Genomic DNA, 72,089 nt, shown 5'->3' on the forward strand with positions numbered 1-72,089 from the left:
GCACAGCTGCAGGAAATTGCATCATACTAGATATTCCAGCTGTCGAGCATATTAAATTTTTCTGTAGCTTAGGTGATCCAAGGCAGGATTGTGATATTGTTGATGTTTGGTAAATGCCCCAAATTTAAGAAGGTTTTTGAGTCACTTCATAGCAAGTCAGTGCTCCCCATTTCAGTGTACCCCCCTAACTGTAAAAAGTCATTTGATTGTTCCTGTGATAACATACTTTAATCATACACCCTAGACTGGGTTCAGATAAATATCCATTTGGTTGGATCTTTTCCATGTTAAACAGGTACTGCTTGTCAGTGACCTGAAAAAGTATAAAAAGGGATAATCTTGAAAAAAGAGCAAATATGGAAAGCTTGACAAAATGAGCCAGAATGTAGAGTACATGCTACTGTAGTACAAATTTTAGGAATGAAGAAATAAGCGAGGTGTACTTCAAGTTCTTGGGAATGTAGAAACCCAGGTACCCTAGTGATCTGAGAAGTGAAAGCTTTGGCAGTTGCACAAAATTGTGGCTATGCTAAGATTTCCTTCAACCAATAATGTCTTTTGGTGTGAAATTTTACTTTGTAGTCCTCAGACAGTTGTCGATTGACAGCAATTTTATGTGCTTCAATGTGCTTTTAAATCTGTATTGGCTCTTGCTGTGTGCTGCCTTGGTTCTTTCTTTCCCTTTGGTGAACCATGGTGGCTTGATTATTTGAATCCTAGAAGCAGACCGGATGAAGTACTGGTTGTGCATCGTCGTCTCTCAATCCATCTTCCAGACAGTTCGAAAGAAGGCCAAAATTGTCTCCCCAAGTACCCTAGGATGGCGTGGACTTGAGGAGTTCTAAGATAAATACAGTCTTGCCACACGGGGTCTGCGTTATGTTCCTGCAATGGCTTCATCTTGAGGGATGGCCACATGTCGAGGGAAAATATTATCTTGTGTGTCTTGGACAATGGTGTTAAACACACTCTAAGAAAGTTAACTCGCAAAGGATTCACCATTGTAGCGCGTGACTGGAAATACTGGTTGATATTGCGCTTTGTACAAAAATGCAGGGCACATAAGAACTGTACAAAATGGTTCTTCAACTGTTATGTAAAATGGACAGTGCAGGGTGGGCTGTATCTGCCAAAACTCACACCATTGTCGATGAGCATGTGGAATTTTCCCAGGAGTCTGTATTCTTTGCGGAAACATTTACGGGAGATTGATCCAAGTGAGAAGCAGAAAACAGTAGCCCGTGGCACATTTTTTTTTTACATTAATGTGTGGAAGGAAATGAAGAGACCAAGGCATGTTATCCAGGTGACTGACTCCTGCTTTGCTGCTCTGCACTTCTCCCGCTGTGGGTTTTCCCGACAGGATGAAAAGGTCCAAGAGCACAGACTGAACTTTCACATCCTTTCCTCTTAGGAACGTCGAACAAGGCCTCTTTCAGAAACATGGGCTGGAAGTGGAAAATCATTTTTTCACATTCCATTTTCATGTTTCGAACCGAGCGCAGATCAAATAAAAATAAAATATGATCTGGCCCATGAACGGTTCGATGTTTACACACGGTCTTATGCTGATTGATAATCTGTTTCAAAGCACTTCATGATGCCGTTTTATCTAGCGTTACAGTATCGTGTTTTTAATTCCCGCCAGCCAGAGGTGTGCTGGTCTGGCACACATCCAGCCTCTGCGGAATTCACTTGAGTTTTCCTAGGGTTGCACATGAGCGGTCATTCTGGGCTGCCATCAAATGGAAATTCGATCTATAATGCGAAGGCAGGAGTTTCAGCTCACTGAGAAAGCTGTCCCCTAACTGGCAGGTTGCCAGTGTGCGGGAGAGGGCATTGAGAGAGTCAGTCAATACACCACATTCACTCATGCCATACCCAATTAATTCTATCCCCATCGCTGAGGAATTGCAGATTGTCAAACTGCACATTTCAATATTTATGTCGTAAAGCGTGCACTGCCTTGCGCGCGCGCGTATACACGCAAATGCATATACGTATAATTTATTCATGCAAGAGTGCGTTTGTTGAGGTGTGTGCGCTTGTACATGTTCATGTATTGCATCACGTACATGTGCGGATCAGCAGAGCTTAAAATTTCGTTTATTACCATTGTTGTACATTGTGGGGTCCATGATAGCATATTACTCTGTACATCTGCAAATATGGTTTATTCCATGCTGGTCTTTTATGTGTATTAGTTATAAACATATAACTTATAAAATATAAACGTATTTAAGCAGATGCAGAACTAAATCTGATTGCATTGACCCATGGTGTGATCAGAGAGGATCTAAGTGATATCATGATCCATTAAATCCAGGATAATATTGAGCTCTACTATGGTTATAAAAGGGAAAATTACTCTTTTCAGAGTAAATGAATATACATTTATTACTAAACTTGCTCCGAATAACACGTTTTATATGGCCAGATTTATTTTCACTGGTGTTCATACATAAATGCCGGGAAGCGCGTCACTGGAGGAGGCGGCGGCAGGCACAACTTACGGGGCAGGAGACCTTTAACCACTTCGCTGCCAGGCCTTTTCCCCCTCCTGTGCCAGGCCTTTTTTTGCCTATTTGGGGCAGTTCGCGCTTAGGCCCGCATAACTTTTTGTCCACATAAGCTAACCAAGCCAAATTTGCGTCCTTTTTTTCCAACATCCTAGGGATTCTGGAGGTACCCAGACTTTGTGGGTTCCCCTGAAAGAGGCCAAGAAATTGGCCAAAATACAGGGATTTTTTTTTTTTTTTCAAAAAAATTGGAAAAAGTGGCTGCAGAAGAAGGCTTGTGGTTTTTCCCCTGAAAATGGCATCAACAAAGGGTTTGTGGTGCTAAACTCAGCAGCTTCCCAGCTTTCAGGAACAGGCAGACTTGAATCAGAAAACCCAATTTTTCAACACAATTTTGGCATTTTTCTGGGACATACCCCATTTTTGCAATTTTTTGTGCTTTCAGCCTCCTTCCAGTCAATGACAGAAATGGGCATGAAACCAATGCTGGATCCCAGAAACCTACACATTTCTGAAATCTAGACAAAATTCTGAATTCAGCAAGGGGTCATTTGTGTAGATCCTACAAGGGTTTCCTACAGAAAATAACAACTGAAAAAGAAAAATATTGAAATTTAGGTGAAAAAAACATAAATGTTTCTCTACGTTTTACTCTGTAACTTTTCCCTGCAATGTCAGATTATCGAAAGCAATATACCGTTACGTCTGCTGGACTCCTCTGGTTGCGGGGATATATAGGGCTTGTAGGTTCATCAAGAACCCGAGGAACCCAGAGCCAATAAATGAGCTGCACCCTGACGTGCGTTTTCATTCTATAACGGGTATACAGCAATTCATTTGCTGAAATATAAAGAGTAAAAAATTGCTATCAAGAAAACCTTTGTATTTCCAAAAAGGGCACAAGATAAGGTGTTGAGGAGCAGTGGTTATTTGCACATCTCTGAATTCCGGGGTGACCATACTAGCATGTGAATTACAGGGCTTTTCTCAAATAGATGTCTTTTTTACACACTCTCCTATATTTGGAAGGAAAAAATGTAGAGAAAGACAAGGGGCAATAACACTTGTTTTGCTAATCTATGTTCCCCCATGTCTCACGATAAAAATGATACCTCACTTGTGTGGGTAGGCCTAGCGCCCGCGACAGGAAACGCCCCAAAGCGCAACGTGGACACATCCAAATTTTTGGAAGACAACAGAGGTGTTTTTTGCGAAGTGCCTACGTGTAGATTTTGGCCTCTAGCTCAGCCGGCACCTAGGGAAACCTACCAAACCTGTGCATTTCTGAAAACTAGAGACCTAGGGGAATCCAAGGAGGGGTGACTTGCGGGGCTCGGACCAGGTTCTGTTACCCAGAATCCTTTGCAAACCTCAAAATTTGGCTAAAAAAAACACATGTTCCTCACATTTCTGTGGCAGAAAGATCTGGAATCTGAGAGGAGCCACAAATTTCCTTTCACCCAGCGTTCCCCCAAGTCTCCCGATAAAAATGATACCTCACTTGTGTGGGTAGGCCTAGCGCCCGCAAAAAGAAACGCCCCAAAGCGCAACGTGGACACATCCAAATTTTTGGAAGACAACAGAGGTGATTTTTGCGAAGTGCCTAACTGTAGATTTTGGCCTCTAGCTCAGCCGGCACCTAGGGAAACCTACCAAACCTGTGCATTTCTGAAAACTAGAGACCTAGGGGAATCCAAGGAGGGGTGACTTGCGGGGCTCGGACCAGGTTCTGTTACCCAGAATCCTTTGCAAACCTCAAAATTTGGCTAAAAAAACACATGTTCCTCACATTTCTGTGTCTGAAAGTTCTGGAATCTGAGAGGAGCCACAAATTTCCTTCCACCCAGCGTTGCCCCAAGTCTCCCGATAAAAATGATACCTCACTTGTGTGGGTAGGCCTAGTGCCGGCGACAGGAAACACCCCAAAGCGCAACGTGGACACATCCTAAATTTTGGAAAAAAACAGAGGTGTTTTTTGCGAAGTGCCTACCTGTAGATTTTGGCCTCTAGCTCAGCCGTCACCTAGGGAAACCTACCAAACCTGTGCATTTCTGAAAACTAGAGACCTAGGGGAATCCAAGGAGGGGTGACTTGCGGGGCTCGGACCAGGTTCTGTTACCCAGAATCCTTTGCAAACCTCAAAATTTGGCTAAAAAAACACATGTTCCTCACATTTCTGTGGCAGAAAGTTCTGGAATCTGAGAGGAGCTACAAATTTCCTTCCACCCAGCGTTCCTCCAAGTCTCCCGATAAAAATGATACCTCACTTGCGTGGGTAGGCCTAGCGCCGGCGACAGGAAACACCCCAAAGCGCAACGTGGACACATCCTAAATTTTGGAAAAAAACAGAGGTGTTTTTTGCGAAGTGCCTACCTGTAGATTTTGGCCTCTAGCTCAGCCGGCACCTAGGGAAACCTACCAAACCTGTGCATTTCTGAAAACTAGAGACCTAGGGGAATCCAAGGATGAGTGACTTGCGGGGCTCGGACCAGGTTCTGTTACCCAGAATCCTTTGCAAACCTCAATATTTGGCTAAAAAAACACATGTTCCTCACATTTCTGTGGCAGAAAGTTCTGGAATCTGAGAGGAGCTACTAATTTCCTTCCACCCAGCGTTCCCCCAAGTCTCCCGATAAAAATGATACCTCACTTGCGTGGGTAGGCCTAGCGCCGGCGACAGGAAACACCCCAAAGCGCAACGTGGACACATCCTAAATTTTGGAAAAAAACAGAGGTGTTTTTTGCGAAGTGCCTACCTGTAGATTTTGGCCTCTAGCTCAGCCGGCACCTAGGGAAACCTACCAAACCTGTGCATTTCTGAAAACTAGAGTCCTAGGGGAATCCAAGGAGGCGTGACTTGCGGGGCTCGGACCAGGTTCTGTTACCCAGAATCCTTTGCAAACCTCAAAATGTGGCAAAAAAAACACATGTTCCTCACATTTCTGTGGCAGAAAGTTCTGGAATCTGAGAGGAGCTACAAATTTCCTTCCACCCAGCGTTCCCCCAAGTCTCCCGATAAAAATGATACCTCACTTGCGTGGGTAGGCCTAGCGCCGGCGACAGGAAACACCCCAAAGCGCAATGTGGACACATCCTAAATTTTGGAAAAAAACAGAGGTGTTTTTTGCGAAGTGCCTACCTGTAGATTTTGGGCTCTAGCTCAGCCGGCACCTAGGGAAACCTACCAAACCTGTGCATTTCTGAAAACTAGAGACCTAGGGGAATCCAAGGAGGGGTGACTTGCGGGGCTCGGACCAGGTTCTGTTACCCAGAATCCTTTGCAAACCTCAAAATTTGGCTAAAAAAACACATTTTCCTCACATTTCTGTGTCAGAAAGTTCTGGAATCTGAGAGGAGCTACAAATTTCCTTCCACCCAGCGTTCCCCCAAGTCTCCCGATAAAAATGATACCTCACTTGTGTGGGTAGGCCTAGTGCCGGCGACAGGAAACACCCCAAAGCGCAACGTGGACACATCCTAAATTTTGGAAAAAAACAGAGGTGTTTTTTGCGAAGTGCCTACCTGTAGAATTTGGCCTCAAGCTCAGCCGGCACCTAGGGAAACCTACCAAACCTGTGCATTTCTGAAAACTAGAGACCTAGGGGAATCCAAAGAGGGGTGACTTGCGGGGCTCGGACCAGGTTCTGTTACCCAGAATCCTTTGCAAACCTCAAAATTTGGCTAAAAAAACACATGTTCCTCACATTTCGGTGACAGAAAGTTCTGGAATCTTAGAGGAGCCACAAATTTCCTTCCACCCAGCGTTCCCCCAAGTCTCCCGATAAAAATGATACCTCACTTGTGTGGGTAGGCCTAGCGCCCGCGACAGGAAATGGCCCAAAACACAACCTGGACACATCACATTTTTTCATAGAAAACAGGGCCTACCTGTGGATTTTGGCCTCTAGCTCAGCCGGCACCTGGGGAAACCTAGCAAACCAGCGCATTTATGAAAACTAGAAACCCAGGGGAATCCAAGGAGGGGTGACTTGCGGGGCTCGGACCAGGTTCTGTTACCCAGAATCCTTTGCAAACCTCAAAATTTGGCTAAAAAAACACATGTTCCTCACATTTCTGTGTCAGAAAGTTCTGGAATCTGAGAGGAGCTACAAATTTCCTTCCACCCAGCGTTCCCCCAAGTCTCCCGATAAAAATGATACCTCACTTGTGTGGGTAGGCCTAGTGCCGGCGACAGGAAACACCCCAAAGCGCAACGTGGACACATCCTAAATTTTGGAAAAAAACAGAGGTGTTTTTTACGAAGTGCCTACCTGTAGAATTTGGCCTCTAGCTCAGCCGGCACCTAGGGAAACCTACCAAACCTGTGCATTTCTGAAAACTAGAGACCTAGGGGAATCCAAGGAGGGGTGACTTGCGGGGCTCGGACCAGGTTCTGTTACCCAGAATCCTTTGCAAACCTCAAAATTTGGCTAAAAAAACACATGTTCCTCACATTTCTGTGTCAGAAAGTTCTGGAATCTGAGAGGAGCTACAAATTTCCTTCCACCCAGCGTTCCCCCAAGTCTCCCGATAAAAATGATACCTCACTTGTGTGGGTAGGCCTAGTGCCGGCGACAGGAAACACCCCAAAGCGCAACGTGGACACATCCTAAATTTTGGAAAAAAACAGAGGTGTTTTTTGCGAAGTGCCTACCTGTAGAATTTGGCCTCTAGCTCAGCCGGCACCTAGGGAAACCTACCAAACCTGTGCATTTCTGAAAACTAGAGACCTAGGGGAATCCAAGGAGGGGTGACTTGCGGGGCTCGGACCAGGTTCTGTTACCCAGAATCCTTTGCAAACCTCAGAATTTGGCTAAAAAAACACATGTTCCTCACATTTCGGTGACAGAAAGTTCTGGAATCCAAGAGGAGCCACACATTTCCTTCCACCCAGCGTTCCCCCAAGTCTCCCGATAAAAATGATACCTCACTTGTGTGGGTAGGCCTAGCGCCCGCGACAGGAAATGGCCCAAAACACAACCTGGACACATCACATTTTTTCATAGAAAACAGGGCCTACCTGTGGATTTTGGCCTCTAGCTCAGCCGGCACCTGGGGAAACCTAGCAAACCAGCGCATTTATGAAAACTAGAAACCCAGGGGAATCCAAGATGGGGTGAATTGTGGGGCTCTGACCAGGTTCTGTTACCCAGAATCCTTTGCAAACCTCAAAATTTGGCTAAAAAAACATGTTTTCCTCACATTTCAGTGACAGAAAGTTCTGGAATCTGAGAGGAGCCACAAATTTCCTACCACCTAGCATTCCCCCAAGTCTCCCGATAAAAATGATACCTCACTGGTGTGGGTAGGCCTAGCGCCCGCGACAGGAAATGGCCCAAAACACAACCTGGACACATCACATTTTTTCATAGAAAACAGTGCCTACCTGTGGATTTTGGCCTCTAGCTCAGCCGGGCCCAGGGGGGGCAGAAATGGCCTAAAATAAATTTGCCCCCCCACTCCCCCTGGGGAGCGACCCTTGCCTGCAAGGTCGCTCCCCTTGCGTGACGGCGCAAAAAAAAGATCCCTGGTGCCTAGTGGTTTCTGCCCCCCTTGGGGGCAGATTGACCTACAATCGGCCAATCTGCCCCCAAAGGGGGCAGAAATGGTCTAAATACAATTTGCCCCCCAGGGGAGCGGCCCTTGCCTAATGCGTCGCTCCCCATCTCTAAAAAAACAAACAAACAAAAAAAAAAACACAAAAAAACTATTTGCCCAGGCGCCTAGAGGTTTCTGCCCCCCCTGTGGGCAGATCGGCCTAATACCAATAGGCCGATCTGCCCCCAGGGGGGGCAGAAATGGCCTAAAATAAATTTGCCCCCTCACCCCCCCCGGGGAGCGACCCTTGCGTGACGGCGCAAAAAAAAGATCCCTGGTGCCTAGTGGTTTCTGCCCCCCTTGGGGGCAGATTGACCTAAAATCGGCCGATCTGCCCCCAAAGCGGGCAGAAATGGCCTAAATACAATTTGCCCCTCCAGGGGAGCGACCCTTGCCTAAGGGGACGCTCCCCATCTGTAAAACACAACAACAACAAAAATCCCTGGTGCCTAGTGGTTTCTGCCCCCGTGGGGGCAGATCGGCCTAATAAAAATAGGCTGATCTGCCCCCATGGGGGGCAGAAATGGCCTAAAATAAATTTGCCCCCCAAGGGAACGACCCTTGCCTAAGGGGTCGCTCCCCTTACGTGAAAAACAAACAAACAAAAAAAACTCCCTGGTGTCTAGTGGTTTCTGCCCCCCTTGGGGCAGATTGGCCTCATAAAAATAAGCCAATCTGCCCCCAAAGGGGGCAGAAATGGCCTAAATATAATTTCCCCCTATGGGAGCGACCCTTGCCTAAGGGGTCGCATACCACACCTAAAAAACAAAAGAAAACAAATAAAAAAACAAACCAAAAAAAAGTATCCCTGGTTTCTGCCCCCACTGGGGGCAGATCGGCCTAATAATAGGCCGATCTGCCCCCAGGGGGGGCAGAAAAGGCCTTAAAAAAAAATGACCCACTGGGAGCGACCCTTGCCCAAGGGGTCGCTCCCTTCTGTCAATTTCATAGAAAAAAAAAAATCCCTGGTGTCTAGTGGGGTTTCAAAAGCCGGATTGCAAGCAATCCGGCTTTTGAAACCCTCGGAGAGACTTCAAAGGGAAGGAAATACATTTCCTTCCCTTTGAACCCCCTCCGGGCCTCCCCCACGTGATCGAAAGAGAAATGCTGAGCATTTCTCTTTCGATCGCGCTGGAAGCTCTGCTTCCAGCGCGACGGGGGAGGTTGTGTGATTGTCAGCGCGCGCTCGCGTGCTGACGTCACAGGGGGGGTGGGGGGGGGTCGGGGGTTGAAGGGGAAGGGATTCCCCTGTCAGCCCTGACCTAGGGGGGTGGGGGGCGGCCCTCGGGAGGAGCGCTAGCGCTTCTCCCGAGGGCAGCATTCAGGACGTAATGGTTACGTCCATGGCGCCACACGGGCGCTGCCATGGACGTAACCATTACGTCCGTGGCGGGGAAGGGGTTAAAAACTGATTAGCGCTCCCGCATCCGCGGGAAGCGCATCACTGGAGGAGGCGGCGGCAGGCACAACTTACGGGGCAGGAGCCCTTTAAAAACTGATTAGCGCTCCCGCATCCGCGGGACGTGCGCGGGCGGCGCCCGGGCAAAGCCCGGGCCAAGGGTGGGCCCGTCTTGCGCCCGTTAGAGGCTGGGCTGGGCCACCCCTCTTTCATCTCCAGTGAAGGGTGACTATTTATACATTTACTACATACTGGGGATCATTTTGGAGCCTTTTTAGTGGGTGTAGTGGGTCTTTAATATTTTTTTATTTTTTAGTCTGTTTTGTTTGATTCGTTATTGAAACATTTTTTTAAAATGGGCAGGAAAAGAGGTCTGCTAACTGGTCCCATGGGAGGGGGTGGTGGTGGCAGTAGACAGGGAAGTGGTACCACCACATTGGACTCCTTCCTCGCAAGAGCCGTTGGGGTCGTAACGAAGGAGATTGATCTGGCAGAAAGGAGGTTATCCATGGAACTGGAGGACTGGGGTTTGGCCCCAATAGATAGTGGTCCTCGTGAGGTTGTGGATGTGGAGTTGACTTATCCGGGGGGAGATCAAGGTACTGTTATGGTTGCTGTTGAACCTGCTCAAATTGAGCTAATAGAGACTACAGAGGGTTCTGGTGGCCAAGGCCCTTCCAGAAGAAGCAAAAGACTTTTATTATCTTCTCCCCCGGCCTGCCCCATGGATAAATGTAGCCCCCCCGAGGAAAAAAAAGGTCTTAAAGAAATCGATTCCCAAGTCAAAAACATCCCCCTTGGAACTCCCTAAGGGTACGAGTAGTGACCCTACACCTTGCCAGCAGCTGGGTTGTGATGTTACTATTTTATTGTCAAAATTTCGTGAAATGATCCAGGAGATTTTATCCCCCGTTGTGGTGAAATTATCGGCCATAGAAAAGGCAGTCTCTCTGATATCTGTGCAAGGAAGTCAGGGAAGGCATTGTGCAGGTGGATGTGTGGCCCCGACCAGGCGATCCCATCCTTGTGAGGAGTTGCTCCTGCTGGAGGACGCTGCAGGGCTGTTGGGGCCTCTGAGAAAATCATCTCAGCTATTGGTTAATTCTGGAAATTCTGGGGGTCAGGGCGCTCATGTTGAGATTGCGTCGGCTGCACCGACTTCTATATTAAGGGCGGATAGGACTGTCAATAGGTCTAGCTGTAGTAGGCAGCCTGATCCTGAATTTGTGCTAGCGGGGGGGGGCTGACCAACAGCTGGTTTGGAATAATAATCTGAATCTCCCGACGGCCAGGCCTGCAATGACCTGTTTGGATCTCCCCCCAGCTTGTGCCCCCTATGTGGTGGTATTGACAAATGTACCTGCTCTTGCCCCTGGGGTAACTGAGTCCACGGCCCAACTCACAAAAAGGCTGGATATTGGTTGAGTAAGAACTGTGATTTCCATTGTAAGGATTTCAATGATATTCTGTTTGCCAGAAGAATTGGATGGGTTGGGCTCAAAAATAAGGTGGGAGATGAAGATTGTATTATTATAAATGTTAGATAGCCAGCCCTGAGTCAAAGGCTCCTTTCTACCTACCGCCCTGCTGTATTTAGACCTGGTACAATTGGTATGGTCCCTCTGGGTTATTTTTATGACCACATGCAATTGAGTGCCGGGGTATTTCCGGGTTCTGGTAGGTTTCCCCCCCCTGGGTCAGAATAGTCGCCAGGCAACCAGCAGAAGAACTGTCACTAACAGTAATTTCTCCTTGGAAGGGGTGGACTGACAATGCACCAAGACCCTGGCTATACGAGAAGAGGTGCCCCCACAGTGTAAACTTATCTCATGGAATATTGCGGGCTATGATGCTAAGTTATCTGATCAGCCGTGGATTAGGTGTGTGACTAATTTTGATGTGATCATGCTTCAGGAAACCTGGTCAGAGGGGTTGTCTGTGTGGGATGGGTACCACAGATTTGCAATTCCAGCTGTGAAGTCTCTTGGTGGCCGCTCAAAAGGTGGCTTGGTTACCCTAATCCGCCTCTCTAAGATAGTGGGTGCTTTTCAAATTAACTGCAATCACCAAGGTATATTGCTGGTATGGGTAATTTTCTCTAATAATTTTAATATTTTACTGGTTAACTTTTATAACGCTGTGTGGGATATGGGATGCCAAATTGGGGCCCTGTTTTCCGTTCTTCAGGTTTTGAAACTCAGAATGGAGGAGATGGGGTTAGAATTCTGTGTTATTGTCTCTGGAGACTTTAATGCTAAGTTGTGGGGGCTCAGTACTGTGGTTAATCCCTTTATTTTTGACTGCGAGGATTATTCAGTGGATGGTCTGCAGGACTCCAGAGGCAGGGTTCTAATCAAGGAACTCAGGAAGATGGGCCTTCTGAATGTGTGTGATGTAGAAGCCGTTGGCACTCATCAACTCCCAACCTATGTGGGAAGAGGATCTGAATCCACTATTGACTATATTTTTATGTCTCCACCTTTGAAAGACCTGGTGACTGGGGGGGAGGTGCTGGGTGAGAGTTTCAGTGATCATAATCCCCTTATAGTATCCTTTAAACTCCCTGGGGCCCTACGTAATTTAGGACGAGGTAGGCCGGTAGTAGTGGCGATAAAGGACCAGGGTAGGCGGCTTGGGTGGAAGCAAGTGGATTCCCTAAAAGTGGTAGAAAGGGTGGTGGGGGAAAATTTACATTTATTTATGGACACACTCTTGATAGAGGCTCCTGATCCTAAAACTGTTATGAATGCAATAACAAGAGTAAATGCAGCAGTGAGAGACTGCCTTTTCTCAGTAAGCAGCCAACCTAGCAAACGTAATTGTGGTTGGTACGATAAGACCTGCTATGTTGCAAGGGCAAACCTGAAGATGGCCACTAAGAAACACCCTAGAGATTGGGTCCTCGTAAAAGAAGCTAGAATGAAATATAAGAGGGCCCTGAGGGATAGCAAGATAAAACATAAAGATAAAGCCTGGGAAGAATTAGAACGTGCCATAGCTCTGAAGGATCAGGGCCTGTTTTGGAAAGTGGTAAATAGAGGTTCCTTTGGAACAGATACAACTGAGGGCCTTGGCTGTAACATCGCTCCGGAAGCATGGGTAATTCACTTTTGTAGTATTTTTGAGGGTTCTCCCCTAAGAAATAACCGGGAGAACGAGTATGAGATGGCTCCTAACCTAGCAATTAGGTTCTCGCTCCAGGAGGTTATGGATGCGATACAGAGTAGTGCGAGCAATAAAGCTCAGGGCCCGGATTCGATCCCTATGGACTTGTATAAAGCGAACCCCCAGTTATGGGCACCTGTTCTCTTAAATGTACTTAATGCAGCAGTTACTGTGGGTACCCCTGCCTCTTGGAGACTGGCATGTATTGTCCCAGTGTTTAAAAAGGGCGACCAAAATGATCCTAAGTCCTACCGCCCTATTTCTCTGCTGGACTCTTCGGTGAAGATTCTGGGACGGATTATTTTAAGGCGTATGGAGTCCTGGATGATAGGGAATGATATCTTAAGCCGGGACCAGTATGGTTTCAGGGAAGGCCTTGGCACGCAAGACCAATGTCTCAACTTACTGATGCTGATCGGCAAATATACGCAGGCTAGGAAAGGTACGATCTATCTTGCTTTTATGGATCTTAGCTGTGCCTTTGATAAGGTGAACCGGTCTATATTATGGGAGAGATTAAGGGGCATATTTATACTCTGTTTGCGCCGGAATTGCGTCGTTTTCTTTTGACGCAATTCCGACGCAAAACTAACTCCATATTTATACTTTGGAGTTAGACGCGTCTAGCGCCAAAGTCCATGGAGTTTGCGTCATTTTTTAGCGTGGACACCTACTTTGCGTTAATGATATGCAAGGTAGGCGTTCCCGTCTAAAAAATTTACTCCGAGGCATGTGCGCCGTATTTACACTCCCGGGCAAAATTCACGCCCAGGAGTGGGCGGGTCAAAAAAAATGACGTCCAGCGGCTTTTGCGTCGTTTTTTAGCGCCTGGCCAGGGCAGGCGTTAAGGGACCTGTGGGCTCGGAAGGAGCCCAGAGGTGCCCTCCTATGCCCCCAGGGACCCCCCCTGTCACCCTTGCCCACCCCAGGAGGACACCCAAGGCTGGAGGGACCCATCCCAGGGACATTAAGGTAAGTTCAGGTAAGTTTTAATTTTTTTATTTTTTTGTGGCATAGGGGGGCCTGATTTGTGCCCCCCTACATGCCACTATGCCCAATGACCATGCCCAGGGGACAGAAGTCCCCTGGGCATGGCCATTGGGCAAGGGGGCATGACTCCTGTCTTTGCTAAGACAGGAGTCATTTCAATGGGGGTTGGGAGTCGGAAAAAATGGCGCAAATCGGGTTGAGGCGAAAAATTTGCCTCAGCCTGACTTGCCCCATTTTTTGGCGCCCAAGCTCCATATTCCCCTACGCCGGCGCTGCCTGGTGTACGTCGTTTTTTTTCACGCACACCAGGCAGCGCCGGCGGCTAACGCCGGCTAACGTCATTGAATAAATACGGCGCCCGCATGGCGCTTCAGAATGGCGTTAGCCGGCGCTAATTTTTTTGACGCAAAACTGCGTTAGCGCAGTTTTGCGTCAAAAAGTATAAATATGGCCCTAAATCAGTTAGGGCTGGATCCTAATATTGTAGAGTTGCTCCGATATCTACATTCTGGGACGGTTGCAAATGTGAGGGTGGGGTCGAATGGGGAATGCTCAGAGGCCTTTAAGTTTTCAAGGGGTGTGCGCCAGGGGTGTGTTCTGGCTCCTACTTTGTTCCTTTTATATACAAATGGACTGTCTGATTTTCTGATGAAACATTGTAGGGATGTTCCAAAGGTGAATGGTACTGATATCCCTGTGCTAACGTACGCGGATGACGCAGTCCTCATGGCCCGTACTATGAATGGTCTCCGGGAAATAGTTAGAGCTTATGCCTCCTTTATGTCAGCTTTGGGTTTAGAGGTAAATTTTAAGAAATCTCATTTTATGGTGTGTGGAAAATCCCTGAGTAGGGTGGGGGAGCTAAGGGTGGAGAATCAAATTATTAGTAGGGTCCATGAGTTTCCATACCAGGGATTATTTTTGATGAGAAAGGATCTTGGAAACCTTGTATTGCCAGAAGGGGTGCGCTTTTTCATGCAGCAGTTGGCGCAACTTTTGACTTTGCTGTTAGGGTAGGTAGTAAACCCATCAAGCCTTTGCTTGAAATTTATAGGCGGAAATGCCTCCCCGTCCAGCTGTATGGTGCTGCACTTTGGGGGTATGGGGACTCCCGAGCCCTTACGGTGGAAGAAAATCGGTTCTGTAGAAGGCTATTGGGAGTTGGACAAAATATCCCTGGTTTTAGCCTTCATCTGGAGTTGGAGCTTGAGTTTGTCCAGGACACTATTCAGTTGGCTCCCCTTCTGCTATGGATCTCAATTTGGACTAACGAACATGCCACTCTGAATAGGGATATCTTAAAGGATTGTCTGGCTTGTGACAATGTAAAGAATATTCCCTGGTTGATGCACATAAGGAAGATGGCTCGTGATTTGGGGCGGCCTGATTTGGTTGATCATCCTGAAGGCCTGACCAGGTGTGATAAGAAATGGGTTAAGGAGATTTTTTTAAGAATCCAGAAGAATAAGAGGGAGGGGGAGGCCTTAGGGAAAAAAATCGATCAGGGATTTCATTATATTAAAGATGTGGGTAGGCCCTGAGCGCTATCTCTTAGAAATAAAGGATGTGAGGAAAAGGTCTCTCATAACCCGTTTCCGTTTGGGGATCATCAGAAGTAACCTGTGTTTCCCGTTAGGTCAGTATGGGGACAAATGTATTAGACCCTGCCCCTGTGATGGGGTGTCCCAACAGACCTTGCCCCATTTTACTTTGTTTTGTGTTTTTTATGCACCATTCAGAACTTGTTTCTTATTACCTCTCCTGAGGCCTAAGGGTTTTGTGCAATATCGTCCTGCTTTTATGTGGCTGCAGATGGCCTCAGATGTATTGGTGTGGAAGGGGCTGGGATCATTCCTGAAGGGAGCTATTACTTGGCGTAACAATGTAGAGTTTTTAGAATGAATCTTTCTATTTTATTGTTTCTATGCATGTGGTTATATATGTTTTAATTCCTGATGGGTGTTCTTATTATTTATGGTTTTATTGCTAATTTTAATAAATGTATTGGAGATTATTTATTGTAATGAATGATTTTTTTTCATACCGAATAAAAGTTATTATTATTATGGTATGCCAGTAATTTTTAAAAAACAACTTGCTGGCAGTAAACCAGATAGTCACAAAACGCACAGATTAAAGAGACAAGACACGATAAGGACAACATAAACTAAAGCTACACAAATACTAACTTAACCTATATACTAAACAAAATATATATATTTTTTGTAATTTTTTAAACGAAAATTTGTAATTGTTTTTTTTTTTTTTTTTAACATAGATCCCCATATATAATCCCCCACCCAACCCCCAAAACAAAAAATGAAACTAAAACCCACCCTCCAAACTATACCTATTCTATCCTACAACTAACATAATCTATGCTACATAACCAATTACTACCCACCTAAAACCCACTAAAAATAAATACAAAATACAACAGAAGGAAATGAACGGGGAGGATGTGTATATACTGGATTACAGCTCCTTCAGCTTCTTTTTTAGTCTGTCCAACCCGGCCATAATAGCTACCATGTTCCTCCTCATGTCCGCCTCAATGCTGGGGGATGTGGCTGCTGCAGGTGGCTGTTGGGGTGCTTGTGTTGCCATTAGTGCTGTGGACGTGGAGGGGGTTGGACTAGCTGAGGCACCCCTTACCCTTGATGTGGTGCTCGAGGTGCTCTGCCCTGTTGTGGCCTGTTTAGGAGGTCCCTCATGTGGGAAGGCAAGCCAAGACCCCAATGACTTCTCCTACCAATATCTCCTGGACTTCTTCCTGTATGCTACTTCTACCTCCATGATGTGGCGGAAACGTTCGTCCCTCTTATCAAAAGCATGCTTCTGTGCTGGGGTCATAGTGGCAGCTAAAACATGAGGCGAACATGACATCAAATACTGCATTGGGTAGAGGTAGAACAACCATGCAATGTGCACAGCATCATTAGATGACACATGCTGTCCACCAGATCTTCCACAATAATGTCAATGACCAAATCAAGACTAAACTTCATACCAGCCATCTACGGTATCATGTTCATGTCACAGGGTTAACGGCTATCCACTGTTGACCATTAGGGCCCAGAGGTAAATTGGATTAGTGCCTCCTTGTGCCACATTTGCGTCATCATACTTATGAGAATCAAGTGGCCCAACAAGTCCCAAATCCCTGTGCCATAGTCACAAAGTGGCGCAATGCATGCATTCCACCACTTTGACACCCCTTGTGCTGCATTACGCCTTGGTCAGGCATCATGGATGCAAGGCGGGGTTCACCCAGTAGTGGGGCAGGAAAAATGGCACTGGGAATTCTAAGAGATTCCAATGCATCATTTATGTTTCCTTTGGTTAACACCTGCTCAGAGCAAGCGTTACAAGGGGACACACCATTGCTCACAATGGGCCCATATTTACAGTTCAGGGTTAGTGCCAATATTGTTTGTCCTAAGCCTGAACAGTAAATCTATATTGTCTACAGGTCTTGTGGTAGGGGTGCCCTAAGGAGCACAGGAAGAGTGGCTCTGCACTGGTGCAGCAACAGTTTTACTTATTATTGAACTACCTGTGCACATGCATGTTTTATATCTCCTAAGTACCAGGTAAACACTCAGCATCCACATTCTATACACATGTGCTGTGACCGAGCTCACTCACAATTATCATGATGGTTAGATCATGTAGGTTAATCTGTACACATTTTGTTCACTACAATCAGCAGATATGTCCCACATCTACCTGGAGCAGAGCTGAAATCTCAATGTGTACTCAACTGACTGTTGTCCAGCACAATAAGGCTCCTTGCATGGTCGCTGACTCACTTAATTTCAGAAGAGTAGTGAGACACCGGTGGTGCAAGTGTCTACTTATTAAGTTCTCTAGAGACCTCAACACATGTACATCATTTGTACCATGTCCTAATTAAATTACAGCAACGTGTGGCACACAGTGCTGTAACATGTGGTGTGACATATATGTTGGAAACAGGCATGGTAATCTGATAAACCACCTCTGACACCTATCTTGACTGACATCGCTGTGTATGTGGGCATGCTTTCCTTTTCCTATCACCCACAATTCCGTAGCAGCACACTTTAGCACTCGTGCAACAATCAACTTAATCTACATCCTCAACATTGCATCAGACATGATGTCAATACCCAAACTCAGATGTTGTTATCTTATTGATCACACATGCCATTTTAACATTGCATTGCACACTCTACACCCTCTAGCACAAAACCCTGTGATGCACATGGTGACACTTACTGGCTGCAAACGAGTCTTCAAACTGGGAAACCCCTCCAATTGTGTAGGGCGGAGGTCCACCTGAAAGACATTACAGGAACACATAGCTTTGTGATTTTTTAACATTTATGGACAACAGTTACACATTCAACTTGTTTAGCCGAGTAAGCTAGTCAACTTTGTGCTAGAAATGAACAACTGTCAACCATTAGAATTCAGTCTGTAAGACAAAGGGCCAGATTAAAGAGGTCCTGGCGCCACCAGAGCGTCACTTTCTGTTGCCAAGTTTTCTTAAACATGGCCCTCAGTGTTTTCTACTAATAAAGATCCAGAGGTAGTAGCTGCTAGTTTATCTATCAACTACTGTTGAAAGGTTTCTGATCTCATCATTCAAGACTACTGTCATAGCAGGTATAATTGCTCCAAATATATCTCCCACTAACTGTGTTACCTTTTTCACACTACTTGCATATCTTTTGTTTGCTTGGGTCATTGTTAATGCATCTAGACACTATGGCGGTCATTCTGACCGCGGCGGTCGGCGCCCGCCAAGCGGTTCCCGCCGAAAGACCACTCCGCGGCGGCCATTCCGGCTTTCCCGCTGGGCCGGCGGGCGACCGCCAGAAGACCGCCGGCCGGCCCAGCGGGAAAGCCCCTTCAACAATGAAGCCGGCTCCGAATGGAGTTGCAGGGGTGCGACGGGTGCAGTGGCACCCGTCGCGATTTTCACTGTCTGCAAAGCAGACAGTGAAAATCTTTGTGGGGCCCTGTTAGGGGGCCCCTGCACTGCCCATGCCAGTGGCATGGGCAGTGCAGGGGCCCCCAGGGGCCCCACGGCACCCGTTCCCGCCATCCTGGTTCTGGCGGTGGACACCACCAGAAACAGGCTGGCGGGAAGGGGGTCGGAATTCCCATGGCGGTGCTGCAAGCAGTGCCGCCATGGCGGATTACCTGGGCCAGCGGGAAACCGGCGGGAAACCGGCGGGAAACCGCCGGCTCCCCTTTTCTGACCGCGGCTTTATCGCCGCGGTCAGAATCGCCCAGGAAGCACCGCCAGCCTGTTGGCGGTGCTTCCGCTGCCCTCCATCATGGACCGCCAGGGTCAGAATGACCCCCTATGTGATAGATTTTTGGAAAAAGTAGGCCTAAATAGCAAATGCCCTCAGTTAGACCTGGTATCCTTGGGATGGTCTTACCCCAGGTTTTTTGGCTATCTCCTCCTATTTTTCTGACCCTCGTTTTGATGGCCTTAGGACTCTGAGGACTGTACCACTGCTAACCATTGTTAAAAAGCATGTGCTTCTCCCCTAAAAAAAGCTAACATTGGTGTAACCACAATTGGCATATTTCATTTACATGCAAAACCATTGTAAAGTGGTATATCATATACCTAGGGCCTGTATATTGAATGTTATTAGTGGGCCTGCAGCACTGATTGTGCCACCCATTGAAGTAGCCCTTTAAGCATGCCTCAGGCCTGCCACTGCCACCCTGAATTGGCATTTACAACCTCTTGCCAAGCCTTAAACTCCCCTTTTCTTACATATAAGCCACCACTAAAGTAGGCCCTAGGTAGCATATAGGGCAGGATTCCATGTAAGGAAAAGGCAGGACATATACTTATAAGTTTTCATATCCTGGTAATGAAAAAGTCCCAAAGTCATTTTTCATTACTGTGAGGCCTGCCCTTCTCATAGGCTGTCATTTGGAATTCCTTATAATGCTAATAAGCTGTAATTCCTGATCTGAGTGGAATACCTAGATCATGTTTAGTACCAATAGAATGGTAATGATAAATTCTCTTTACTGGTAAAGTCAGATTTATCACTACTATTTTAGAAATGTCACTTTTAGAAAGGGGCGTTTCTCTACACTCACTACCCTGTGTGCCTACAACCTATCTCTAATACATATCTGACTTGAGCTAGGTGACAGCTACACTTGTACATTCCCTTCAGCCACCCACAACACAGAATACTCAGCCACATCTGCATTCATCTGCATACTAATGGATGTTCCGGGGCAGGAGGTTGGGAAGAGCTCCCACATACGTCTCAAAGGGTAGTAGCCAGAGCCCTCACAAAGGGGTTAATTACCTCCCACTGGCAGTTTGGAGACAAGGTTGACCAGAAAGGGGACCTCTGCACTTCAAGTATTCTTTGCAGTCAACCCCCACATCAAAGGGACATTTTTATAAGTACTGGGTCCCTGACCTACTCAAGACAGTATACCTCTGGACTCAAGAAAACTCTGCTGGAGTAAAGACTGCTGTGTGCCAGAATTGCCACTTCTCAGTTCTCAGGGACTACTGTTCTGCCCTGTTGTACTGCCCTGTTGCCTGCTGATGTCTGCCCTGCACCGCAAGGATTATTCCAGAGTGTCTCCAAGGGCTTGCTAGCTTGCCCACAGTTCCACTGAGTGTCTCCGGGACATCAAAGACCCCACATGCAGCCTCATCACAACCCTTGCCACTGTGCAACAACCTACAGGCAGCTCTCATCACAGCCTCTGCGCATCAACTTACAAGAGGCCTCATCGCAGCTGTTGCTGCTGTGCATCAACCTACAGGCAATCTAATTGCAACCGCTGCCGCTGTGCATCAATCTACAAGCGACCTCATCGCTGCCATCGCCATTGTGCACCATCCTACAAGCAGCCTCATCACAGCTGTCACCTCTGAGCAGAAACCTGAGCTGAACTGCTACCCTTTCTGCTTGCCACCCAGCCCACACCTTAACTTCAACCTGGCCCAACTGCAGTGGCTGGCCACCTCACAGGAATTCTGTTCTGGCTCTCCTTCAGGTTGCCTCCTGCGCTGACCAGCTAACCAAGACATAGGGGGTCATTACAACATTGGCGGGCGGCTACCGCCGCCCGCCAAGCTATAACCACCATGCGGCCGCCAATGCGGCTGCACTCCCACGGTGCCCATTTGGACATCCCCAAACCAAGTTTCCGCCCGCCGGCCCAGCGGGGATGTGGGCTGCAACATGGGAGCCGGCTCCAAATGGAGCCGGCGGTGTTGCGGCCGTGCGACGGGTGCAGTTGCACCCATCGCGCTTTTCACTGTCTGTCTGCCAGTGGCATGGGCAGTGCAGGGGCCCCCAGGGGTCCCACGACTCCCCGTACCGCCAATCCTTTTCCTGGCGGTTCAGACCGCCAGGAAAAGGCTGGCGGTCGGGGACTCGTAATCCCCTGGGCAGCGCTGCTAGCAGCGCTGCCCTGGCAGATTACAACCGCCGGGCCATTGTGGCGGAAAACCGCCAGCCTGTTACAGTTACAGCTACTCTGTCACAGTGTTGGGCACCACAATACTGCCTGCTTCCTACTCTCAGCTGCTTCAGTGCCTTGTCTGATAACTGCAGCCCTGATTGGCCCGAGGGCTTCCACTGTACTCCCTGCACATTGAGAGACAATCACCATCTTAATGTCGATAAAACCCTTGTGTCAGTCTTGAACGACCCCCTCACATCTTTGCATGCTCATCGCAGAGAGACACATGGACTTTACTGAACTACTGTAAGACTCTAAAATGAGCCCCACATACACTTATTTGATACCCTTTAAAAGTAAATACCTATTGGATATTTTTAACTTATTAGTCGTAGTTCATTCAGACAAAGAATCTTTTTCTTTTTTGGTTCTATAACAATGTGTGGAGTCTTTATGTGGTGTTGTCAGTGTATTTACTACTGGCATAATGCACAAGTACTTTACACATTGCTTTTTAAGTTAAGCCTACCTGCTCTGCGCCACGGCACAAGAGGGTGAGCACAGGCTAATCTATGTTGTGTAATTGACTCACCCTGACGAGGATTGTGGTCCATACCTGGACAAGGTCCTTACCTCTGCCAACTAGAGACCCAATTTCTAACTCCCTACCAATAGGCAGCCAGTCTAAAGTTTTCATTATCTCCACATATAAAATACACTCCAGGTATTGTAGGGTTATATTCTAGGAACACTTGCCATGCTCATCCAGACAATTCAAACACATGTTCACAATTACTATTACTCAGTGGTGTCTTTTTACACCAATTATCCTTTTAAACACACATACTTTCCCTTTCTGTCTTCTATCTAATTTAAGAGTAGGAACAGACATTTTTCTTCTAAATTCATCTTCTTCTTTTCTCCATACATTCTTCTGAACTTCTTCTCTCTTATATGCACTTCTTGCAAATTGTTCATTTTTTTCCTCTACAGTAATATTAGAACAAAAGCTTTTTATTGTGTGTACATTAAACATGTTAGGTTTCTCTCATGTGCCTTAACAGTGTTTACAGGATGATATGGTCTGAAGTAATGCCATGCAGTCTCTGTTTCCTTAGCTTGTATGGTGTACATTCATACTTTTTATTAGTGGGGCTTTAGAAAGTACCATGTCAAAGTTTGAATAATAATATTCAAAAGTTATTGCCTATATACTAAAGTAAGAAATATACTACAGGAGATAGCATAAAAAGTGTAATATGATGGTAGGAAACGTGTTCATCTGCAGAGGTTTGGCATGTGTGCACAAACATAGCAATCCTTGACATCAATAGCCTTAGCGTATTCTTGCAGTAGGCTAGAGTAAACATTTATTAAGTAATCTTCATTCATGTATTCTACAATTAGTCTTCAACTCATCCTCATCTATACTTGGTTTAAGTGTTGCAGTTACAAATCCTACTACATACTTTTCTGTGTCAGGTGTGAACTATAAAACTATAATTAAAAGTAAAGTCCCTAAAATTATTTTGCACCTAGTTCTCTTAGCATTACACATTTCTCTACAATCAGATCTACTACAAATTAGTTGTTTGTGGCAGCAGATTATCTCTGGTTGAAGTTGAACAATATCTGTACACTAGTCTTCAGGTTAGTTTTCTTCTGGAATTAGTCTTTTCTTTTAATTGATTTTTCTTTTTCTTTGATTATTTTAATCTTGTTAATGATAATATATTTAGACAGTCCTGAACCCTACTCTGTGTTCTACTGAAAATGTTATCCTTACTCTTCAGCTGCTCCCTTGGACCTCAGTACTCTTCTTATCTTCTTTTTAAATCAGTTTTATTGTCTGTTTATTTCAGTTCAAATAATGTTTCAGCCTTTAATTTCTCAGTTTTATTAAACATCTTTTGATCAACAGTTCTTTTATAATCAGGGACTTTTAAGAAGGCTCTGGCAATTATTTCCAATCAAGCAAGTCAGAAATAGGGACATTAAAAACTCGATTTGCATATTAGGTCCATTCAGGTGATAAATGGCAAGGTACTTTAGATCTTTTTGATCTCTTGAGTATGTTCAGTACTTCTTCTGTGACACTTATACCACTTGATTCTGCTTGTTCTCTAAATGTAAGTGGTATTGATTCAGCTGACACACTCAACCTTGACTTCTTTCTACTGCAAGCTTTTAGCCATTTTTCATTATGTGGATAAATTCTTATCTCTGTTTCTAACCTCGTTCCCTCTCCTGGATATTCAAGATTCTCTGCTTGTTCTGGAATTGTTTCAGAAGTTACTCCATCAGATTTTGTTACCAGTTCCTCTCCAGTGCCACTCTGTGAGATGTCTGGCAGTTGGCCCTCTTCACCTGTCAGAGATTTTTCACCCCTTACTCCTTTTCGTTGTCTCTGATTACAGTCTTTTCGTACAGTGTGTGGTGGTACATGAACCAGTGCTCTTGTTTATGGCTCATAAAACACGGTTTCCTCAGAAGGATCCCTCGTTCTCTGGGTATGTGAAGTGTGTACCCAATTTTGGATTTCAGCACATCTAACTGCTGTAGCTGTGATCAGAATTATTTGATAACGGCCTTTCCATTATGGAAAGACCCTATCACATGCTCTCACATGCTTCGTGACTAAGACCCTGTCACCATGACAAAGGTCGTGACACTGCTGACACTGCTCCTGGTTTGGATTTGTGGTAACGGCTTCAACCTTCCAAGAGACACAATGTACCACATCAGCCAGTCCCTTACAGTAATCGAGTACCATGTCATCTGTAATTTTCTGAAGTCCATTTGCTGGAACTGCAGGTAATCTTACTCTTCTTCTCATAAGAATCTCATGTGGTGATAAATCAGTTTTCCTGTCAGGTGTACTTTGTAGACTCATCAACACTAGAGGCAAAGCATTAATCCATTTCAGATAAGTGGAAACACAATGTTTTGCCATTCTTGATTTAATCGTCCCATTGAGTCGCTCCTCTGTGCCTGAAGCTTCTGGATGATAACTTCAATGGAGCATCTGTTCAACTTGTAGTGCTGTGCATAACATTTTTATAATCACATTCTTAAAGTGAGTAGATTGATCTGACTCTAGAGAGGGAGGTGTGCCATACATGGGTACTACTTCCTCAATGGTAATTTTGCTCCATGTTGGCTAAGCTTCTACTCATCTGGAGAAAATGCAGACAATCACCAAGGCAAATCTCAACCCATTGAAAACTGCATTTCTATGAAAACCATCTGCATCCTGTTGAAAGGACCTCTTGGTCTTCCTACATGACTCAATGTAGTGTGTGTTCATTTTCCTACAATCATTTGTTGCCATGTTACACATCGATGACACAAGCCTTCTGCTTGGGCTCTGAATCTGGTATTAAACCAGAACTATTTAAAGGTTTGGATTATTGCATCCCTACCTAGGTGAGTTGGGCCGTGAAATGTCTTGTCATTGGAGATAACAGACTGTCTGGCAATACTGGTCTTCTATCCACTGAAACTGTTGTGGGTTCCCCTTAGTACATAGGCTGGTTATCCTTAATTTAGCTTTAGGCCTGTAGCCTGTGACTTTAAACACATATACATGTTTATATTAAATTTATTCCTTTTAATATTTTTAGCACAGCTAGTTTCAGCTCATTGTTTTTATATTTTAATTAGCTGCCTTTTCTGAGAAGGCATCGTTGTTCGCATTGCACATTTTATCAGCACCTCGCAAGCATTTCACTCTGTGCCCTGTTCAAGGCTGTAATGATCGGTACATGATATTTTAACCACTATTGCTGCTCCTTGAGTTACAGAGACAACCCTTGATTCTAGACATATTATTGCATTAGACCTGTTATTAGAACACTGTTCTATTTGTTATATAAACACTATGTAGGCCTAAGGAGGGCAGAGGACATTCCAGTCATGGCCGTCCAGGGATGCACACCATTCCTTTGACAGCTTTGCTGATCCTGCCACTGACTCTTCAGCCAACTGGAAGGATTGTCAGCAGACAACAGGCAGACCATTGCCTGTCTTTCAGGTATGGGGTCTGGGCTCTTACCATAGATGAGGAGAGTCAGAAGAGCTAACACCACTATGCTCGCAGGTTTTAGACACTAGGGTAGAGATAGAAGTCATTAGGTCTTTAGGATCATACCAGGATGGTGGGATTGTTTAATTTTCCATTCTAATGGTAACAATGATCACTGTATTATGTTTCATCTGCCTAATGACCTCAGCTCATGCTTTCTACGATCGGATGCAATAGCTTCAATACAACATATTGAAACCTATCTTGCATCTCCTCATTTACCTCAACATGTTGAGACTTTGTGTAACTGAGAGGAAGGGCATTATCTGTTCACCACGACTTCCCTGAGGGGTCAGAGTGTCATGTTCTAGGCTGCCACAAATCATCTTTACTTTCTAGGTCTGGGTGAGGTGCTTCTAGCTAGCAGACAAAGTCAGGCTGACAGCTTTCAAACAGTGTGGCACCGACTCAGTCACCCACAGTCGGTGGTGCTGCCAGCCTAAACTACACAGTCTTATCCCCAAGGTAAAAGTACTACAACATTGAACTCATCTATCCCACATCCTGCTCAAATCCAACCCTTTTTCTCTGTCTCAAATGCAGTTTCTTGCATACCTCACAATTCATCCAAATTATCAGCCACTCTCAACATCATGAACAAGAAGTTTTTGTATGGATTTTTATTGGTAAATGAGTCGTTAAATGTGCAGACCACAATTGCACATTAGGGTGCCGCTGCATCAGCAAACCTGTTCCCGACTGTGACATAGCTACTGTCACTCCTGTGTGTTGCACATTTCAAAACAGCAATTTCAGTGGGGAGTTGCAGACCTTCCAAAAATGTTTTAACATGTTCCCCATTTCTAATGGACAAACCAGATGAGGTCATAAAATCTCACTGTGGCCACAATTGCCCAGAATCATGACAACACCAAATCCATACTATCTGTTGATATATTCACTATCATTTGTTTTGTGAAGCTACATGCTCTAGTAAGGGCAATTAGGTATGCAACTTGCACTGAAGAAATTTCTTGAAATCTGAATCTTCCATTATTTCTTGAATTGTGCTGACTGAATAAGTTCTCAAAGAACCTTCATTTGTTCTCAGGCATTAGCCATCCACAAATAGGATATAATCTGGACTTAACATCAACTTTTATATCTCTTCTGGGCTTGGTGCATAAGTCAGTGACATCAATGCAATCATGATCAAATAATCAGATCTTCCTCCCTCAGGGACTGGTAACAATGTACTAGGATCAGTTCATGACATCTTCTCAGCACAACATTACTTCCTGCAAGGATCTGTTGTTCATAACAGGTTAGTCTTGAATTAGCAAGAGGTTGTGTTTTATTTTTTGTAAGCAAGACCTCAACTGAGTGAGGGACCATGACTATTAAAGGATGTCCAATCACAATGTTTTCACACTGTTTGAAGCTTGGGCTTACTCTAGTTACCATTTTAAGGCAACCAGACAAGGCAGCGGTTACAGGACCAAGAGTTACAGAGAAATATGCAACAGTTTTTTTTGCATCAACATGAATTTGGGTTAACACTGAGAGAGCACAGCCCTCCCTCCCACTGCAAAACAGTACAAAATCTTTTGTATAATCTGGCAGTCCCAGTGCCGGGGCACCAAAGAGACATTGGGGGTCATTACAACCCTGGCGGACGGTGTTAAAGCCGCGGTAAGACTGCCAACAAGCTTGCGGTCTTTTTTTGAGTATTAGGACCGCCATGGACATCCGCCGCTTCACCGTTCCGCCCGCCAGGGCGGAGACCTGGGTCTCCAGCCCGGCGGCCGTCACAATACCGCCGCCGGTATTTCGACCCGGCTTACCGCCGCGGATTTCCAGCAGTAGGAACTGCCATGAAATCCATGGCGGGAAGCCCTATCAGTGCCAGGGAATTTCTTCCCTGGCACTGATAGGGGCCTCACCCACACCCCACCCCCACCCCGACTCCCTCCCCTACACCCCCCACCACCCCTGCCACCCCCCAAAGGTGGCAGGGCCTCCCTCCCCACCCCGACCCCCAACATCACATAACTCACACACACACAACACGCACGCAGGCACCACCAACACACATACACGCACACACACCAACATACATGTCTACATCCACACACTCAGTCAGACATGCACACCCATATACAGACATACACGCACTCATTCCCAACACACGCAACACACCCGCAAGCATACACGCACTCACACCCCCCCTACATACACAGACGCACACCCCCATGCACCCACACAACACCCCCCCACCCCCCTCCCCTTACGGACGATCGACTTACCTTGTCCGTCGATCCTGCGGGAGGGGACGGGAGCCATGGGGGCTGCTCCGCCGACACCACACCGCCAACAGAACACCGCCGCGCCGAATAACAGGACGTGATTCGCTGGGTGGTGTTCTGTTGGCGTGGCGGTGGAGGTGGAGCAACCTCCACTTCCCCGCCACCCGCCAGTATGGCTGTTGGTGGCTCTCCATCGTAAAAAGGACAGAGAGCAGCCAACAGTCATAATACGCCGAGCGGCAAACCGCCACTACTGGCGGTCTTCCGCACGGCAGTCCCTCGGCGGCCTTGTTAAATTATCTCAGATCTTAGAATGCTTTCATGTATTCATTATCCAATGGAATTGGATCTGGTACACCTTTGGGCATCAACTTCAGTAAAGTTTTTGTCACCTACGAAAAGTTGGGTATCCACTGTCTACAGTAGTCAACCATTTCCCAAAACATCCTGACTTCTCTCTGCATTTTAGGAGAACTCATTTTCAGAATAGCTTTGACTCTTGCTTTTGACATTATCCTAGTGCATTTTTCAATGATGTGTCCCAAATATTGGACCTCTTTTTGACATTATTGTAATTTGTTTGGAGACACTTTGGGCTTGATTATGACCTTGGTGGTGGGGATTACTCCGTCCCAAATGTGACAGATGTCCCGTCCACCGTATTACAAGTTCCATAGGATATAATGGAACTTGTAATACGGAGGGTGGGATTTCCATCACATTTGGGATGGAGTAATCCCTCTGCCAAGGTCGTAATCAGGCCCTTTATGTCCATTCTCTGCAAAATGGTTTAAAAATAAAACAGTGTCAATTTTGCAAGATTCTTCTGGCCTTGATGCAACAAGTAGAGCATCAGTATATTGCACCAAAACTGAACTTCAGGGCAAGGACAATGTTTCAAGATTCTTTTTCAAGATCTGGTTAAAATGGATGGGCTCTCAGTGTACCTTTGGGGGATACGGCACCATGCTAATACTTTTTATAAGAACACAAAGGAGAAAAAGTACTGACTACCTTCAAGCAATGGAATCTAGAAGAAAGCCTGACAAAGATCAATCGCGGTAAGACACTCAGCTGTTCATGGAATTTGATCCAGTATGGTGGCTGGATTCTGTACCACAGGACAACATGGGATTACAATCTCATTCATCTTTCTTAAATACCGAACAATCTGAAAATTCCCATTGGGTTCCACAATCTCATAATCGGTGAGGTGCATGGACTCCCAGTTATCTCCTTTTAAAATGCCTTTTTCCAGCATGTCATTAATCAAGGGCATTATTCTTTCTATCACTTCAGGTGTCATGTGATAGGGTGGTGTTCTAGGGAAAACTGTATTTGGTTTTATGTTTTATTTTGACTGTTTCAACTCCTTTGATTAATCCAATATCCTTTCCTGTGAAACCCCACACTTCCGGCTTTACTGTCCCTATTCACACTTGTGGCCATTTAGTTCACCTTCCACAAACAGTCATCTCTGGTCTACATCTAAGACTGCGCCATGCAAATAATCTATCTCCCCTCTCAGTCACCATCATTGTGACGTGCCTGAATCTAACATCTCAGTGTTATCAAACATGAGAACCTGCTGGACTGCATTTTGATTTTGAACTTGCATCACATTTGAATTCAATTTTGGCAACAGATTCTAATTTAATCTTGCACTGTTTATATTGACTGGACCACAGGCGCTTGTGGCATGGGCACTCTTTGAGTTTGATTTTGCATTTACACATGCTTCTGTCGCATAGGAACATTCAGCATCTGCATTTCGTTTACTCCCTGCATCTGATTATTGACAGTTCTATCTGGATTGAGTCTACACTTGCGCTTCAATGCCCCACCCTAATACACAGGTGACAAGGTGTCATCTTCTTCAGCGTCTTTACATGAACACGTGTACTCGGATAAATCGGAGTACCTCGTCCTCTTCCTGGAAATAACACCATTCCTCATTGCACACCCTGTACCCCTGCTTGAAAACCACCGTTTGCATTACACTCACATCTTGAACTTCACTATCATTTACTACAAATGGTTGTTCTTGAAAACCTCATTTGCGCACATTTAGTCTGAGCCAACATAAAAGTTTCCTTAATCTTATGTTGTTCCATCTCCTGCTCATCACTGCAATATTGTGCATACTTCAAAATCTCATCCAAAGCCTTCCTCTGCCAACAAATCACATTCTGCTGTATGTTCTGACAAATCTCAGGTTTCAAGGCAAGCATAAACTATGTAATGAAAAAACCCATATCTATTGGATAAGGAAGCATCTGTCCTGTATGCTGCTGAAATGCTTTCATCAACCTTTCATAAAATTAATGTACAGTTTCCTTAACTTCCTGCTGCATTCAATTACATTTCAAATAATTCAAGTCCTTAGATGGAACTCTGCCCTTCAAAAATGTTCTCCCTCATTATACTTGCTCATCACCACAGCTGAAGGCCCATTTGTAACAGTATCCCTTGCTGGTCTGGTTCTGCATCTGGCCATTGAACAGCAATCTTACATTCCACCAACAAATCACTTGGAACTACAATATTGAAAAACGCATTTAAATCAACCCATAATACCTTTGCAATCTTAACAAATATCTCGACTTGTGTATACCACTGCCCTGTTTTTTTGTTCAACTTTGGAATATTGTTTGTAAATTATGCAAGGTGTCCCCTAATCCAAGGGACATATGCATACCCTTCACCTGGTATCTCCCCTAAAGGAAATGCTGTAGTTGTCTCTTTTTTTTTTTTAAAGACCAGTTTGTTTTCTTTTTTCATCAGCCCCTTCTAACTGTTTTGTTTTCTTTTCATTTTTTTTGCCGATTTGTTTCCAAACTTGCCAAATTCATTCCATTCACTTGTGCATTTTAATAATTCAGTGAGATGAATTCACATTCCTGAAGAACACATGTTTTCAATTGATTCATCATGTACCTGTACCCTGAAACTTCTTTGTAATAGTACATGTTTATAAATATTAACATCATATTTGTTTGCCAATTCAGTTAATCGGTCATGAACAGTTGCAGCCTCTCTCATTATTTCTTCACACAAGTAAACCAATTCTCTTTCTTGATATTTGTTTATGTGATCAAACATTTTCTAATAATTTCATCTAATTCGCCTTTCGATTTAGGGGCATTTAAAGGGCTCTCTTGTTCAGGAGCTGTGCTGGTATCTGAACTTCAACTTGTACTCAGTCTTTCTGCATCCTCTACTTTCACACAATTTCTGTCAGCTTCTTTAAACCAAGGTGGAAATAAACCACCTTCTAAATTATATTCACCGCATACTGTTTGTTTTCTGGAAACAAATTGCCTCTCCTCTCCTAGTGCTTGAATGGTCTGTGGTGGTGTCCATACTCCAATCTGTGAATTTTGTGATGTCAGGATAAACCAAATTTACTGGTGTACACCCATATGTTTCCTGAACCATGGTAGTTGGAGTATGAATAATCTGTGCAGGCACTGTTTGCAATGTAATCATTTCATCAACCTGTGCTGGTGTTGGTACCACAGTGACTGTACATGTCACCATTTGAGCTGTACTCATTGGTTCTGGCACACTCCTCACTGCTTGCTGAGTTACAGGCTCTGTAATATTTGGCTGTGCACAATCGGTTGAGTTATTACTGGCTGTGGCACAGTCAGTTGAGTCAATACAGGTTATATATTTGTAGGCTGTACTGCTTTAATCAGACTACTAATTTGTGGAACACCTGGACCTATTGGAGCTTTAGCTATGGTCACATTATTTACTAATTGAGGTCCATCATGTGGCATAGGACATATGGTGGCAGATGTGTAGCAAAGGTTATTGCAATATAATATCACCAAAATCAGTATGTAAATCAAATTTTGTTTCAGTTTTCACTTCTTAGGGCCTGATTTAGGTCATGGCAGAGGGGAATACAGGCCCTCATTACGAACATGATGTTTCAGACCGCCTTGCTGGGGGTGGCAGAAAATACCGCCACCAGCATGACGGTCTGAACCGCCATATTCTGAACAAGGGAGGGCCGCCACAGGCGTCCCTCCGCCACTGCCAGGCTACCTGATGAGGGTGGATTACTTTATCCGACAGGGCAGCGCTGCTCCGGATAAACAACCTTTGTTCTTCCAGCCTTTCCCTGGTGGGTTCCCCCGCCAGGGAAAGGCTGGTGGAAGGGGTGCTCTGGGGACCCCCTACGTCCCCCTGGGGGCCTTGCACTGCCCATGCACTTGGCATGGGCAGTGCAATGGCCCCAGAGCAGTGCCCCGTTGGGCAGGTCACTGCCCGATTTACAGGTAGTGATCTGCATGACAGGTGCTGCTGCACCCGCTGCACAGAGGCATTGATGACGGCTCCATGTGGAGCCATCGGCAATGGCCCGGCCCTGCATTCTGCTGGGCCTGTGGGCAGAAACACTGTTTCTGCCCACCGGTCCAGCAGAATGTATATTATTTGGCCAGCAGGGTCTCAAGGGGGCTGGCGGTCTGTGATAAGACCGCCAGCATGAACACCGCAGGGTTTCCCTCCATGTTCATAATGACCCCCTTAATCACAAATGTGGCAGATATCCCGTCCACCTTATTATGATCCCATGCTATCCTATGGAGATCGTAATAAGGCAGATGTGATATCCATCACAATTATGACAGAGTATTCCCTCTGCCAAGACATAACTCAGGCCCTTACTCTCCTTTGTTCTTTTTCCTTACAGTCTTTTCTTATTTTTAAGTTTTTGTCCTGTCTTCTTTTGTAAGTACAGGATATAATCTTGTACCTTCCACTACACCCTTTCTCCATATCTGTGATCATTCATCCCAAACTATATCTGCATAATTTCACATTGCTCTCTTAGTTTGATTTTGAAATCTTTCTCTGTCCTTAATTCGTGCCTCTTCTCCCATGCACTAAGTGCTTCAAATTTTGTAGGTCTAGGAGGTGGCTTCCTTTCACGCAACACTTCTCATAATCTCTTTAATGATCCCAAAAATTGAATGTCCCCATCAAGGAAATCTCTATTCCCCTTTGTTTTCAGTGATCTTGCGCAATTAATGAAGCTTAACACATATATGAAACCCTTCTTCAATCATCATGTGATATTCTGGTGTATCCTTAGGAGGTGCTCCCTCAACCTCCCTAACTAAAACCATTATATCACCTCTCATTAAACTCTTCAAAGCTTTGAAAATGTTCATGGTTTTGGATCTAACTCAACAAATTTAACAATCAGAATTTACAGTGTCTCAAATGTTTTGAAATAGTACTCTATACGTCAGAACACTAAACCCCTTCAATCAAGTCACAATGAAGCTTAGTAATTCAGTAAACCAAAGACCTTGCAACTATTGCTGAGATTGAATCACAAGTCAGCATCACATGAACTGACCAATAAAAGTGCAGCACAATATGAGACAACATCTCACTCCTTGAAGCAGCTCACCTTCGTTTACAATTTTCTCCACTTAATGAACAAAAGACAAATCTAATACTAAGCAACATAAATTACTACAATCTCTGTCTGCTTCTTCTAAAGTAAACTAATAGTTCAATTCAACAATTGGAACTAGGCTTTATACCTTCTGATTTCCAATCAAGAAAATTCTCCACTCATAATAATGAGCTCTCGGCCCTCAGGAAATCATCTAATCAATGTTGTGTCACCCTTGGGCATCAGGTGTAATAAACACTAATTAAAATGAGTACAATCACAACAGATTATTACGCCTCTATGTGTGTGTAAAGTCAACGATGTCTCACAATTTACACGTCTCTTAGCTGACAAGAAAACCTCTTATTTTCTCTGTATATCTCTTTCTCAATAACAGAATCTGGAGTCTGGCTACCCAAACATGCAATGGCTCCTGACACATGTGAGGAATCCCAGGACAGATGCAGAAATCCATCCTAATGAGGCACATGTTCGCACTAGGAGGGTTATTGAGAGAACTATAGGACTCCTTAAGGCAAGATTTAGCTGCCTTCATCTCTCTGGAGGGTCCATGTGCTATGTCCCTGACAAGGTGTGTCAGACAGTGGTGGTCTGCTGCATGCCCCACAACTTGGCTCTGAGGAAAGCTATTCCACTACAGGATGTGGTGGATGCTGTCCAACCACCCCTTCCACCTCAGAGGATGGATGAGAGTGATAAGGAAGAGGAGGGGGAAGATATCAACTCCACGACCCAGCTAATCCAGCTATACTTCCAGTGACTCTCAGGTAGTGTTCTATGTTACCAATTGGTTTATTGCATTGTTTCAGGGTTACTTATGTGCAAAGTGCTGTGGTGTCCTTTATCAGTGATCTGTAGACTTCATGTTTGAAGAAGGAGATGTGTGATACAGCAATTGAATGTACAGTGTGACATACTTGGAACACTACAGTCTGTTAGTCCCCATCCTGCAATAAAACAGCATTATGATGTAAAATGTCCACTATATTCACATTTGCACTTGTTTGCACATATAAATGAAGGACAGATATTTTGAGTGCACAGGTATTTTTTATTGACCTAAAACACATCCATGACTGATGGGACAGTGTAAGGGAGTGGGCACACGGTGTACAAAATACTCAGGTACATTTCACAGCTGTTGGTTGCACAGGGGCATAGTCCATGGGACCATTCGGAAGATGGTGAAATGGCAGTGGCATATTGACAAGGTAGCTTAGTGGCACACAAGGGAGACATTTCAGGGCAGAGTCACTTCCTGGGGGTGGGCTTGGTCTTGGGTGGTCTTTCATAGGGATGTCTGAGTCTGAGGGCACATTTGCGAGGGGGGTGCTGGTGTCCTGTGAGTCCTCTGGCAGTGCCACCAGTCTACTAGCAGCTGCTGATGTGGATGGCAGGGCATTGTTCTGGCTAGTGTAAGGGGTCTGCTGGTGGTTGGAGGACTCAGACTGGCTGTTGTACTGATGCTACAGCACAGCTGCAATGGTGGCCATTGTAGCATTGAGGTGTTTCCATTGCTCCATGGCCTCATGATGGTGTGCTACCTACAACCTATGATTCTCCCCCAGCATGGCCAGGATCTGGGCCACACTGTCCTGGGAATGGTGGTATGCTCCCTGAACCTCAGCAACGGCCTTCTGGGCAGCTGCATCCCTCCTTGGCACACCCTCTGACCCACTGCTCCCGTTCCAATGGCCCTAGCCCCCTGTACCTGTGTCCCCTGCACAGGTCTGGCAGCCCTACTTGCACTGGGCCCATCATCATCCTGCCTGGTGGTGGGTGGAGACTTGGGACTCTGTACTTATGGGCAGCCAGTCCGTGACCTGGAGACACTGGTGTAGGGGAGTTGGGCCAGAGCTGATGGTGGTGCCTGAATGGTAAGGGTGTCAGTTGTGACCTGGTTGGGGCTACTGGGGGGTGAGTGTCCAGGGCTATGGGATGGGCCAGGATTCTCCTCTGTGTCCATACATCCCTCTGCCCTCTCCTGAGTGGGGCCTTCATCTTCAGGTGGAGTACTGGTGTTCCTTGACATCTACGTCCGGGTGGCATGGGTGGTGGTGCCTGTGGGTGTGAGAACAGACATATGGGTTTCCTGCACTTTCATGTCCCTTGCAGCTCTGCTTAGGAGTTATTGGTGGTTCCATTCCCAATGTGGTGACATGCAGGGTCCCTTGGTGTTCTTTTGGATGCATTTGGTGAGGGGGAAGTGGTGCATTCTGGGTGTTGTGATGCTCCTGCCATTTCATGCATGGGCTGGTGACTGTGCACAGGGGTCTGGATAGTGGTTTGTATGGAGGGTTGTGGGCGTGCAGGTGACATGGGTAGGTGTGTGTGAGTGTTGTGGGCTGGGTAGGGGATGGGGGCATGGTGGTAGTGAGAGGGATGGGATGATACATGCATTGCAGGTGTTGTTGACTTACCAGAGTCCAGTACTCCAGGGAGTCCAGTGAGACCCTCCGGGTGCAGGATGTCCATGACCCTCTCCTCCCAGTTGGTGTATTCTCGGGGAGGAGGTGGGGGACCACCGCCAGTCTTCTGTATGGCAATGTTGTGTCATGATGCCATGGAATGCACCTTCCCCTGCAGGTCATTCTATCTCTTCCTGATGTCATCCCTCGTGCGTGGATGGATTCCTACTGCATTGACCATGTTGACTATCCTCTGACATAGCTCCATCTTCTTGACCATGGGCGTCTGCTGCACCTGTGCCCCAAATAGTTGCGGCTCGACCCTGAGTATTTAGTCCACCATGGTCCTCAGCTCCCTGTCGGCGAAGCGGGGGTGATTAGGGGGTGCCATGGTGTGTGTTGTGGGTGGTGTGTTGTGTGTGTGACTTTTGTGGTGGTCGTTTGTATGTGTGTTGTGGTGTGGTTTTCTGTGGTGCTGTTGGCGTTGCAAAGGATTGTGGATTGTGTGTGAGTGTGTTTTATAGTGGTGTGGATGTGTGCCAGCTGTGTGGTTTTCAAAATTGCCTATATTCACATTTGCACTTGTTTGCACATATAAATGAAGGACAGATATTTTGAGTGCACAGGTATTTTTTATTGACATAAAACACATCCATGACTGATGGGACAGTGTAAGGGAGTGGGCACACAGTGTACAAAATACTCAGGTACATTTCCACAGCTGTTGGTTGCACAGGGGCATAGTCCATGGGACCATTCGGAAGATGGTGAAATGGCAGTGTCATATTGACAAGGTAGCTTAGTGGCAGAGTCCAGTACTCCAGGGAGTCCAGTGAGACCCTCCGGGTGCAGGATGGCCATGACCCTCTCCTCCCAGTTGGTGTATTCTCAGGGAGGAGGTGGGGGACCACCGCCAGTCTTCTGTACGGCAATGTTGTGTCATGATGCCATGGAATGCACCTTCCCCTGCAGGTCATTCTATCTCTTCCTGATGTCATCCCTCGTGCGTGGATGGATTCCTACTGCATTGACCATGTTGACTATCCTCTGACATAGCTCCATCTTCTTGACCATTGGCGTCTGCTGCACCTGTGCCCCAAATAGTTGGGGCTCGACCCTGAGTATTTAGTCCACCATGGTCCTCAGCTCCCTGTCGGTGAAGCGGGGATGATTAGGGGGTGCCATGGTGTGTGTTGTGGGTGGTGTGTGAGTGTGTTTTATTGTGGTGTGGATGTGTGCCAGCTGTGTGGTTTTCAAAATTGCCAATGTGTGCTTCTGTTGTTGGTGGTTCCCATTTCTGATTGCGGCGGTCATTACTGCCAATGGCCGTTCGACATCCATTGTCCACCGCAGTGATTTGTGCATCATTATTTGGTGGGCTGGGGATTTGTAGGGATGGCGGTGGCTGTGGCGGGGTGCTGTGTCCTGGCTTTCTACCGTCATTGGCCCAGGCGGTGAGTGGAGGTTGTTAAATTTTGGGCGGACTGTGTTTTTGGCATCATTATTGGGCGGTGTTCAATCCACCCCCACTGGCAGTCTTTAGTTCACCGTCAGTACGGTGGTCGGCAGTGATTACCGACAGATTCATAAAGAGGGCCCATGTGTTCACATGAAAATTATCAAATACAAAACTACCTGTTTTTGTGCCGGGCACCTGCATTTTTGGTCCTGGGCTCAGCAGCCGTCTAGGGAAACCTACCAAACCCAGACATTTCTGAAAACTAGACTCCCGAGGTAGTCCAGGGAAGTGTGACTTGCATGGATCCCCCAGTGTTTTCTTACCCAGAATCCTCAGAAAACCTCAAATTTAGCTAAAAAATCAAATTGTTCGCATGTCTACGTGGGATCACTGCACAAGCACAAATTTCCTACCACCCAAAGTTCCCTTCAGTCTCCCAATAAAAATGATACCCCACTTGTGTAGGTGGGCCAAAGTGTCTGTGGCAGGGAAGAGCCAAAAACATGTTGAAATTGAGGGGGAACTAAAGCGGGTCCAAAAGGGCAGTTTGAAAAAGAAACATGTTTAGCCTGACAAGTGGGACTGAATTTTTATCGGTATAGATGTGACAATACTGGGTGGCAGGAATTTAATTGATTCCTGCAGGTTACTGAAGGTTCCATCAGAAAAATGTGGGGAAAATGTGTGATTTGAAGCAAAGTTGGAGGTTTGCAGGGCATTGTAGGGAGGAAAATGGTGTGGGTGCATGTGAAGCACACCACCCTGGACTCACCCAGATGTTTAGTTTTCAGAAGTGTCTAGGTCTCGTTGATTTTTCTACATGGCAGCGTCCCAAAGTTCAAAAAGTGAAGCCCTCACCATTCCAAGTGGGACAATTTTGAGAGTTAGACAAGCTCTTGTGGCCCAAATGTAAAATTGAAACCCAAAATAATCAAATTTCCTCTTGCTTGCCATTGGAATAAGATCTTTTAGTGTGCAGGGGGAGAGCTGAAAGACAGTTACCCTCTTTAGTTGGGGTGGGGCATAACCATGTCCATATTGGGTGGTAGCGACCAGCCCACTTTTTTTTTTTTTTATTCCTTGGCATATAGTAGGCTTTCTGCACCAGCCCCCCTCCCCCCGGGGAGTGGATCAGGGCTAATTGCAGATCAACTTTGTCCCCAATTATTTGGAGTGGGGATATGGCCACACCCCACCCTCTTTTTTTGAAAAACATCTTCCCTGGTCTTTGCTGGGCTTTCATCCCCCCCCTTGGGGGCAGATGGGCCTTACAAAAATAGGCTGTTCTGCCCCCAGGGGGGCAAAATGGCCAACAGTAAAGTGCCCCCATGGGGAGCAAACCTTGCCCAAGGGGCTGGCCCCCAAACAAAACACACACACTCACAAACACCAGTCTCTGGTGCCTAAGTGGTTTCTGCCCCCCCGGCGGCAGATCGACCTAATAGAAATAGGTCAATATGCCCCAGGGGGGGCAGAAATGGCCTAAAATAAATTTGCCCCCCAGTGGAGTGACCCTTGCCTGAGGGGTCGCTCCCCATCTGTAAAAAGAAAAAAAAAATCTCTGGTGCCTAGTGGTTTCTGCCCCCCTTGGGGCAGATCAGCCTAATTACAATAGACCAATCTGCCCCCCAAGAGGGGCAGAAATGGCCTAAAGTAAATTTTCCATCCAGGGGAGCAACCATTGCCTAAGGGTTCGCGCCCCATCTGTAAAAAAATCAAAAGAAAAAATCCCTGGTGCCTAGTGTTTTCTGCCCCCCTTCGGTGCAGATCAGCCTAATTGAAATAGGAATGGCCTAAAATAAATTTGCCTCCCAGAGGAGCGACCCTTGCCTAAGGGGTTGGTCCCCTTGTGTGTAACAGACATAAAAAAAATCCTGGTGTTTAGTGGTTTCTGCCCCCTTTGGGGGCAGATTGTTCTAATAAAAATAGGCTGATCTGCCCCAAGGGGACAGAAATGGCCTAAAACAGTTTGTCCCCCCAGGGAAGTGATCCGTGCTTAAGGGGTTGCTCTCCACATGTAAACAATAAAAAAAAAGATCCCTGGTGTCTAGTGACTTTTGCCCCAACCCAGGGGCAAAAAAGGCCTTAAAATAATGCCCCACGGGGAGCGACCCTTGCTCAACAAAAATCCCTGGTGTCAATTGGGCACTTCTGCATCTCGATCGCTTCACGTTCGGGCTGCAGAAATGCTCAGACAGACATGAAAGGAAAGGAAAGGCATTCCCTTTCCTTTCCTTTCATGTCTCTCTGCCTGCCCCCACCCCCCATTCGGAAGAGAAATTCCCTTCCTCGTGGGCCAGTGCAGGACATAACAATTACGTCCTCGGCACCTGAGCAATGCTGCCGAGGACGTAATCATTACGTCCAAGGCACCCAAGGGGTTAATATTAGTACATTAAAAATATATGGTTCAGGAGTCAATAATGAGACTTTTGGTTATAGTTCAAAGTTTTATTTGTCATAAGTTTTAAACCTGTTCTTTAATAGTCAAATACGGTTTACAGAACATTGCCTAAGATGTGTCCCACAACCTATCCCTATTCTAGTATTCTAAATCAGTAAAAATAAAACATTTTAGTCAGAAACAGCAAAAAGAACAAGATTTCCAGAGGTAGTCTAGACAGCGAAGCTATCTGTACTCATAAAGAATACTGTACCATACTCTGATAGAGAATGTTCTAGACAGAGAGCAAATACGTTTTTCAGAGAGAATGAATCTGAATCTAAGAGCGTGAAAGCTAAGAGCTTGCATGAACAGTGCTGTAGCAAATGCTCATTATTGCTCTCTGTTCTTTCCCTGGAACAATTTTATAACACTAATACAATGACATTTTAGTACAAATGTTTCATCTAAGATACTAGACCGCCAAAAATAAGTGGTAAAAGTCGTGAGACGAGATCAGATTCCATATAGATGGTAACTTCTAACAAAGACAGCTCTACTGTAAGACACATTAAATAATATTTCTATATAAGTTGAAATTATAAGGTATTTATTTTCCCACTCATCTTGGTCTCTGAAAGAAGAGACACTCATGTAAATGTTGTGCATTAATAACTTAAGTCATAATTGTTCTAATACAACTCCACACTAAAGCCTCTTCATAAAGAAGCAAGTTTTGGATTAGTTTAGTCATTTTTAAGATTCAAATGCAGGTCAAGTGTTTCACTGAAATAAAATAATATAGCTTTCTTTGTTAGCATAGAAAGTTTGCATCATGCAAAGGTCATGCAAAAGTATCATTAGAAACATTTCTGCTGAGTTAAAGCTTGCTTGGCATTTTTAACATTAGCAAATCAAGAAAGTCAAGCAAATAGGGGTCATACAAAGTTTAGAAAGGAAAGTGCACATTAAAAACGTAGCTCTTGACTAGGACTAGATTTCACTCATACTGGTCATTAATTAAATGGATTTTTATTTTTAATGAAAACTCTGTAACATGAGCTAATGGCATTCTCCTGGAAGTAAACTACTAAATAAACATAGGATGAGAACACTCCCACGTTCCCCCCAAAAGTGTACTGGCCAAATGTGTATGAGTAAAGAAAAAGTTAAATACAACATATTAACTAAATGAAAATGATAGCAATGAAAATAAGTATAGTTGTGTGAGGGCTTACCAAAAGATGAGATAATAAAATGGACTATATTTGATTGTGATGAACATGCAAAGATTCATGGAGATTTCCAAAGATCCAAACATTTACCATTAATACAACAAAATATATATGGGACAGCAAAAACTGTCATATACTCCATCAAGACTACCTCATAGAAACTTTCTATCACTGAATCACTATGCTTATCGCCGTGACTATACATAATGAACAAAATATGATGCAGATGTCAAATTGAACACAATTATCAAAATAAATTATCAAAATAAACATTACAAAACATGACAATTCCAATTTATCATTCATGCCGTTTGGCTGTAAAGTGTCCAGTTTTTATCCAAAAAAAAATACTTTGCAAAAGTCTTTTCATGATTGTCAGTGTCTGGTTGTGGTGTTACCACTTCTAAAAATTGTAACAGTATTTAGTTAATGTTGTGCCAATGTTAAGTCCAATGAATTGACATTCTGAAGTTCTTGTTGTGGTTCCTCGTTCTGGTTTTATGTTCTGTGATTCTAGTTTTGATTTTCCTTTCTGTCTTACCTCCATATAGAATACTACAAGGACACCGACACAATACACACAATTTTTTGTGTTGCAATAAACTGAATGTTTGAGCGGAGTGATGTATCCTTTCTTTGGGTGCCAGACAGTATAGCCCAATATTACATTGTTACCAGTGAATGCAACTGTAGCTTTGCCTTGACGAATCTCTGTGTCAGTGGACTTGTTGGTAGTCAGAATCTCTTTGATGTTTTTTGAACAATGGTGTGCAAATAATGGTTTTTCATTGAATAATCTTTGAAAATTCAGTTCTGCTTGCAGAATCTCTGAGCATTTCTTGATGAGGTTTTGATGGCTTTTGGTTGGTTAAAAATTTGGAGACAAAAACCATTCTTTTAGAGATGGGTTTTTGTGTTTTCTTCAACAGTGTTTCCCTATCAATAGCATGTACATGTTGAATAGATTTCTATAATATTGCATAAGGGCAGCCCCTATTCAGAAACCTGTTGTTGTAAAGATCAAAAGTTGTCTTCAAGTTTTCTGGAATGAGGTGATTTGTTTCGATCATGTAAATTGAAAGTATGGTAAGTGTTGTTTGGAAGTGTGAGGATGAAAACTCTGAAAATGCAAGCTGTTATTCCTGTCTGTCAGTTATGCTTGAAAGCGTAAGCATCACAAGTACATCCAAAAGGGGACCTCTACTTTATTGATATGATGGGTGAGTTAGATATGAGGATTGCTGGTGTTCAGAGTAAGTAGTTTGCTCTCTAAACACCTCTTTAGAGGTGTCCAAAATAAAAAACAAATATTGTCTATATATCGTAGATATTTCACCATATACATCAAATTCACTCATCGTATTAATAAAGTAGTTGCCACCGGGTAGTTATAGTTAGGGGAGTTGCTCCATAGGAAAAACGTTTTTTGTGTGTTGCTAAATACTTTAGCCCCTCGTTGTATTAGTAGTGGTCACAGTGGATGGGGTCCACAGGGCCTAATAAGAATCAGGGAGGGGTGCCACATGCCCCATCCACCCCCTTTGATTAAAAAAACACAGCCCAGGGGGATAGGGTCCCCAGGGACTAATGAGGCGCAGGGAGGGAGGTTGTGCAGCCCGCTCCCCTTTTTTTTAAGTAGCAAGCCCTGGGGGATGGCGTTCCCAGGGCCAAATAGGGCTCAGGAGAGGGGCCACATGGTAACCCTCTCCTATATTTTAAGTTTGGCCCAGGGGGATTGTATCCTGTGGGTACTGTACTGTTGTCTAAATGAAGTTTCTTCTGACCATTTTCACTATTCTACTTTTTGAAGCTTTTCCAATTTTTCAGTATGATTTTAAAATCTTGGGAGATATCCTGTATTTGTTTGCTGGAGACCATCCCTGACAGGGTTTTAGAAGATTGGTAAAGCTTCAAAAAGTAGAATTGCTGAAATGGTTGGAAGGAACCTAAGGGGAGAATATTTTCAAAGAGATTGAAATACTGAAAGAAGAATTAAAGAAAAGACAGGAGCAAGAGTAAACTGTGAAATTTCTGGGAGAAATGGAGACCAGACTCATGAAAATAGAAGCGGAAATAAAATTGAGAAAGCAGCGACAATTCTTGAGAGCTTGTAATATGAAAAAGGATGCATTTTGTCCTTTAATTGGAGACATGATGATTCGGCAACTTTGTTGACTTCAGAAGGACCTACACAATATGATACTACTCTATCTGAAGAAGGATCCGTGACTGGAGGTGATATTAATGTAATAGAATCAGTGACAGTGTGGTAAGGAGTGAAATGCTAGACCTAATACTTTTTTAGAAGAATACCACCTTCTGAGGAGGGGGCAGAAAGTGATTACAAACAAATGAAAAGCCAGAGGAACCAGAGAGCGATCAAGAGGAAGAGGCAGAAGGGGCGAAAACTGCAAAGAAATAGTAGTAAGACACAATACAACAATACTACAAGCCCTTGTGGGAATAAGCAAGGGCCTACAAGGAAGACAATGATGGAGATTATGGTAAATAACATTAACACCAACTTGTCTGAAGTAGTCCTCACTCAAGATGAAACCATAATACTGAATATGGGCCTTTTTTGCTGGCACACTACTAAATATAATTATGTAGCGACTCAAAGAGGTCATGGAGCACCTGCTCCTCCCACTAGCCCATGTGCAAGTTCGCATAGCCGGGGGCAAAGCAGGTGCCCATCACTGTCACTCATTCTTGTTTATATAGATGCCCATTAAAGAAAAAATATTCCTCGATAAACAAAACTCAATAATAATTAGGTATTATTTGGGCAACAAATAATTTAACTACTGGTGATATGGTTATGCTTTTCACTTTGCATGAGTTAGAATAGTCTTATATATATATATATATATATAAATATATATATATATATATATATCTCCAAAAAAACTCTCTCTGAATGAAAGAAGTGGTGGGAGAATCCCTAGGGTTTGAAGATTATGACCAGCTATGAACAACCGCATTCTGATTAATTGATTAAGGAATGGGAAGAACACAACAAAGCCAGTTTAATGGGTATGTTACAAATTTTGATTAAATATGCAGAACTGGATCAAGTGGGGATATTAAAAGAGAGAGCTAAATTAAAGGAACTAATTTTGAGAGAGAATGATACTAAGCAAGTGGAGAAAGTAAGAAAAGGTATGGAGCAAAGAATACAGAAATATGAAGAACGAGTCATATTGAAGAAAGCAATACATTTGAGCTAGTTTGTTTGGACTACGAAAGGGGACAAATATATACTTTTGCAAAGTGATTTGACAATCTAAGGAAGCAGAGACTGAATGATACAAACTGGGAAGCTTCAGTAAGTGACGTGACCTTGGACCTTAATTCAGATATGGATGGTAGTAGAATTGATAGTATGGACAACTTGGCTAAACTTTCAATATCCAATGAGTTTCCTTTTTTATCTCTAGTCAAAAGGAATGATCACAGTCCCAGAAGAGGCAGCAACAATGGAAACAGAAGAGTCGATGCCGAAGAGGGTGCCAAGGGAAGAAGCAACATAAAGGGACAGTATGCAAAGAAAGTGAAGTCTCGCAAGAAATAGAAATGGGAAAGCATACAGTAATGAATTGTCTAACTTAACTTTATCTTGGGCATAGACTCAATTGCTTTCATTAGGTCAATCATATTATCCAGATTCAAATTTTGATTAAGTTCAATCAAGGATTGATTTGTATTCATTCATTAAGAAGTTAAGGTTAATGAAAATATTTGAGGAAGTGAAAAAGAGAAAAATTGAACACCAGATTCTGCAGACAAAAGGGAGTAGCAAACTATTGATAGAAGATGTAGGTGTGTTTTCACAAATGGCAGAGCTTGAAAGAGAATGTAGGGGAGAGAGTAATCAATCAGCAAAATCTGTTTTGGAACAAATAGGGAAAGATTTGTTGGCAGGGGGTGATTCACACTTTAAAGCTAAATCAAGAGTTATCCCCCAATAGTGCACAGTAATATAACTGTATTTTCAGATGCAATTGAGAAAGAACTTTATGCCTTTAATGTTAAGAAAAAGTTTAATAGAGACAATGCAGTGAAACACAGAGACATTACTGGTTTGATGTGGTGACTTAGAAAAGAGGCGAACTGTGTCATCCACAAGGCCGACAAGGGAGGTAACATAGTGCTTTGGCCTAAGGATTGGTATATGGAAGAGGCCTATTTTCAATTGAATGACCCTGAATGATATAGCAGGATAGACACAAGTATATATCAGGATACTATTGTAGAATTTCATGAGAAACTGATTGAGAGAACTGTTGAACGATGATGAGGTGAAATTCTTGAGAAATTATTTCACTAGATTATCAATTTATTACCTAATACCGAAGGTATATAGAAATCCCCTTTGCCACCCCCAGGTAGACCCATTATAGCAGCAAATGAAAGTTTGTTGGAAAGCTGTTCCAAATTTGTGGATTTTTATTTAAGACCATTTGTGTTCAGTCTCCTGACATATATTAAAGATTCAAATGAGTTTTGGAAAATAATTTTCGATGTGATTTGGGAGCGAGACATGTTAATAATCATGATGGATGTTTTAGCCTTGTATACAAGTATAATTCATGAAGATGGCCTCAAGGCAGTGAAGTACTGTTTGAGAACAAGACCTATTAAAGTCTACAAACATAATAAGATGTTATTTGAGATTATTGAGTTTTGTTTATCGAGGAATAGTTTTTCTTTAATGGGCATCTATATAGACAAGAATGAGCGACAGTGATGGGCACCTGCTTGCATATGGGCTAGTGGGAGGAGCAGGTGGTCCATGACCTCTTTGATTGTAGGACCAAACAAATAATTTGTTGGTTCAGATATATAGATTATTTATTTGTAATTTGGAGAGGAAAAATTGGCCCTTGAGTGTGTCCCTCAGTTGAATAAGAACAATTTGAACTTACGTCTGACCTGTGTAATAAGTGCTAAACACAGTAAGTTCCTGGATAACTATTAACATTGAAGATGGTAAATTGGTGACTAATATACAGAGAAAAGAAACATCAGGGAATAGTGTGTTGCATGCAACAAGTCGTCTTCTGGAAGGTTTAAAAAGGAGTATCCCCTATGGGAATTTTTTGAGGCCAGGAGAATCTGTAATACAGAAGAAGACTTCAGTAATACCAGTAATGAAATGTTCCAGAGATTTAAGTATGGGGGATACAGTAACAAGATCTTAATGTCAGCATATGAAAAAGTAAAAAGAGAAAGTCATGAGAGAGTACTGTTTATAGAGAGCCCACAAAGAGAGACACAACAGAAAGATGAGATCAGATTTGTTAGCACTTACAGTAGAGACCACTTTGGGTAAGAAAGATATTGAGTAAACATTGGTATCTTCTAAAGAGTGAATAGGATTCGTGTGAAACTGCAGATTTCATTCAGAAGAGCAAAATCTTTCAGGAATATTTTGATATCAAGTGATGTAGGAAGTAAACATAGGGGGTGATTACGAGTTTGGCAGACGGTAAAGGTCATCCGCCAAAGTCCCATGGTCAGGTTGCTGCCAGTGCAGCCACCTTCCTGTGGGCCTCATTAGGAGTTCCCCGCTGGGTCAGCGGGCAGAAATGATGTTTCCACACATTGGCCCAGTGGGGTACAGCCTACAACATTGATGCCAGCTCATAATTTAGCTGGCGGCAATGTTGCGGTGTGTACGGTACACCAGCACCCATTGCGCAGTTCACTGTCTGTGCAATGCAGACAGTGAATTGTGTAATGGGGCTGGCCATGGGGGCCCCTGCACTGCCCATGCCAAGTGCATGGGCAGTGCCAGGGTACCCCTGAGGCACCCTGCACCCTGCACTCTGTCTCTACCATCCTTTACATGGCGGTGCTACCGTCATGAAAAAGCCAGCGGAGAGGAGGGTCGTAATCCCCAGGGCGGCACTGCATTTGCGCTGCCCTGGAAGATTAGGACCGCCAGCCCCTCCTGTGGAGGAAAACTGGAGGTGCTGGCAGTCCGACCATGGCGGTCAGACCACTTCCAAAGTGTTTGAACCACCGCTTTGGCGGCGGACAGACCGCCACCATGACATTAGCGGTCTTGAGACTGCCAGGGTCATAATTAGGCCCATATGTAAGATGAGTTAAGAAGAATAGCACGAATGCCCACTGGGGCTAAATTGGATTTTTTTTTTTTAAAGCAATTAAGTATGCAGTTAATTTTGGATTCATAACAAGAATTATGCACAATGTAGTTTGAAAAATTTTATGCATTAATCATGTTTCTCATATGATGATTCTCCCTGTTTTGTAAGAACTGATAAGCCGTTCTGTGTGAGAAATCAATATAAGATGGCTGCCATAAAAGCAATGATAGCAAGCTTGCATTTGGTCCTTTGTTAGTTTTGTTGAAGGTTTTCATGTTTAAGAGGAAGTAAGACTGTTATTGTAAATGTGACAAAGATCCCGAAGTGGATCGAAACGTGCTAGTTTCACTCAGCAACTCCGAATAAATAAGATTCAGCGTTAAAGCTGGGAGTGCCGCACTTCTTTAAGTTAAAGGGAGTTTTTTATTTTATTTTAAGACATGTTGGCCGGGCCGTCACACCCACGCGAGCACTGGTGGGGTTTAGGCTGCAGAATAGTGCTATTTAATCATTATCCTGAATTATTATATACAGGTAATTCCTTATGAAATGAGTAATTAATGTGAGTCATGTTTCTAAACGTCTCGTGTTGTGCAGCCATTGTATTATAAAGTATCACATTATCACCATACTGGGGTGCTTTGAGCATAAATCATTACAGCATTTTATGAAGCTCCAAACTGAAAAATGCTATCTATGCAATAGTCTCACTGGTTCGCATGTAATTGATGCAGCTATTTACACATGGGACTCTTTCAAATTATCATGCGTGTACATAAAGTTCTTCATCATTATTGAGCCCCTATTCCAATTGTCTCAATTTCTTGATTCTGTTCCTCCTTGTTCATGTGGAGAAACCATATCAAGTCCATAATAACGCAATGTCCTCCAATTGTTTTCCTGGCATTGTGCACCAAGTTTTGCTGCGGCATATGCAGGATTTGTATTCTTTATAGCTCTTATATGTTCTAATATACGCTTTTTCAGCATGCAAATTGTACTTCCTACATAAAGTAATCTACAAGCACATTTAATATTAGATATTACACATTTAGTGCTACATGCAATTTTATGTCTTATCTGAATCATATTATTGTCTCTATCTTTTATAGATTGCATGTTTTTGCCAGTGTTGCATGCTTTGCAATTTTTACATTTTGTGAATCCTTTTTGTATGTTCTCCAGCCAATAGGTAGTCCTTTTTTTCTGGTGGTGGCTCCTTACCAATTGGTCTTTCAATGACTGAGCTTTTCTGTAAGTCACTAAAAGTGACAACCTAAGAGAGTGCCAATATCTGGATCCTTGGATACAAGAAGCCAATGTTTCTGAATTAAACTGACCATCTGTTTGCTTTCTTTACTATATGGCAATATTAATCTGGGTGCAGTTTTATTTTCCTGGGTTCCTAATTGTTTCTCTTTTCGTGTAAATAATGTTTCTGCTTGAGACATCTTTCTCGCTCTTCCTAAACTTCTTGTTAGATCCTGTTGTAGATGTCCTCTTTTTTTATCTCAACATTGTGTCACTGTATTTTTCTTCAGCATCAATCTCATTTGAACAATTTCTCTGTATTCAAATTAGTTCTGTGTATGGAATATTCATCAGTGACTTTGGGTGAAAACTGGTCCCCTGCAGCAGACTATTCATTAAAGTTTCTTTTCTATACAATGTTGTGTGAATTTTACCTTCTTCATCATATAAATGTACATCCATGGATGCTGCAGTGTAATTTTGTATGCAAAATTAATGAACTGGCAGTCAACTCAACCCCACTCCATCACTCGCGCCCAAAGGTAACTATAACTCGCACCCTCGTCATGCACAGTTGTCTCATCAATAATTTTCTTGGAAATGTTGCAGTAAGAATAGGAAAGATGGCATAGAATATGGTTGGTCACAGGGTCTGGCCAGTAAGCACCTAACCTTGCACCGTGAACGGCCTTTTCTTGTGCTCAGTAGGGGTTGCCTGTAAGGGCTGGCCTGCAGCCAGTCCCTGCGCTCAACGCCCCTAACCACCCAACCTGATGCGAGGCACAGAAATTTAGCAGCTATAGTTAGAGTTCTTTCAAGTAACTGTAACTCATGCCCTAAGGTAATTATAACTTGCGCCCTCGCCATGCACTGCTAATTACCCCACAAATTTCAGCACTCATGATATCTTTGATAACATCATTGATAATGACACTGTAACATTTGCAGTAAGATTATTGATCAGATATCTGTGGATGGAGGAGGCGTGAGTTATAGTTACTTGAAAGAAATGTAACCATAACTGCTTAACTGCTGAGTTTCTATGGTTTTGTACAAGTAAATTGAGTCCCTGCGCTCAACACCCCTAACCACCCAACTTGATGTGATGCACATAAATTCAGCAGCTATAGTTAGAGTTCTTTCAAGTAACTGTAACTCGTGCCCTAAGGTAATTATAACTCGCGCCCTCACCATGCACTGCTAATTACCCCACAAATTTCAGCACCCATGGTATCTTTGATAACATCATTGATAATGACACTGTAACATTTGCAGTAAGATTATTGATCAGATAACTGTGGATGGAGGGGGAGTGAGTTATAGTTACTTGAAAGAAATTTAACTATAACTGCTTAACTGCTGAATTTCTATGGTAAAGTAAGTAAATTCAGAACCTAACTATAACATCCCTGTAACCAATTGTTTTTTAAAGTGAATATATATATATATATATATATATATAGGTATATGCTCCTGTTGGCCACTTTAATCAATCCTGATTAGTTGGTCACAACCTAAACGATATGTTGTGGCAGTCATTATAGGGCTCAGGGGCATAATTTGTGTGTCTTGAAAATTAAGTTAAAAAATATGCAAGGTGGCAGGGTGAACATTCCCTTACCCCAGAGGACATGTAGGGCATTCCAAAGGGACCTACCTTAATTGGGTGACCACAAAATAGACAACATGGCATAGCAGCCATTAAAAATCTCTGGGCCATGGCCCTATTGAAATGCATTGAAAATAGCCTGTTTTTGAGGGTAGCAAAAAGAAGAACATATAAATGATGAAAACAGATATTTTGTATATTCTAAGGTGATGTTTTACCTTGTGTAAAATGCTGATCCTCTGCTGGGATTTGATAAACCATATTTAAGAAAAAGTTGTTTTCTATCATGATTTTCTTAAGGAGGTTATGAAAGATGTTCGAGAATCTAAAATGAGATCATATTTTCTGTAAATTCACACCATCCTCCTCAGTCATGTGTGATTAAAATCTTACATATTGACTAACATATGTACTTCCAACAGAAGCAGCTGCCTGTCAGTTGGACTAGACAACAGAGGGCAGGAAGCAGGGGCAAAGGCAGCAAGCTGATCACGCTGGGCAGGCAGCAGGGGCAGTGGCAGAAAAACAGACCATGCAGAGCAGGCAGAAGGGGTACTGACAGAACAATAAACCATGCAAGGTGAAGGGGCATGCATGCAAAACAGGCGAGATAGTCTGTGGCAGCACAACGAACCATAGAGGGCAGTGACACCTAACATACCATGGAGGAAAGGAGGTATTAGGTAGAGAAATGGAGGTAGGTGGCAGGGGCAGTAGCCCGGTCACACAGAGCACGGGGCAGGAGTATGAGCAGGCGGGAGGGCATTGGCAGCATAGCATGCCATGTAGGGCAAGAAAAAGGGGCAGAGGCACACACAAAGGCAACAGAGGGCAACGGGGGAAAGGGTAGCAGACTGCCCATGCAGGGAATGTAGGAAGGATAGTGGCAACACAGCAGACCATGGAGAGGAGGTCAGAGGGGGTAGGGGCACACACACATAGAAAACAGAGGGTAGGGGAGGAGACGGAGTAGCAGGTTTACATTGCAGGGCAAGTAGAAGGGACAGTTGCCGCACAGCAGACCATGGAGAGGAGGTCAGAGGGGGCAAGGGCATACAGATGGACAACAGAGGGCAGTAGGGAGAGATGCCAGGGCAGCAAGGTGACCATACAATGCAGGCAGAAGGGGCAGTGCAGCACAACAGGCCGCTGAGGGCAGCAAAGAGGGGGAAGGGGTACCAATGATGGCAGGAGAGAGGGGATAGGAGCATAGACTCAGGCAGTGGAGGATGGGGCTCAGTAAGGCCAGTGGTAGCGGCAGGGGCAACAAGTTGACTAAGCAAGACAGGTGAGAGTTACAGTAGCAGCACAATGGAAAATACAAATTGTCAGGAGTAGTGGTAGCACAAAGGACCAAGAAGGCAGGAGAAAGGAGCTTTTTACACTTTTTCTCTGTTGTATCTTAGGAAGATTAAGTGGCATTACGCCCAGAGCTGCTAACGTTGGATCTGGGGAACGAGGTTTGAGCCTTAGGGTCAGCTCAACGTCTTGGGATTCTGGGCAAATCACTTCATCTCCCCATGCTTTTAAAGGCAAATTTGATCAATAATGCTCTTGTAAAGTGCTCCAACACACTTGGGTCATGTCTGCGCTATAAAAAATTGCAAAAATAATAATTTGTGTTGGTGGAAATAACCATGTTTAACTGCACTAACCCCTGTAGTGTTGATGCTGCATCTTTTGGGGAACTCTACTACAAGCATTTTGAAGATAGATAGATAGATAGATAGATAGATAGATAGATAGATAGATAGATAGATAGATAGATAGATAGATAGATAGATAGATAGATAGATAGATAGATAGATAGAACATGGTTTGCTAACAGTAATTTGGATGTTTCACAGTAAGGTGTTCCAGGTCACATCTTAGAGGAAATTAGATGTTGGATATACTTACGCCTGTGCAAGAAATTTTGGAGTTGGAACTAATTTGCACTTCTTCTCAGATTTCATCCACTGAGCAGATTTTATGGAATTTTGAGGAATGTCACTATTTTCCCACCTCCAGACAGATCAGATTACTACTGTGAATCATCACAAAACACAAAACTGAGAACCACATATCTCATAGTTTTTGTTTTTATGTTTTCTAAAAAAATAAACTAATAACTAAATGAGTAAAATGTTGAAGGTGCTTATTTCTCAGTTTGTTCATGATCATCCAAAGAAAGTGATGTAGCAAAAATGTTAGCATTGTCCCTAATGCCACAGTGATCATCTATACATGATAATCTAGGCATCTTGTTAATCAAGGTATTAATAGTTTACTTGTAAAGTGGTCGACTGAAAACCATAGTAACATGCATTCACAGTAGGTCATTAGTCGAAAGGCATGTGGTATAGCCTTAAAACTTTATAAATAACAGATTAATTTGTTTCCATGTTGTAGTTTATCATCTTAATTAATAGTTTGCACTAAAACTATAATGATTTTATGGAAGAAGCAATTTATAAGTAACATGCAAAAGTAAAAGTCTGTAGTCATGTGGCACAGCTATATGAATGCTATAACAAAGTTACTTTGTTTTGCAATTACAGTAACATGAACAGCGTCAAAGCTTTTAAAGTAGACCATTTGCTTAGCCTAAGTGGGGCCTGCAATGCCCTGCTTTTCTGACTTTACAGAAATCTTTAGTCATTCTTGCTATGGTGTACAGTTCTTTCAGACATCGTTCTCATGAGAACGCTAGCTTGGTAATAGATATTGTTTTACACATAATGAGCCTGGGAAACGAACCTTGAGCACAGTATCTGCAGGAACTGTGGAATAGACTATGTATACAATTGTTTCAATTTGCATGGATAAGCCGAGATGGAATGTCTTCTGCATGTTGGTGATGAGAACTTTCGTCAGTGTTGCAGTCTGTGTCGCATAACCGACTTCATTGGATGATTACTCCTTCTGCATCATGTGAAGTGAAGGATAGATGAATCATTGTGCCCTATGAACTTTGATATACCGTTCCCCACTTGGATTCACAGCAGTCCCTCTCCAGACCCTTTTGACACTGTCTGCTCCAACTCCATTCTATACTTCTTGTTTAACACCTTGGACTCTGAGAGGTAAAGTCCTCTCAACCTTTGTCCCTTTGAGATGATTTGCTGAGCTTTAGAGGCTTTTCCCATGACCCAGGAAGAAGACTCTTGATTGAGCTTGAATGAGCTTCTGAAATGCTGATGCCTTCCCTTTTTCTTTTTTTAATTACTTTCTGTCACTGTTAGTCACTTGCTCCCCGGATTTCCTTTTTCCAAATTCTTTTTGCCCTTTTTATGTTTTTGTCTTTTTGCCCATTTGTGTTTGACCCAGCACACCAATGACATGGATTTATTCATTTGTAGTGTTACCTCTTGCCCAGGTTATTACATTTAAGGATTTAGCAGCTAAATGATTAACCAAATAAGCCAGTGTTTGATTCCTCCTTACTAGACTTTCCTATTGCTTTTTGCGCAGGGTTGATTGAATGTTTAGTTTTTTTGACGTTTGTTTGAACTTCTTTAGGAGGTTTGAATATCCTATCATGATACTGTATCTTTATAGTCTTGTCTTGAGAATCATTTATGTTACTTTGAGCCTTAGTTTGTAATAAACACTCTTTGACTTTTCCCAGACTGGCGTTTTCCTTGTGTGCCAACATTGGTCATGCTGTCATTCTAATTTGATCATGCTGTCATTCTAATTTGATGTTTTATAATATTGATGCCTCTATCTCCATACCCTTATGCTGAGCCAAAAAATTCATCGACCCTGTCAGAGCACAATCCTGAGAAGGAATATGCTATGGTAAATCTGATAGCAGAATACGGTTTGACTCTCACGAGGGGAGAAAAAGTTAAGCATAGTATTAGGGAGGTACAATTATTGCCATGCAATCTGCCCACTCCAAATTTGCCAATCCCAAATTTTGTCCCATATTTCGTCCTGAATATTGATGAAGTTCCAGCATCGTTCATGCGAAAGATGGATGTGTGGGTATTATTAGGATTTGCACTGGCATTTCTTTTCACCAGAGATTGCAGTAAAGTGTGATGTTGCGAAGTGTTTTGTGGAGTTTCTGTAATTGTGTGGTTGTGGGGCTTGTTGATAAAAAATGTCTGCAGTTATTGTTGTTGAAGGGTCTGGCATGGCCTAAGATCCACGGATAACAAACAAGTGTAGAAGACACTTGGTTAATTTATTGTTTGCAGTGAGATGCTTGTTGTGAGCCATCATCAATAGTGCCAATAGATTTCCTTGAGCGAATGTGGGTTTGATTGTTATTAAGTGAATACTGAGTGCATATGGGGGATCTATATCAACCGGAGTGAGATTTTCTGGTTAAGTCTCATTTGTTGTGCAATTGTGAAAGCCAAAGTGGGAAAGTGTAGCTCCATACTGCTTTTAAGTATTTGGTCACCGTATCCTGTAGAAAGCAGATAGGTTGTTGGTTTTTGCTCGCAATATTTTGCATTGGGTGTGTATGACAGCGATTGTGTGAGACACAACTTCGAAGCGAATGAGTTGCTGTAAGGAGTGAGTTTGACATCATTGTGTGTCACACTGCTATAGGTCGGTTGATGTGAAGACGCGCTGCTATTGGCGGACAGTGACGCGTTGGTTGAGAAAATCGAAAAGAGGATTGTGGGATTGAAATTACTTCCTGATTCAAACAAAATGTTTATTGTTATTTATTGAATTTGATTGAAAATTAAGGGTCTTATTAAGATCTTAGTGTAGGGGTTACTCCGTTACAAAAGTGACTAATATCCCATCTGCCTTATTATGATTCCATTAAATCCTATGGAGATCATAATTCAGCGGATGGGAAATCTGTCACATTGTGACAGAGTATTCTCCCCCCCCCCAAGATCTAAATAAGGCCCTAAGTTAAAAAGTACATTGAGAGGAGCTGAATTTATTCCAGTGAGAAAGGGTATAGAAACCCCACCGGACGGTGCTCCAGGCCATCATGTTATGTCCAAAAAATCTTTTCATGCAAGTTTGTGGCTTGAACAGTGGAACAAAATTACTGCGAAAGAAGGTGCATTAACATTTCCCCACTATGGAACTTTCAATATAAGAATTCTTGAGAATCTGAGGTGAGTAATTTATGGGATGAAACCACCTCTGAGGCCTGCACAATTTGAAACACTTACTATTTGGGAACCAGTAACGTGCCAGAAACTGAAACATAAGTATGAGAAAGGGTGCAATGAACATTAAAATCATTTGTAGAAGCAAGATGGGATGATGAGCAGAAAGCTTGGAGGCCAGAGATCATTGAAGGAACTAGATTGTATTCAACTATTTCTAGTGAGAAAAACACTAAAACAAATAATAAGAGAAAAACAGAAAAGACAACAGATATTGAGAAGAGAAAGATGGAGACATTCAAGAGTGTATTTATAAATCAGACATTGCTAAATCGTCCGCCTCCGTATCATTCTGTAGAGGTAGGAGCAACAATTGAAGCTTCAGGAAATGTAACCATTAATGTGCCTACTGCTCCAGTTGTGAATCAGATAGTGTCAGATGCACTTGCAAATTCAGTGACACAGATTCATGGTATGAATCAACCAGTCCAGAGCTTTAACACAGTTCAGAGTCCCATTATGAATCAGATTGTACTATTTTAGTCAACCTGTGCAAATGTTCAGTCCAAATCAGCCCATAACAAATGTTTCTCCGACTCAAACAGGACAAAGTTTCAGTACTTCCTTGTCGGGGCAATGTGTATGAATGACAATTCCCCAGAATTACTTTAGCCCAGATGCATTAAAAGTCCCTAAAACAATAGGTTCAGTTGTTCCCTTGTACGCTTGAGGCATGTCTGGAACGAATGCACATTCATTAAAGGTCCATACTGTTCCTGATACTCCAGTTACATCCAATGGGATGGCACCAAACAGTGTGCAGAGATCAGCATATTCAAATTATTTAGAGATGGAGAGAATGGGTGTTCTTCTGCGACCATTGACCCTACCAGGATGCAACGTTTCCTCAGAGATCCTCACCTTATTTTGTATCCAGCGAATTGCAGTACCCCACAAGGAAGAATACCTTTTAAAACACAAGAAGACATGTCTATTGCAAACACCCCAAATCAGCAAATTAAAGGTCATTCAAGAGTAGAAATGCTACAGAAAAACTCAGTAAGTTTGCAAAGTTTTACTGCACAGCAATGGAATGATTGGCTAAGTAATTTGAGCCCTGAAAGTGCAACAGGTGCAACAGGTGGAGTGAGTTGCAGTGCTAAAGCAGACAACATTCCTGAGACAGAATCATCATTGAATATGTTCAGACTGCAATTGGAGTTAAATTAAATATTAGGGACTCTGGGCATTGCCAAATTAGATATTAACACAGAGAAGAAACTGTGGTTCATGTGCAAAGACATTATTAAACATGCAGGACAAGCTCATGAAAGTTTATCTGAAGTGGATGAAAAATATGATGTTCATTTGGAGAAATCAAAGCCCTTAAAAAAAAGTTACAGATTGGAGTTCAGTGACAAGGAAATAGTGAATCTGAGATCTCCTGGAATGAGATTGCAAATTAGAGAATCAATCACACACATTCTGAAATGGGGTGTGTTGGATAAGTGGGAAGGAAGATGGGTGGAGAAAAGACATCAGAAGAAAGCAAAAACAGATGTGCCTCCAGAAAGAGCAAATCAAGCCGAGGATAATGTGAATATGCTTCCCACAAGAGAAATTCCAAGTAGAGGTAATGCACATTTACCTTGGAGAAGGACTGATATTTTGTCATTTACAAATGATTCCCTGAAATTGAGAGGGAAACCAGTGGAATGGTATAAGCAGACAGGAAGGTTTGTGAAACTTTTAGAATGCCTGTGGGAAGATGTGAATACACTGTTTGATATTGTGGTTCTAAGGCCCATATTTATACTTTTTTAGGGCCGCATTTGCGTCATTTATTGACGCAAAAGCAGAGAAAACTTACAAAATACAATTGTATTTTGTAAGTTTGCACTAATTTTGGGTAAAAAAACTACACAAATGCAGTGCTAAAAAGTATAAATACGGGCCTAACTGACTTGTAGACTGAGTGCACGTTTTTTTCTTATTTGCCTGAAAGTGAGCCTCCAAGACCTTCACTAAAAAGTGCACCATCTGAAGAGGTGATGAAAGAGTATTACAAGGTTGTTGGCTTTTTGACAGACAAAGTGTCCCTGAAAGAAATTAATTGCATGAGGATTGACGGAACAACAAAAGAATCTAAGGAGTGGATTCATTCCTATTATCAGATTGTTGCAGGCTTTCAAACACTTCAGTGGTACTGAAACAATAGGAGCTAAGAATATGAGTCATTTTGTGTTCAGATTTGTGCAAGGATTGAAACCAGGCATAAGTGAAATGATTCAGAAGCATTTGAATAGCTGGCAGAACAAACCGGTCGATGAAATCCTGTGGTATGCTAAATTCTGTAGTGATTAATTGAATTTTAAGCAGAAAAAGGTGATGGTTATGCAATTAAAAGCAGCACAGAAAGCTAGTCAAAGACCACAGATGGGAGTGAACACTGGTGGTATGCAAGGAGTACAACAGTAGGAAACTAATGTTTTCCAACCTAGAGGTACAGGGTGAGGTGCACAGGTAGACCATAGTGTTGTTGCTGATGTCCAGACTTTGAAACAGACTAATCTGCGTCACACATGCGAAAATGTATGATATTGGCGAAGGAAGTCTCCCTTTAATGCGAATAACGTTCAGGTGCAAAATGGAGGTATAACGCAGCCACAAAGTAATAATCAGGTTCAAATGCAGAGAGTTCAAAGACCCCGAATGCAAAATGTAAATGTGCTCCAAGGAGATCAAATGAAGATACCACAATCTCCGCTGGCTCAGCAGCAGACTAATGTTTCCAGAAAGAATCTAAATTAGGTTACAAATGTAGATGTGAATCAGCTGGCATCACAGTTTGTTTTAATGGATTTGAATGATGAGGATTGCAATGTGGTCCCTATGTAGACACTGATGTAATGGGTCACCATGTGTCATTTCTCGTCGACACTGGGGCTACAAGCTCCACTGTCCGAACAGCAGAAGTAGCACATTTACTCATTACAGGAAGAAAAATTCAGGTTATAGGAGTCACAAATAAACAATTTTCCAACCCAGTAACAGAATCTGTCCCCTTTAAAATAGGTTCCTTTGAGGATGAGCATCAGATCTTGGTATGCAATTCTAGTCCTATATATTACCTAAGACATGACCATTTGTGTAAATTAAATTGCACCATTAGTTGCACACCCCATGGAATAGCGATTCAGACAAATGATGAGGATGTGCCATGTAAAATTGTGACTCAGTACCCGAATGTCACATTGTACCCAATGCTGACATGCAATGATTTGCCTGAGGATCTGATAGACACTGTGCAACCTGAAGTTTGGGATTTTTCAGAAAAAGAGAGAGGACTAATAAAAGGAGTTGAGTCTGTAAAAAATTCCCCCATATAATAAGACACTTGAGATTTTGGCAAGAATTACTCCTTTTATAAATTGTCTGATTGAACAGGATATCCTAAAAGAGATAATAGGAAGTCCCACTTTCCAAGACAGGCTCCTCTAAGTTCCCTTTGATGTGCTGCCACACTTTCAGCGCTGGGATGGCTATGGGTAGCTATATGCTATATAAGTGCTTCTATAATAGAATAGAATGTAACTCACTTATTATGGGACAGTGAAAACCCAAGGGAAAACACTGCATAAATCAGGACCTTAGAAAAGTGAATAAAATTGTAATTCCATGTTGTCCTGTGGTACCAAAACCAGCAGTGATTTTATGCGAAATTCCACATGAAGCAGAATGGTTTACCGTGATTGACCTTTGCCAAGCATTCTTTTCCATATCGTTGCATGAAGAAAGTCAGTTTCTCTTCGCATTTCAGTTTGGCAGTCATGATTTGACATCATGCCGAGTTCCACAAAGGTATACTGAAAGTCCATCCATTCTCAACCATATCTTGAAAAACAATCTGGAGTCACTTAAAATGTCCTACCGTTCAGTCGGGGTCCAGTACATTGATGACCCACTTGTGGCATCAAACACTCAAGAAGCCTGTAGGAGAGACACGATTGCTTTTTTCAATCATTTAGGAGAGAATGGACATAACATTTCCCTGACTAAATTAAAGTACTGTAAGAAAGAAGTTCTGTACCTATGTCACCACTTTGAAATAGGTTTACAAAAGGTGTCACAAGAAAGAATCTCAGCAACTTTGAAAATGAATGCCCTACAACTCAGAAAAAAGTCAGAATGTTCCTGGGAATGGTTGGCTACTATTATCAGTGGATTCCAAACATTTCCCTTTTGGCCAAGCCTTTGAAAGGCTGAGACACAAGGATGTGTCTAACCTAGTACCATTGGATGACAACTGCAAGCGTACTTTCACAGAGTTGAGAGAAAATATCTGTTGTGCCACTGCTCTGGGAATGCCTGATTATAACATATGTTTTTCTTTGTATTGTTGTGAAAGGGAGGGATGCACTCTCTCAGTTTTGACTCAGTTGCATGGAAATGCAAAGAAGCCTAGGCCTATTTTTCTACCACACTTGATCCTGTGGCTTCGGCTTTGCCTAGTTTTCCTAAAGTTATTGCAGCTGTGAGCATCAGCAAAGAACAGTGTGAATGCATTCTTATCGGTCATCCCCTGAATGTTTTTGTACCCCACTCCGTGGACATATTGTTAACTTGAACCAAAACCCAGCATCTTACAAGTGCACGGTTGACCAGATATGAGTAGGCCATCCTCGCCACACATAATGTTAATTTGAGACGTTACACTGTGTTGAATCCTGCAAATTGGTTGCCTGCCCCTGTTGAAAATGTAAATGATTGACCTGATGAGATTGAGCATGACTGTCTCGATATTACTGAACTATGCACCAAGCCAAGACCTGAAATTGAAGATGTTCCCCTAACTGAAAACGATTATGTCATGTTTGTTGATGGTTCATGTTTAAGAGATAAAGATGGTACCATGAGAGCTGATAATACAGTTTGCACAGTCTAAAGGGTGATTGAAGCTTCCTGGCTTCAAACAGTCGTTTCTACCCAAGTAGCTGAATTAGTTGCTCCTACTAGAGCATGCTGTGTTTCTGAACAGCTGAAAGTGACAATTTTCACTGATAGTCAATATGGCTTTGGTGTTGTTCACAACTTTGGACAGTTGTGGTCTCAGAGACGCTTGATGACCTCTTCTGTCTCACCAATTTGAAACAGGGATAAACTTTACAATTTGTTGTGAAGTGTGCTGCACATTGCAAGTTCACTGATTATGTAACACTGGTAAATATTTATGCGGATGAAGTAGTGAGATACTGTGCCCTAAGCAGCATTTCCTTTAATGGAGAGTGGTGTAATTAAACAAGTAATAAGACAAGTCCAAATTTCCTGTTAATTGCTGTTGATACTTGAGAAGAAGTTAAAAGATTTCAGGAAGAGGTGACAGAAGTAGAACAGCAGAGTTGGGTTAGAACAGGTTGTGTCAAAAGAGATGAAGAAGATATTTGGGTTTCGAGTGATGGAAAATCTGTTACCAAATAGTCTGTTACCACCCACATCTAGACACTATCACAGGCAAGCTCATATAGATCATGATGCCATGATTAGATCATTTAGGCAGACATGGTATAAACCCAGATTCAGATTGGTAGCAGAAGCTGTATGTCATAGATGTGTCACATGCCAGCAGATGAATGTAGGAAAATGCACCGTAGTCACACTGAGTCACATAGGCAGATCAGGAGGACCAATCAACAGAATGTAGTTGGACTTTATTGAGCTACCCACATGCAAAGGACTGAGCTATATTCTGATTGTTGTGGACATTCTCTCTCATCGGATTGAAGCTTACTCGACCAGGGAAAATGCTAGTCTCAAAGCTGTTGCTTAGAGAGTTAATTCCATGCTTTGGATTCTTGACTTCTCGAGAATCAAACCGAGGGACACACTTCAACAGTGCGCTCCTAAAATTAATATGTGTGGCATTACTGGTTGAGCAAAGACTTCATTGTAGTTACAGACCTGAGGTTTCAGGATTAGTGGAGCAAGGTAGCCGAACTCAGAAGTCCAGACTGCCAAAAGTATGTGCATCCACACTTTGAAATGGCCAGACACATTGGTGGTCATTACAACCCTGGCGGACGGTGTTAAAGAGGCAGTAAGACCGCCAACAGGCCGGGGGAATTTTTGGGGGAATTACGACTGTGGTGGAAACCGCCAACAAAGACAGCCACTTTAGCACTCCGACCGCCACGGCAGTACAAACAAACTACTCGGCGGTCACCGCCAACAGACAGGCGGAGGATAATGTACCGCCCACACTATTATGACAGGCCAATCCGCCACCTTTTCCGGGGCGGATTCACCGCGGATAAAAACACGGCGGAAACAGGAATTTCGAAGGGAAAACGCTCACCTCTACACACTCGAAGGAAGGAGGACACCATGGACCCGGAACTCCAAATCCTACCTGCGATAGTCTTCCTGCTCCTGTACCAGGAGCACCAACGCCGGCGGCGAAGACCACGGTGAGTACTGCACCTACGACACAGGGGAGGGAGGAGGGAAAAAAACAGGGACACACACACGCAGCACGCAACACCCCCACCCTCGCCCACTACAACACACACACTAATACATATCTAAACATTATAGTTACACCCCCAAACCCCCCGGAAGAATGCAAAGACAAAAGGAAATGAGTGTAACCATTGTAATATATCAAAATTCAGTAAGCAAAATTATACATATATACACTATTAACTAAATATACACCAAGAATAGTAGTCCAGGTATTGACCCATTCATAGTCCGTGGACCACTGGGCCCAAAATGCATGGGCGAGGCCCACACACGATACCAGATCAAAACAGAGAGAACACTGCAGGGGCATCAGATAGAAATACAACAGGCACCTCAGGGGGAAGGGAAGGGGGGCACCTCAGCCGGATGAGTGCACGACACCAGATCCGCGAGGGGGCTCCATGCCCATTGATGTATCCTGGGGAGTGCAAAGCCACAGTCTCTCAAGTCTCTACAGTGGGTGGTTTGCCCACTGCTGCATCCTGGGGAGTGCCAAGCCACAGTCTCTCAAGTCTCTACAGTGGGTGGGTTGCCCACTGCAATATCCTGGGGAGTGCAAAGCCACAGTCTCTCAAGTCTCTACAGTGGGTGGTTTGCCCACTGCTGCATCCTTGGGAGTGCAAAGCCACAGTCTCTCAAGTCTCTACAGTGGGTGGTTTGCCCACTGCTGCATCCTGGGGAGTGCAAAGCCACAGTCTCTCAAGTCTCTACAGTGGGTGGTTTGCCCACTGCTGCATCCTGGGGAGTGCAAAGCCACAGTCTCTCAAGTCTCTACAGTGGGTGGTTTGCCCACTGCTGCATCCTGGGGAGTGCAAAGCCACAGTTTCTCAAGTCTCTACAGTGGGTGGGTTGCCCACTGCTTTATCCTGGGGAGTGCAAAGCTACTGTCTCTCAAGTGGATAACAGTCTCCACTGGTTCTAGAGGGGGACTGGTGCCCAGAGTGCTTCATCCTGGGAAGGACAGACGGAGTGGATGCATGTCTCCACTGTTTCTGGAGGGGGACTGGTGCCCAGAGTGCTTCATCCTGGGAAGGACAGACGGAGTGGATGCATGTCTCCACTGGTTCTGGAGGGGGACTGGTGCACAGAGTGCATCACTCACCCCGTGAAGGTCCCTGTTGCGTCAGTGCCCCTGCCGCTCATGGGCTAGCGGTGCTTGAATTGGCGGTGCTTGCCTTGTTCAGCGGTGCTTGCCCTGTTCAGCGGTGCTTGAGTTGGCGGTGCCTGCCCTGTTCAGTGGTGCTTGAGTTGGCGGTGCTTGCCCTGTTCAGCGGTGCTTGAGTTGGCGGTCCTTCATTGCCCAGCTGGGCTGTGGCTGGCGGGGCCCTCCTGGGCAGCTGGGCTGTGGCTGGCGGGGCCCTCCTGGGCAGCTGGGCTGTGGCTGGCGGGGCCCTCCTGGGCAGCTGGGCTGTGGCTGGTGGGGCCCTTCTGGGCAGCGACGATGGGGCTGGCGGTGGCCTCCTGGGCAGTGACGATGGGGCTGTCGGTGGCCTCCTGGGCAGCGACGATGGGGCTGGTGGTAGCCTCCTGGGCAGCGACGATGGGTAGCGACGATGGGGCTGGCAGAGCCCTCCTGGGCAGCGACGATGGGGCTGGCGGGCCCTCCTGGGCAGCGGGGATGATGGCGGTCTTCTCCGTCGTGCTGCTCCTCCCAGACTTGCCGGGTTTCTTGTGGCCCTTCCCCACCTTGGGAGGAGTCACAGCTGAGTCCACACTCCCACGGGGACCCCTGGGAGCGGCTTGGGTGGCTGGAGTCTTCCCCCTCTCCCGCCGGGCACTGGCCAATTTCTGGTGCTTCACAGGGGGGGGTACTGGCTGTGCTGTGGCTCCGTGCCACACTGGCTGTCCTGGTGGCCGGTGCACTCCACTTACCTGTGACAACAGGCACCACTGGTCCCGGAGATGTTGTGGCTGAGGTGCTAGTTCGGGACCTATGAGTTGGAGAGGGGGGGCGGGTTAATAAATAGGTCAAGGCTGGACAGGAAAAGATGGGGATGGGTAGCTGGAGTGGGTTTGGGTGCAGGTGCATGCGCTGGAGGCTGTCGTGAGGTGGATGGCAGTTGGGTGGGTGTGTGCCTGCGTTTGTGTATCTTGGGAGGGGGCGTCACAGACACACTGGGAGAGGACACAGGGGACATGTGTATGGTAGTGGGGGTGGTGAAAGCACGTGAGCGGGGTGTGGTGGTGGGTGTGCTTGTGAGGGACGTAGTGGCTGTAGAGGTAGTGCATGCAGGTGTGAGTGTAGACAAGACTGGGAGGGAGGAGGGAGACGACGAGGAGGGGGACACAGTGGAGGCAGTGGATGTTGGTGTGTCTGTATGTGTGTGATGCTTGCGTGAGTGCCTGTGGGATGTGTGGTGCTTATGTTTGCCTGAGCTTCCCTTGCGTGGTGAGGTGTGTGCAGGCTGGTCTGATGGTGTGCTTGGGATAGGCAGAGGTACAGGGGATTGGGTCTGGGTGGAGGAAGTTGGAGGGGGGAGGCTAGACACAGGGACAATGGCTGCCATCAGTGCTGAGGTCAGAGTTTGAAAGGCTCGGTGAAGGGTCGCCTGACCAGAAGGAATGCCCTCCAGGAATGCATTAGTTTGTTGCAACTGCCTTTCTACACCCTCGATGGCATTCAAAATGGTAGACTGCCCAACAGTGAGTGACCTGAGGAGGTCAATGGCCTCCTCACTGAGGGCAGCAGAGGTGACTGGGGCAGGGCCTGAGGTGCCTGGGGCGAAGGTGATGCCCACCCTCCTGGGTGAGCGGGCACGGGCACGGGGCAAAGGCTGAGGGGCTGCTGGGAGGTCGGTGCTGGTAGGGGGGGTGGCGGCTGTACCTGTAGATGCGGGGGGCACAGATGTTGCTGCCACCACAAGGGAGCTCCCATCAGAGGAAGAGTCCATGTCGCTGGTTTCAGCTCCTGTCCCCGCCGTGGTGCTCCCCTCGCCATCCATCCCACTGGTGAATTCTGAGTCCGTAGTGTGGCCCTCCATGGCCCTGTGGGATGCAGCTCCCTCGTGCTCCGGTGCCACTGCTCCTCCACCTGATGATGCTAATGCACACAATAACAGGGAGACCACAAAAAAGGGGGGGGAAACAGAAGAAAGACATGTTGAGTGCCTGGATTACCGCTACCGTTGGCGGACAAGACAGACACAGAAGCCCCCTGCACTATGTCGCGCTCTTGGGATCTACAGTGCAATTCATGGGAAATGGCCTACAAGGCTATGGACGACATCTGCACACATAGATGACACAGGTGCATGAATAGCTGTACTTGGCACTCTACAGAGGTGGGGTGGTGGGCCACAGGGCCATGCCTTACGGAGGGGCCTAGCCTACGGAACTCGCCCTGGCCTAGGGAAACCCACAGCCCATCTCCCCCACCCAGACACCTCCACTGCGCGCAAAGTGAGCTGAATGAGAGTGTACTCACCCCCTTGTGTCTGCTGTGATGCCCTCAAGCGCCCATCCAACTCCGGGTAGGCCACCGCCAGGATCCGGAACATCAGGGGGGTCATAGTTCGACGGGCACCCCTCCCACGTTGGGAGGCCATCCCCAGCTGAGCCTCCGCCGTCTTCTTGCTCCAGCGGCGAATGTCCTCCCATCTTTTCCGGCAGTGGGTGCTCCGTCTGTGGTGGAACCCCATGGTCCGGACGTCCTTGGCGATGGCATGTCAAATATCATTCTTCTGGTGGGCTGTGACCGAAATGAAATGTGCAGGGGAAGAAGAGAAGTCATTACCAACTGCGCCGTCAAAGTGAGTGGCCCCCATCCCTACCCTTGCCATGTGGCACATGCACCCACCGTCTTTCATGCACGCAGAACTCTGCCCCCTTCCTTCTTACAACCAGCCCTCTCCACACAGGCATAGCCCATACAACATGCTCCCTGTGTACTTACCTGTTGGTCTGGAGGACCGTAGAGTAGCGTGTACTGGGGGAGGACCCATCGATGAGCTTCTCCAACTCCTCCGATGTGAAGGCAGGGGCCCTTCCCCAGACGCACAAGCCATTGTCTCTTCCAGATCGAGGTCACAGCAGCACTTGCAGTGTAGGTCTTCCCTGTCGAAGATCAGGTATCGAGTGATTCAACAGATAGAAAATGGCGGTCACGTCCACGGCGGTGCGTACCATCACCGCTGGCGTACATCGTCATTGGCTCCTGGGACCCATAGGGTCCAATGTTAACCAATGCAGCATTGTGCCGCGGTCTTCGACCGCCTACCGCGACGGTGTACAACGCCAGCGCAGTTACCTCACATCCCATTGTCCCACTTTAGAAATCAGGCAGCCGCCATTTCAGGGGCCCACATGGCCTAATTTCCACATGCGTCACACATACCTAGGCCTAGTCTCAACACACAAACAGGCCACATTTTGTGTATGATTGGTGTTCTGTGTAGACTGTGGGTACATACCTCTGAGTTGTTTGACTCTGTGCTCGCTGTTGTCCTTCATAGGCACCGTCCGCTGGGACATGTGAGGAGATGGCGGAATCCTCCGGTGCACCGACCGCTGGTGGACCTGTCGACAATGGAGGAAAGAAATTTGATCATCACCTACAGGTTTGACCGTGCCACAATCCAGGAACTGTGTATCCAGTTGGAGCCAGACCTGATGTCAGCAATCTGCCATCCCACAGGAATCCCCCCTCAAGTGCAGGTGCTATCAGTGCTCCATTTCCTTGCAAGTGTGGCCATGGCATCGGGGATGTCCCAGCCTATGTTTTCCAACGTATTGTCCAGAGTGTTGTCTGCCCTTCTGAAACACATGCGGAGCTACATCGTTTTCCCTCAGGTGGAGGATTTGCCTACAGTGAAAGGTGACTTCTATGCCCTTGGACATATCCCCAACATCATAGGTGCCATTGATGGGACCCATGTGGCTTTGCTCCCCCCCCCCACAGGAGTGAACAGGTGTGCAGAAACCAGAAGAGTTATCATTCCATGAATGTACAGATGGTATGTTTGGCAGACCAGTACATCTCACATGTGAATGCCATGTTCCCTGGCTCAGTGCATGACGCCTACATCCTGCGGAATAGCAGCATCCCTTATGTGATGGGTCAACTCCAGAGGCAACGTGTGTGGCTGTTAGGTGACTCTGGTTGCCCCAACCTGTCATGGCTACTGACCCCAGTGAGGAATCCCAGGACCAGGGCAGAGGAACGGTACAATGAGGCCCATGGGTGAACTAGGAGGGTGATGGAGCGGACCTTCTGCCTCCTCAAGGCCAGGTTCAGGTGTCTGCATATGACAGGTGGATCCCTATTCTACTCACCAAAGAAGGTGTGCCAGATCATCGTGGCCTGCTGTATGCTTCACAACTTGGCTTTGCGACGACAGGTGCCTTTTCTGCAGGAGGATGGTCCAGATGGCGGTGTTGTGGCAGCTGTGGAGCCTGTGGACAGTGATGAGGATGAAGCAGAGGAAGAAGACATGCAGAACAGGGACTCAGTCATCCAGCAATATTTCCAGTGAAACACAGGTGAGAATACATTCCTGCCTACTACATGTACTTTTACACTTCTACCTCTATCCTGTCTGTCGTTTTCACCCAGTGTATGGTCACTGAGTTGTCACTTTCCCTTACGGTTTCACAGGTGTGGGTCCCAACGTGTCTCATCTGCTTAGATTCCTCATGGACTAGAGCTGTGTGACATAGGTATGTTGACATTACTATTTCAAGAACATTTTGTCACTGTAATTGCTAATACACTATTTCGAAATCACAGACAGACTCCAGATCTTTTGGTGCTTTAGGTGTGTTTATTTAAATATAAAATACTGGAGGGGGAAGTTAAATGGTGAGGGGTGATGGCGGATGAATGTCCATGGCAGAGTCCAGTCTATTAGTCTCACAGGTGCATTGCCCATATGGGCATAGGAAGTGGAGCTGGGGCTGTTTCAATATGGACAGGGTGACAACGTGGGACAGTGGGATGACAATCAGGGTGGTCTCATTTCTTGGCGGGGGTCTTGGCATCGTTCTCTGTCTTGTTCCTGGATCTCAGGGACCGTTTGGGGGGTGGTTCTCCCTCTGCAGGTGGTGGGGTGCTGGTGTGGTGGTCCCGTGGTGGGGCGTCCTGCCCACTAGCGCCGGCGGAGGTGGTGGGCAGTTCATCGTCCATGCTAGTGCCAGGGGCCCCTTGTAGTGCCACAGTGTCCCTCCTGGTGTTGAGTACTTCCTTCAGCACCCCTACGATGGTGCCCAGGGTGGAGCTGATGGTTCTGAGTTCCTCCCTGAACCCCAAATACTGTTCCTCCTGCAGGCGCTGGGTCTCCTGAAACTTGGCCAGTACCTTTGCCATTGTCTCCTGGGAGTGGTGGTATGCTCCCATGATCGAGGAGAGGGCCTCGTGGAGTGTGAGTTCCCTTGGCCTGTCCGCCCCCTGTCGTACAGCAGCCCTCCCAGTTCCCCTGTGTTCCTGGGCCTCCGTCCCCTGGACCGTGTGCCCACTGCCACTGCCCCCAGGTCCCTGTTGTTGTTGGGGTGGTGGGTTATCCTGGGTTCCCTGTAATGGTGGACACACAGCTGATTGACGTGTCCTAGGGACGGAGGTATGGGCCCACTGGGTGGGTGCTGTGCTGGTGTTTCCAGAGGGGGGAAGGTCTGTGGTGGCCTGTGCCTGTGTGAGGGGAACCTACTGTCCCGAGGCCCACGATGGTCCAGGCTGGTCATCTAGATCCAGTTGGACAGAGGTGCTGTCATCACTGTGGACCTCTTCTGTGGGTGGAGTGGACATGTCTGGACCCTCCTGTCTGGTGACGTTGGGTAGTGGTCCTGCAGGGGTGGAAAGGCATGATTATTGCATCTGTGTGTGTCATGGTGTGCAATGGGTGGGTGACCGTGTACCCCAGTGCTGGCATTCTCGTGTGTGAGCTTGTGTGATGATGGTTTAGGGGGGTGTATGGGTATGTGCAGTGGGCATGCTTTAGTGCTGGGTGTCCATGCGTTGTTGTTGCATGCAGGGCTTGGTGTTGGGATGTGTGGCTTGTGATGTTGGTACATTTGTGAGGAGTTGGAGTGATAGGGGTGAGGGCAAGGGTGGGGGTATGTGATGGCATGCAGGTAGGGTGGGGGATGTAATAGTTAAGATTTGACTTACCAGAGTCCATTCCTCCACCGACTCCTGCGAGGCCCTCAGGATGCAGAATCGCCTAGACCTGCTCCTCCCATGTTGTTAGTTGTGGGTGAGGAGGTGGGGGTCCGCCGCCAGTCCACTGAACCGCCTGGTGGTGTCTTGAGACCACAGAACGCACTTTCCCCCGTAGGTCGTTTCACCTTTTCCTGATGTCCTCCCGATTTCTTGGGTGTTGTCCCACTGCGTTGACCCTGTCGACTATTCTTCGCCATAGCTCCATCTTCCTTACAATTGAGGTGTGCTGCACCTGTGATCCAAATAGCTGTGGCTCTACCCGGACGATTTCCTCCACCATGACCCTGAGCTCCTCCTCTGAGAACCTGGGGTGTCTTTGCCGAGCCATGGGGTGGTGTAGGTGATGTGTGGGGTGGTGTGTGTGGTGATAAGTGTGGTGATATGTAGTAGTGTGTTGTGTGAGGTGCGTGGAAGTTGTGTGGGTGATGGATGTTGTGTGCCTGTAGATGCTAGTTTGTTGATGGTGGTGTCTCTCTCTGGCCTTCGGTTGTGAATTGTGGTCGTAGGGGTTTGTGGGTGATGTGGGTGTGTGTTTTATATTGTATTGGGTGTGTGGGAGTGGTGTGTGTATGTGTATCAGGTGTGTGTATTTTAAATTGTCCAATGTGGTAGTGTTTTGGTAAAGTGTGTGTATTTTGAGCGCGCCGGTGTGTACCGTCAATGGAATACCGCGGTTGAAAGACCGCCGCATGGATTCGTGTGTCGTGATAGTGTGGGCGTATTTCTGTTGGCGTGACGGTGGAGGTTTTGTTTTCGCCAGTTTATCACTGACCTTTGGTGTGGCGGACTTGTGTGGGTGTCTGAATTTTGTCGGATTCCGAGATGTGGGTCATAATAGCTGTGGCGGAATTCCTCTGCCGCGGCGATGTGTTGGCGGTCTTCTGCACGGCGGTAAGCGGCTTTTACCGCCAATGTTGTAATGACCCCCATTGTCTTTTGTTTTGATGAGTGTGCACAGCACTTCTAAAAGAAAAACTGGTTTGTAACCTCAGGAAATCATCATGGGGAAAGGCATGAGATTACTAAATGTGCCTGCTAATACACTTGTGAATATTACAGATTACTTTTTACAGGATTCTTGCAAAGGCCTAGCTGACATGGCTCGTTCTGTGCCTCATAAGTTTAGAGAAGCTACCATACAACCACAGCTCTGCTCTGCCATGACCTGTATCCAGGTGACTGGGTCATTGTTAAGAATTGTAGTTGCAATTGTACTAATATAGTGCTTACTACCCCGACATGGCATCGAAGCGCATTTTGGCGAATAGCACGCTACTCCAGAACCCAAAACGGATTAGTGGTGGATTAGTATAGGGAAACATGAACATTCAAATCCGTTAGTTGAATAGGATAATTGAGGGATACAGGATGGAAAAGTCTAGAAAGTGTTATTTGGGAGATCATAGTAGTAAGATGAGGTATGGGATGAATCAAAGGGGAGATGCAAGAGAGAAGAGTCTAGAAAAGGATTAGGGAGATCATAGTAAGAAAATGAGGTTTGTGATGAGTCAAAGGAGGAATACATGATGGCTTTCACATCTAGCAATGGTAGCTGAGAGGTGCTTGTGCAGCCCACAGAAATCAGATATGAGCGTACCGCAGCAACACATGGATGTTGTTGATGGTCTTTACTGTTTCCATTGACCCTGCCCCATTCTGATTCCAATGTGAGCACTAAGTGTGTCCCCTTCTGCTCAACACAATTCTCCTCAACACAAATCCATGTAATATGAAGTTCTTCATTTGAAACGATGAGGCACAATTTAATTTGTCATTGTGTGAGATGGATAGAAACAGTGTCATTTTACTGGCAATAGGGGCACCTTACATTATCCCTTAGATACAGTTTAGTTTGCGAAGTAAAATACTTAAATGTTTTAATATTATCAAAACAATAGAATTGGGAGTGTCTGAAATAAAGACCATCGGTCAAGAGTGAACTCAAAACAGGGGGCAATATCGAAGGATCTACCATAACAGAACATATATTTCAAAGAGGTTTACTAAACAAGACAGCACTGCAGAGGAGGCCTCCAATACCAGACAAAACCCCAGAAGATACAATTAGATCTAAATGCAATACTATAGATAAAAACTTATTTTGATGTAGGGGTTGCTAGAGCACTTGTAAAGTTCCTAAGTGCTGTAAACATCATTCATCATTATCCATTTTAAATGGTACAACATTTACAGACCAAATAGGGATGGAAGTCTGTGCTGGCCTTGCCTGGATTTATATTTGTGACCTTCCGATCACTCCAGATTTCAGCAGCAAGGATTCATTCACTGACCAGCCTGCCTGCACAGTGACTTTCAGACCTGATTACAACATGCAAAGGGAGTCTCCAGAAGTGGCTACAATGCACCCAAAATAGAAAATGCACTGAATGAGGCTTCTAGAAACAGACAATGTTCACAATGAGACCGCTGAGCGGGACACAACAGGTCAGAGGCGTCCTCAAGAAATAAGCACAATATGCCAGCATTGCTTATAACTAAAACATTCTGCATGTGAGGAATCCAGAAGTTGCCAGCAATTCAAATAAGTGTGCTAGAATTGGATATAATAATACAGATGTAGCCTCTGTCAAATCAGAATGATAGACAACATGAGGCCATACCCACGTTCAGGTGAGTCAGCTCAAGATTTTGGAGGGAAGCTTGCATAGCTATTGACCACTTAGTTCTTGTTCTCTTTACTGAAGCCTCTGAAAGTCTTTTCAATACAAAGCCCAAAAGACTGGCATTGTTCAGGCTGTTGACTTAATTTGTGTTTGCTAAAAAAAAATACAAGTCAATGGATCTGGGGATCTGGAGGAAAGGAGACAGGACATACCCATAAGTAAAGTATTTGTAGCTCAAAGACATCTCAGAAATCCTTTGCCAGCACCAGGAAATTGTAAGAGACCAATTAGGCAAATTAACATAAATAGGAAAGGATCAATGGCTGCCAAATGCTTGTAGTATGCATGCATCACACAAGTCTAATTAATATGGAAGAAAAGGATGTAGAACTTTGCATAAAACTTTTAAAAAATACATAACAAGACATTTGTCTGGACTGTTCTATGCTGGTCTCTTTTTGGACTGTTTTTCTATAGAACAGTTTATCACTCTGAATCTGTGATCTTAATACATTATTCTCATCGATGTACTCCCCTATAACCTCTATGGATCACAGTTCAAACTAAACGAGGCCTTAAATTAAAAAGCTGAAAGTGTTTACATATTTAATTCAGGCTTGTTCAGGAGATAAGCCTACAGACAGAAAGATGTTTGACAATCTTGTTACTTCTATACGTGGTATCAAGGAGAACAGACATTCATAAAAGATTAGTAATGCTCCATGTTAGTGTCACCTAGGAAAAGTAGAGCCTGGGGCTGGGGCCAATAGTCTTAGACTGTAAGGTAAGACTTCCTTACCCAAGTATGGAATGCAGTTCACCATTCGCAGGATGCTGATGTAGTTCCAGAGGCGTTTGTAGTTATCTTCTTTACTCAGTATATATTCCGGCTTCTCAAACACGGTCTTGTCTTTACAACTCAGCAATGCCCAGGTCACATGAGGAAATCCTGCTTGGAACCACGTTGGAAGGGGCCTCACCAGGTAGTGCTGGTCACTATGACAGCTGTGACGTCTGCTGGTCTCCTAAACCTGATGCACAAAGTTCCAGGTCCGCTAGACAATACAGCACCTGTTCCAGAAGGGTCAAGTACAGTGAGTGAGAGGGATCAGGGTAGTGAAGCTGTTAAAGATGGACAAGTGCTCATACAGCACAATTGCAGTCTGAGGGGGGTCTCAGCAAATTGATAGCAAGGGTTTGTACAGAAGGGTTGTGACAGAACCATTTGACTCATGGAAGCTCAGAGGCTGACAAAGGACTAGATGCTGTAGTAAGAAAACTCGTGCCTGGAGATAATTGCCCAAGTAAGCAAACTGTGCCAGCTGTAGAAGGGCCCCCAACGATTGCTGAAGAAACTGAACAGTCAAGTC

The sequence above is a fragment of the Pleurodeles waltl genome, chromosome 5, assembly GCF_031143425.1.
Source record: "Pleurodeles waltl isolate 20211129_DDA chromosome 5, aPleWal1.hap1.20221129, whole genome shotgun sequence".
Taxonomy (NCBI): Eukaryota; Metazoa; Chordata; class Amphibia; order Caudata; family Salamandridae; genus Pleurodeles; species Pleurodeles waltl.